The sequence below is a fragment of the Ochotona curzoniae genome, unplaced genomic scaffold, assembly GCF_017591425.1.
Source record: "Ochotona curzoniae isolate NIBS_2020 unplaced genomic scaffold, NIBS_Ocur_1.0 contig_43, whole genome shotgun sequence".
Taxonomy (NCBI): Eukaryota; Metazoa; Chordata; class Mammalia; order Lagomorpha; family Ochotonidae; genus Ochotona; species Ochotona curzoniae.
In genome coordinates this window covers 21,923,142-21,995,230 of record NW_024466218.1, presented here as the reverse complement: position 1 = coordinate 21,995,230, position 72,089 = coordinate 21,923,142, and the positions used below count along the sequence as shown (strand labels likewise).

The following is a 72,089-nucleotide window of genomic DNA, read 5'->3' as shown; positions in this document are numbered from 1 at the left end:
TAAGCCTAACACAATACCAAAAGCCTTAAATGATTTAGAAGTTCAACTTTCCATCATAAATCTAGTCATTTACATTTTGCTACATGATTTCAGAAGCAAGACAGACAGTAGGTTACCAAGTGGTTTTAATACCATACCTTTTTTTCATACACATCTTCAAATTACATAGTTTTTTAGTATTGATTTTCCTATGTATCCTCTCACTTAAAATACACAACATGTAACAAAACAATTCACTTTAAGTTACCTAATTAAGTCCTGGAGTCAAACGCATCTGACAGCTACTACCTTGCCCCCTAGTGCTGCCCTTGAGAATAGCAAGCTTGTACTTCAGCCACACAAAATGTTCCACTGGACCAATGCCTTAGCCCCAAAATTGCCTCTAAGGACTCTCCCCAGTGAACAGGTATTAACCAAGCAAGTAGGAGCCTGCTTGTCTTGGTAAGTTTGAAAGGAGAGAGGGCAGAGGGGATGAGGAAGACAGGAGGTAGAAGAGGGTGAGGAAATGAGGGGTAGAGCTGGTCAGTGGATGCTGGAGGGCAGATCCCACGGTATTGATACAATCTCTCACTTTCAGTTGGAACTAACACAACAGCCTTTCAGTGCATGTTGGCTTGGGCTACAACTTGATGTAGCTTATGGTAAGCTGAATTTACTGCTGATATTTTCTGAGATGTACTACACAGCTTTTTAAGCATTATCCATCACAACTGACACATTTCCAGAGTAACAGAGGCTTCTGGCCCTACCTCAAGGCCCACCTGTGCCAAACATCTGATGCCACAGAAGGCTGGGGATAGTGTAGGGGATGTGCTCTGTGCCTGGGCATCAAGCATTCCCTACATGAGTCTCCCCAAGCCACTATAGCAAGCCCAGGGCCTGGGCAGGGGCAGGCTGGCCAGAGGCTGACCCTGGACCTTGAGAACCCCAGGAGGCCCAAATCCTTTTACTCTACCATCTCACCCTACTCCCCGACTGCCAAGCCATGTCCAAGGGTGACCTGAGTATTCTGCAGACAGAATACCCCGGGCTGGCCTCAAAACTGCCAGCACCAGACGTTCTGGGACCTCACCCTGTTTCCCTGCAAACACAGATCCCACCAAATGCAAAAACAACCTGAGAACCCACAGCAAGTAAGGCGGGGTGAGTGGAAAGCCGCAGCCCACAGTCATCATCGTGGTTTCAGGGAAGACAAACACTGCATGTTTTCAGAGACTTCATGTTAGAGGCAGAAGGAACGGCAGCCACAATGATCAAAGGTACGAGGAAGCTATCAGATGAAGAGAAGAAAACGCATGAGCTCTCTCTGACTGGAGAGCAAGAAAGGTATGCAGGAATACGCCAGCCTGGAGAAGGCAGACACCATGAGCAACAGTGCAGGCCCATTTACTGACCCAAGGGAGGGTCTGCAATGTGCCACTGCATTGATTGGCCAGCTGAAAACCAATAGGTTAAGCCAAGTAAAGTGGAATTCTGTCTATGTGAACCACCCCCTTTACCACACCTGTATGTATAGAAAAGTTAAACTATGATTTGAAGACTTGTACTTTTCTTCTTTATACTTTCATGTGAACTCTCACAGTGATCATGTTATCATTTTAATGATTTTTTTTTAAATACCACAGCTTTGAAATTTGAGTGGTGAAAGAAAGAGACAGGGGGAAAAGGAGAGGAAGAGAGAATATATGTGAGCTTGTGTTTTTCTGGTTCACTCCCCAAATATCAACAAAAGCCAGGGCTGAGTGAGGCCAAACTGAAGAGCCATGAATGCCTTCCAGGTGTCCCAGAGCGGTGGCAGGGACCCAAGTGCTTAACCTAGCACCTGCTGTCTCCCGTGGCGTGTCAGCAGAAAGCTGGAATTAGAAGCCAAACGTGGGGAGTCAAACCAGGCATTCTTATGTGGGATGGTGCAGGTATCTTTGCCTAATGATTTTAATAATCATCTTACAATAATTTTTTGACAGTCCAGCACAGTAACCTAGCGGCTGAAGTCCTTGCCTTGCATACACTGGTATCCCATTTGGGCACCTGTTCTAATCCTGGCAGCCCCGCTCCCCCTCTGGCTCCCTGCTTGAGACCTGGGAAAGCAGAGAAGGATGGCCCAAAGTCTTGGGATCCTGCACCCACGTGTGGGAGACCTGGAAGAGCCCCTGGCTCCTGACTTCGGATCGGTGCAGCACTGGCCGTTGCGGTCACATGGGAGTGAATCATCAAACGAAAGATCTTCCTCTCTGTCTCTCCTCCTCTCTATATATCTGACTTTGCAATAAAAAATAAGTAAATCTTTAAAGAAAAAATAATAATTTTTTGATTAGGGAAGAAGAAAGCTCTAGCTTATTCTTTAAACTTATGAAAGAAATGGTGACAGCAAACCTGTCAATCAGATACTTGTGTATTTGGATCAAGGAAGTGTGAAATAAGTGTGTTCAGTTCAACACAAAGAACCTCTTGAGAAACTCCAAGCATACTTCCTCAGGAGGAGTCCACACTGAAAGGTCTAAAGGAATCAAACACTGACAGATCTGTTCCAGGTTACTAAGACAGCCACCCTATGCCGAGCGTGCTGCGTTCTGCTGCAGCTGGGGCTGGCTGAAGCTCTGGAGTCAGATAACGATGCCGGTATCCATCCCACACTCCTCCAGGAGGCCAGGAATCTTTTTAAAGCCAATAAAAATGTTAGTAAGCAAAAGGCTCCCTTGTGCTCTGTATATTGTGCATGCATCAGGCCAAGCTTTGCCAACTGCTTATTACAGCATGTCTGCAGTGGTGGGCATCGACACAGGGGTTAGGGTGGTGCTCGGGATGTCCACATCTCATACCACAGTGTCTGGGTGAGTCCTGCTCTACTTCTCACTGCTGTGCATCCTGGCAGCAACAGCGATGGCCCAAGTATCTGAGTCCCTGGTTAATGAGGACGGCTGGATGCAAGAGGGCCTTCTGAGTCTTGCCAGGAGTCTGGCAACTGTTGGTGTTGTTTTGGTACAAAACAGCTAAGGAAAGTTAAGAAACAAATGGAACAAAAAATTCTCATAGGGGAGCTAGTGTTATGGCCCTGTGGATTAAGCCACTGCCTGCCTTCCACATGGGCATGAGTCCTGGCTTCTCCACTTTGGAGTCAGTTCCTTGGGAAAGCAGGAGAACATGCCCCAAGGGCTTGGGCCCTTGCACCCATGTGGAAAACCAGAATGGCATTCCAAGCACTCAGCTTTGGCCTGGCCTGGCCCTGGTGAGTGTAGCCATTTGGGAAGGGAATCAGAAGGTAGAAGATATCTCTGTATGTCCCTCCCCAATAAACAAATCTTTTTAAAATTAAAGATAATTGTAATGAGCCAGATGAAAGCACACTAACCTGCTTTAAGTTGGCTTTTCATAAGCTGTGTCTGTGTTCCCTCCCCGCAGTCAAAGAGCCAGCACTCGCCCTCACACCGAAGGACCACGGCAGAGGCTCCCCTGGTCGGGGATGGGTAGGCTGCGCCTGTCCCCAGAAATGTCACATCCATGGACATCTTCCACCCTGCAACAGAAAGATCACCTGAGGATTACGTCCTGTCATGGCACCAAAAAACGTGTTCCTGAGATTTGCCACCATTTACTTTTTGGTTATTTACAACAGTTTGAATTCCTGTCCTCTAAAAATTTTTCACAATCCAAACTAAGATTTTTGTGTTTTTAGTTTTTTTCAAAGATTTATTTTATTGGAAAGTCAGATTTACAGAGAAAAGGGGACAGAAAGAACTTCCAATCACTGGTTTACTTCCCATGTGGCCACAATGGCAGGAGCTAAGCTGATTTGAAGCCAGGAGCCAGGAGCTTTCTCCAGGTCTCCCACACAGGTGCAGGGTCCCAAGGTTCTGGGCCATCCTCAACTATGTTCCCAGGGCACAAGCAGGGAGCTGCAAGGGAAGTGGAGCAGCTGGGACATGAACTGGCACCATATGGGATTCTGGTGCATGCAAGGAGCCTGGAACTCGGGTTTCCCCACAGGGATGGCAGGGGCCCAAGGCACTTTGGCCATATCTGCTACTTTCCCAGGTACATTGGCAGGAAATTCAATGAGAAGCAGAGATAGGGCTCAGTTCCAGGTGCTAAAATGTGGGATGTAGGGGGCCCCAGGCAGTGATTTTTATCGAGAAATACAATGCCCACCCTTGAAGTAAAAAAATCTTCCAATTAAAAAATGGTGGTTTATTTTCATACAAAGTTGGGCAACTTATTCACTCATCCAACCTAGAAACAAATATATATATAGGTATTATTTTCTATTATACAGTTTCAAAGTACAGGGCTTCTCCCCCATCTCCCCCCGCCCCCCTTCCTCTTCTCTCCACTCTCCCATTTCCTCCTGTATTTTACAATAACAGTGAGATTTTTAATAACTGCTAATTGACCAAAAACTGCAAGTTACCAAACTTATATGACTTCACTCCAACAAAAGCAGTTAAACCTAATCCATTGCAAACTATAGTTGAGTTCCAACAATATGACATTATCAAAAAGGGCAAAACCAGAGCTGATGTATAAAGATCAGTGTCGGCTGGTGCTACAGGGGAGGGGTGACTAGGGCGGGGCCAGGATCTTACACGCAGTGAAGCTGTTGTGTAACACACAGTAAGGACAGACACAGGCCGTATGCGTGGGTCACATGAACACAGACGGTGCACCACGAGGATGAACCTAAGGCATGGTCTCTTAGTAACAGCATATCTGTGCAATACTGGCTTGTCAAGTGAAACAAATTTAACTCAGTGATGCAAAATATGCATGCAGGAGAAAGCTGGGGCAGGTGAGGGGTGAGGGTATGGAGCAACTTGACATACGCCCCATTCTTCTGGGGGCAGGCATCTGACCCGGCCAGGACGCTCTCCTCCCTCTGGGGAGTGCCTTGTTCCAGGCCCTGCTCCTTTACTCTGACTCACCTTCCTGCTGGTGATGGCTCAAGGAACTGAGCCGTCAGTTCCCATGCCTTCGTGTGCAACACACTCATCACACAGCAGGGGAGATACGGACAGACTTCCAGACTGCCGCTTTGTCCAGTGGTGGTAGTGTGGGTATTTGGGAGATGAACTAGTAGATGGAAAGATCTGTCAATAAAACTAAGTGTACAACTACTTATAGCTAGCATGGTTTTTTGATTTTGTTTTTTTAAAGCAGAAGTTCTTAGAAAGAGATGGTATTACGGGCCCGGCGCGGTGGCGCAAGTGGTTAAAGGTCCTCGCCTTGCACGCCCGGGATCCCATATGGGCGCCGGTTCTCATCCCGGCAGCCCCGCTTCCCTTCCAGCTCCCTGCCTGTGGCCTGGGAAAGCAGTCGAGGACGGCCAAAAGCTTTGGGAACCTGCACCTGCCTGGGAGACCTGGAAGAGGCTCCTGGCTTCGGATTGGCATAGTATCGGCCCGTTGCGCTCACTTGGGGAGTGAATCATCGGACGGAAGATCTTCCTCTCTGTCTCTCCTCTCTGTATATCCGCCTTTCCAATAAAAAAAATAATAAAAATAAATCTTTAAAAAGAAAGAGATGGTATTTCATTATGCTTACCCAAACGTGTCTGGTGCCCATGGAGATCAAACCATTTTCTGAATAATTACAAAGATCCTGTAATACTCCTTACTAATGAAATACTGAGCAAATGTCTCCTGCCCCTAGATGGCAAGGGACAGGCCCTATGACCTATTAGGACATGGGACTCTATAAATCTTTGAGCTATTCGAGAGACAGATTAGAAGAGAAGCAAAGAGAGAGAGGAATTCCATGTTGATTTATTGGTTCATTCTCCCCAAATGCCAGCAACTGCTTCTGGCCAAGAGCTCAATCCAAGTTCCCCACGTGGGTAGCAGGGACCTCACTGCCTCATCACCACTGCCTCCCAGGGTATGCGTGAGTAGGAAGCGGGAGTCAGCAGTCAGATCAGGACACAAGCATCCTAGCTGCTGGGCCACACAGATTCCGTTATTCTGAGTGATCCACACCAACGTTTTCGAAGCACAGATCCCAGCCGGCTCCTGCTACTATTCCATTTACTACTTGTAGATGTATCTGCTTTCTCTGATATGCTTATACGGTGGAGCGCATGTTAAACAGAACACATGAGAACAAATTGGAACTTCATCTGAAACCAATTATAGGTTATCCACATTGATGGAAGGGAGGAAAACTTGTGGTTCTGAGGAAAAACTAATATAATAAGAAAATTTGACCAAAAACTAAGTAAAAAGTAAATGCTAAAAACATGGTTAGCTTTTCTTAGGTCTAGCAACATCCAGGCCAATCAGAAATGAGGGGGCAGGGGTTTGGTGTAGTGGTGAGAAGGCACCCGGGGATGCCTGCTAGTTCTGCTCTCAGCATCCTGGCAGCTGCAGGGATGGATGAACTACTCGGGCCCTGTCGCCCAGGAGGGAGACCTGGACCGAGTGTCAGGCTGAGGTTTCAGGCTGGTAAAGCTACACCCACCGGAGGCATTGGAATAGTGAAGCAGTGCATGGAAGATATCTGTCTTTCTGTACCTTTCAAAGCATTTTTTAAATGAAAAAAAAATTTTTTTTCACTTTTAAAAATGAGCCCAAACTCACCCACTACTAGAAGCAGACAGCAGGATAAGGAACAGTATCTAAAAGATTCAGAGATACATTTTTTTGTGTGTTCCTTGATAGAGATCTTACATCACGTTCCTGGTCACCTTCCCCAGTTACTGTCCATACATCTAGGGAAAACACGATCAGATTTCTAGTGAGGTTATCCTGGAACAAAAAGGAGGCAAAGATCACATGGAAGGAAAAAAAGTGCCTGGCCCAGACCTCTGGCTTGCTGGAAACTTGCGCCTGGGTGGCAGCAGGAGACAACTCAGGAGATAGAAGCCTTGACCTCATTCAATGCTCCTCCAGAGCCCGGCCCGGGCCCGGCTGTCAGGAACGGTCAATCAGTGCGTGGGAGTTTTCTTAGAAGACCGATTTTTAAAAGGTTAAAAAATAAATCTCAGAAAATCACGGAAAGGCGCAGTGAGTTGCCATCTAGATATTAGCAGGAACCAGGTATAGTGAAAACAAAATGTCACTGACACAAAAAGGAAGCGGCAGGAACTCCCACACTTCCGGGTAGAAATCAATATATAAAGAGTAGAAAAGCGAGGCTTTTATAATAAACAGCTTTCACATAATTGGTTATTCTTACAGAAATAAGCAAAGCATGACCCTCACTTTGTACTGCATACAGAAATACATTCTACATGGGTATACATTTAAAAGTAAAAAAAAGACAATAAAACGTTGAAAAAGAATAGGATACATGCACAAAACTCTGGGGAATAGAAAGGCCTCTATTGGCATAGCAGGAAACTTAGAAATTGAAACCAACATTTTCACCATGTAAAAACTTCTACATGTAAAAAGAAAAAAAAAAAAACTCATCATAATCCAAAGTTAAAAAAAAAAATTACTGGGGCCTGGCGGCGTGGCCTGGCGGCTAAAGTCTTCGCCTTGAAAGTGCCGGGATACCATATGGGTACCGGTTCTATCCTGGCAGCCCCACTTCCCATCCAGCTCCCTGCTTGTGGCCTGGGAAAGCAGTCGAGGACAGCCCAAAGCCTTGGGACCCTGCACCCGCGTGGGAGACCCGGAAGAGGATCCTGAATCCTGGCTTCAGATTGGCATAGCATCAGCCGTTGCGGTCACATGGGGAGCGAATCATCGGGGGGAGGATCTTCCTCTCTGTCTCTCCTCCTCTCTGTATATCTGGCTTTGTAATAAAAATAAATAAATAAATCTTATTAAAAAAATTACAGGAGATAATTATATCCTTACGACACGGCATTGGTGACTTCAAAAATACATATAAAGCGCCTGGTGCAGTAGCCTAGCAGCTAAAGTCCTTGCCTTGAAAGTGCCGGGATCCCATATGGGCACTGGTTCTAATCCCGGCAGCCCGCTTCCCATCCAGCTCCCTGCCTCTGGCCTGGGAAAGCAGTCAAGAACAGCCCAAAGCCTTGGGACTCTGTACCCGTGTCAGAGACCCGGAAGAGCTCCTGGCTCCTGGCTTTGGATTGGCTCAGCATCAGCCGTTGCAGCTGCTTGGGCAGTAAATCATCAGACAAAAGATCTTTCTCTATGTCTCTCTTTCTTTTTGTATATCTGACTTTGTGATAAAAATAAAATAAATCTTTTTAAAAAATACATATATGCAGATGCATTTGACACATCCACAGAAAAAAAGAGAAAATTGCAAGAATCTATACAAGAACCGTGTGCAAAATCCAGAGAGTATGCATGAAACCACTTAGTGCCTGAGTGGTTCCTGAAATCACAAACTCAACAAACAGGCACTGGTTTCCACACATCAGCGACCAAGGCCAGTGAAGCCGTGCTAGCCAGAGCAAGCCAGCAAGAGGGCGAATGAGGAAACACACATTCTCACGCGTTACTGGGGATGGGAACATGAGCTGCTCTGGCTTTGGGAGAAGACTCTAACGATGTCACTGGTTCCAACACACTTTAAGTCAGCCACCCCCTTTTCTGTTATCTGCTGCGAAGAAACAAAGGAGGTATGTACACTGATGCTTTCCGTGATATGGTTAAGGTGGCTGGAATATGGCAGCACTCGGCACATGTCAGGAGGGAAAGGGCTCAGTACTCCACGGCAGATTCCTACTGCTACATCCACTCTACTCCTACTGTTAACAGCGCAGGTAACAGTCAGGTCTATTGGAGCGATGACAGCATAAAAATTACAGATGGATATGGTGCAAATCTCACTTTTCTGCATACTGTTTAATATAAGAAAGTCAACACTGTTTATTTATTTTAGAAGTGATTAAAATGATGGAGGTATAAACCGGAAGTAGATTATTTTAAAAATTCAGTATTGTCTTTGGTACTAATACTTTATTTCATATTTTATAATGATTTTTTAAAATGAAACACGCTGCGTAAAGTCAGATCTGCTTTTCTAAGTGGATGTCACCTAGCCTTCCTTCCCATTTTGGGGACCAGCTCTCACCCCTTGCCCACATATCCCCTCACAATAAGGCTGTGGGGAACCTCCACGTACCCTCCCCACGGGTGACTCGACAGCTCCATCTCCAAGATGAAGCCTTCCTAATGGGTAAACGGCTCAGTTTGCACAGGTTTTCCGATGGAGGCCCAGGCAAGAACAAGCTAAAACATTTTAAAACTCAGATGCAGAAGTTAACCTCGTGCCATCACTTGCCAGCTCCTAACAAATAACGGACTCGGAGCAGAAGCAGGTCTCCCTGACAGCTTTTAAAACTCATGTGTGACTGGATTCCATCCTAGAAGAAGCCAGCCGAAGTTCTGTGGGGGAGACACCTGCTTCTGTGTGTAAGGGGTGCAAGGCAGCGGGGAACCTTCTCCCCCGGTGATGCAAACATGCCATTAGACCTGAGAGCCACTGAGTGAAAGGCCAGGGGAGGACCACTGCATGATGGGTGCATCAGGCTGGCGTGAACTCACTGGCACTTTTCAAAAACAACAGAGAATCATCATACCTACCCACAAGAGTAGAAAGTAGTACAGTGCATTTAGGGTCCCCATCCATCACCAGCCTTTAACAATGATCAGCTCCTGGGCCATCTGGCTTCGATCTAGACCCCCGCCCCCACTCCCAGAACTCCAAGATCAACAGTAAGTGGTAAGGAGACTTCCATCTGCAGACACAGAACCCATTCTTTCATTAGGGGATATCCTTCGGCAGTTAGCAGCTGGCATCCTTCCACAAGTCCCCAGTCAATCACCTTGCAACCCTGGCTTCCATTCGTACATCTAACTCCTGAGGCGATGTAGTACAAATACTCTGGAGATTTGATGAGGTCTTTCTTGCCAAAATATAGATCTGAACCTGAAAAATGATACTACCCCAGTTTATTGACAGATCCCACAAGGACGGGAGAAAAGCAAAATTGATGATGTAGGAAACTACAGGCCAAATTACTTAAACAAAAATCAAATATAAAAGAAAAAACTAGGGCCTGGGGCGACAGCATAGTGGTTAAGGTCCTTGCCTTGAACGCACCAGAATCCTATATGGGCGCCGGTTCCAATCCCTGCAGCTCCAAATCCATCCAGCTCCCTGCTTGTGGCCTGGAAAAGCAGTCGAGGACGGCCCAAAGCTTTGGGACCCTGCACCCGTGTGGGAGACCTGGAAAGAAGTTCCTGGCTCCTAGCTTCGGATTGTCACAGCGTCGGCAGTTGTGCTCACTTGGGGAGTGAATCAGCAGATGGAAGATCTTCCTCTCTGTCTCTCCTGTCCTCTCTGTATATCTGACTTTCCAATAGAATAAATCTTTTAAAAAAGTAAAAAAAAAAAAAAAAAAAACCTAAAGAAAGGATAAGATTTGAAATGCCAGTTACATACAACACCGGTGGGCAATCTATACTTGAGAGGACACCTGGCCCTCCTGGACAGATGATAACACAAAAGATGTTAGCTAGAGCAATGATTCTAAAAAGAAAGAATTATTTTTTAAAATAAACACCTACATAGTAAGACAGAATGGTCTACTTCACATTTGCTTTAAAATAGATCAAAACAAGACTTGCAAATTCAAAATATTCTATTTTCAGTTGTCTTTGAAAGATTCCATCATCATCATCATCATCATCATCATGCTTTAGGGTCTGGCATGGTAACCTAGTAGCTAAAGTCCTCGCCTTGCATGTTCCTGAACGTATCCCAGCTTCTCCACTTTCCATCCAGCTTCCTGCTTGTGGCCTGGGAAAGGAGGATGGTTGAAAGCCTTGGGACCCTGCACTTGCCTGGGAGTCCCAAGACAAACTCCTGGCTCCTCGCTTCAAATAGGCTCAGCTCTGCCTGCTGGGGCCACTTGGGGAGTGAACCAGCGGCTGGAACATCTTCCTCTCTGTTTCTTCGCTCTATAAATCTGGCTTTCTATTAAAAAATAAACAAATCTTGACAAAAAAAGTTTAAAAACAATCCAAGCAACCAAAGCCCTCCCACTAGGTTGGGACACAATTATTTAAGCGATGGTGCATGTAGCAAGCCCTCTTACGAGCAAGCTTCTTGGACAGACACCAGTGCATCAGGTCCACCTCCAACGTGGGCACAGAACTGTTATCTGCTCCTGGGCCCAAGGACCAGGTCCCGGGGTCCGCTGTCCATCAGCCGGGATGACCACGACTTCCCCAGTGATTCTGATGGTCTCCAGGCTGAGAACCACCGCCTCCTGATTTCCAGGCACGCAGTGTCCACCGCGCAATCACCCTGTGGTGTGGAGAGTGGGCGGACGTGTCCGTCCTCCATCTTAGAATTCAAAGAACTCCGGCCTGGACAGCTAGCGTGGCCAAGCTGACCAGGGCCAGCGGTCAGGGGTCCCTGGGCATCATCGAACGCGGGGTCTCCCGGCGGCGGCCCAGGTGCATCCTGGCTCCCAGCCGCCGGGGAGAGGCCGCGCCGACCGGTCCGGATGAAGCGCGCCCGGCCCCACTCACCCTCTCCCCGCGGCCCGGGCTTGGAGCCCAGGGAGGCGCACGCCGGCTCTGCAGCCCAGCAACCCTCGGGGCAGCGACACGCCCGGGCGGAAGTGCGCCGCAGCCCGGCTCCCGCGCGGCCGCTCTAGGACGAGCGGGAGGCTTGAGCTCGGTGGCGCCGACCCCTGTGCAGGCCCCAGGAGGGATGCCTAGTTCCCGAATGCTCCAGCATGCCCTCTTCCTTCCTACTTAGCTGCAAGATGGTGGCTATGGCCGTTTTGTTGTTGTTTGTTTGCACTCTGTACTCTGTATCCCGCGCCCTCAAAAAAGAGAGTATTCATCCCAATGTTTTGCTCTCGTTTTGTGTCATTTTTAATCTCCAGTGTTAACCTGAAAATTAAAGCTTCCGGTTCCTCAGCAGGAAAATGTAGGTGCCTTAGGAGTTAGAATCTGTTTGCCAGTGAACCTTCATGAACCTCCACCCTTAATTCTGTTTTCTCATGCCGAGCCTGCGCTCAAACATTGGTGCTCGTGCTGCACTGGCACCAAGCCTGGGAGGTTTTTTTCTCCATGCACTGAGGCAGGCCGCCAGGCACTGGATGCTCCGGAGAGCCGTTCTGGGAGAGGTCACCAGGTTTCCTTTCCTTGTTTGTTTTTACAAACCAAGAGGAGTAATATGCAGAACAAAAAGACCGTTCACCCCCTGGTTCATTCTCTAATTGGCCAAAATTGGGGGACAGGACCTGGATCACCACTCTGGATCACCACGCCTCTCAGGCTGTGCCCTGGCGGGGAGCTGGGCGCTCTCCTGTGCGATGAAGGCATCCCAGCCTGTGACCCAACTGCTCAGCCAAATGCAAACCTAACAATGTTGCAAGCAGCAGGGACTGGCCCACTCCTCCCTTTCTAAATTCTGGACTCTCCCCCTAGCAAAGCGCTTCTTGGGGAGGCAGTTTCTTGAGGGTGACATGTTCCGACTGTCTCCTTTAATAAAGCCGTCCTCCGGCAACTCCCAGGATGGCAACTTACCTTGGCCACTCTTAAGTGTACAAGCCTGCTGTGTGCCTTATGCGCAAGAGGAGATTACAAACCAAACTGGGAAGAAAGGAATGGGAGTGGGATCTTTAAAATAGTCTATAGGGTTTTTTGAAAACAGGACAAAAAGCTCAAAAACCACCAATTCCCTTCCCCACTTGCAAAGCATTAATTGGTGCTCTTTATAAGCTCTGCGAAGTAATTAGGCTTGGCCTGGTGGAGAGTATTATTTTTAGTCCTGAGAGAGTATATGCAATGTCATGACTCATGGTTTTAAGGAGGCTCTACACTCAGGCTAGGAAAATGCCTATCAGGAATCAATCAACTAACATTTAAAAAATTATCTATTCTAAAGATTTTTTGTTATTGGAAAGTCAGATTTATAGAAAGGAGAGACAGAAAGATCTTCTATCCACTGGTTCACTCCCCAAGTGGCCACAATGCCTGGAGCGGAGATGATCCACAGCCAGGAGCCAGGAGCTTCTTCTGCATCTTCCATGTAGGTGTGGGGTCCCAAGGCTTTGGGCCATCCTCTACTGCTTTCTCAGGCCACAAGCAGGGAGCTGGAAGGGAAGTGGAACAGCCAGGACGTGAACTGGGATCCATAAGGGATCCTGATGCGTGCAAGGTAAGAAGGACTTTGGCCACTAGGCTACCATGCCGGGCCCTAGATTTATTTCTTTTTATTAGAAAGAGTAGAGAAAAAGAGACAGGAAGAGATCTAACTGCTGGTTCACTCCCCAAAGTCACACCAGCCAGAAGTGGGACAGATCTCCCAGGTGGGTGCAGGAACCCAAGAATTTAAGTCAGATTCTGCTACTTTCCCAGTCCATAAGCAGGGAGCCAGATCAGAAGTGCAGCAACTGGAACTCGAACTGGTGCCCATGTTGGATGCTGGCACCACAGGCTCTTACATCAGAGCACTTAGCCCCTCAACAATGTGAAAGAGCAAAGGGAAACAGCAATGTGAAAATGTGAAAGAGCAAATGGCCAGGGAGATCACAAGCCAGATCAGTGAGGAACAAGTGGGATGTGAGCTAAGTAGGGTGGGAAGAGGCCAAGGAATTCAGGGAAATGACAGACTCATAGCAATGTGGGACACATTCAGCATACCAGCATTGCAGGCCTGGTGAAATCAGCAGGGAAGATAGGCTAAGTGACAGCTAACAACTTCCAAAATGTGCTGAAAAGCAGTAATTTTCACACCAGTTAACCTCCACAAATTCCAAACATGACAACACAAAGAGATTTACACACACTGTAGTGAAAAATGCTGAAAACCAAAGAAAGGAGAATTTTTAAAAAGATTTATTTATTTTATTGGAAAGGCAGATTTATACAGAGGAAGATATTTCATCCCCTGGTTCACTCCCTTAATGGCTTCAATGGCTGAAGCTGAGCTGATTCAAAGCCAGGAGCCAGGAGCTTCTTCTGGTTCTCTCACACACATGCAGAGTCCCAGAGCTTTGGGCCATCCTCTCCTGCTTTCCCAGGCTGTAAGCAGGGTGCTGGGTCTTGTCCTGCCTACTCCACTTCATACCCAGCTCCCTGCTTGTTGTCTGGGAAAGAAGCAAAGGATGGCCCAAAGCCTTGGGACCCTGTACCTATGTGGGGGACCTGGGAGAAGCTCCTGGTTCCTGGCTGCAGATTGACTCAGCTCTGGCCATTGTGGTCACTTGGGGAGTGAGCCAACAAATGAAAGATCTTTCTGTTTCTCCTCTTGAAAATCTGCCTTTCCAATGAAAATAAATCTTTTAAAAAATAATAATAAATTTAGGGCCTGCGCAGTTGCCTAGCGGCTAAAGTCCTCACCTTGAATGCACTGGGATTCCCATATGGGCACTGGTTCTAACCCTTGCAGCCCCACTGCCTATCCAGCTCCCTGCTTGTGGCCTGGGAAAGCAGTAAAGGACGGCCCAAAGCCTTGGGACCCTGTACCCGTGTGGGAAAACTGGAGAAACTTCCTGGCTCCTGGCTTTGGATTAGCGCAGCACCAGCTGTTGCAGCCATTTGGGGAGTGAATCATTGGCCAGATCTTCCTCTTTGTATATCTGACTTTGCAACAAAAATAAAACAAATCTTTAAAGAAATAATAAATTTAAAGAATATTTATTTGAAAAGCAGACATACTGAGAGCAGTGGGGAGAAGCCCATCTCCTACCCACTGGTTCACTATATAAACAACTGCAATGGCTTGGGGTTGCACCAGACCAAAGTTGGGTACCAAGAGCTTCTTCAAGATTTCCCAATTGGGTGCAGGGGCCCATGCACTTGGGCCAACCTCTGCAGCTTTCCCAGGTGTATTGGCAGGGAGCTAGATCAGAAGCAGAGCAGTCAGAACTGGTGACCATATGCGATAAGAGCACTTTGCTGGCTATGCCACAACACCAGACCCCTCCTTTCTTTCTATAGCTATTCATCTAGCAGTTACTGAGAAATTTTATGTAAGTTGTAGCCTATTCAGTCTCCTGGGTTTCTTCCAGTTGATTTTGCTATTACAGTGTGGTAATAAACCATCTTGTGTATAAAAGTTATCATTTTTGTAATTATGAGGTCTTCAAAAGCTTCATGGGAAATGCACCTTATCTTTTTTATTCCTTTTCTACAAGCTTTGTCAAGTTCTATTTCAGGATTGGAATTTTAGTTTGGTGATTTAGCAGAGGGACTGTGGAGTTAGACTCACTCGGGACTGCGTGTTGCGAAGCAGGGAAATGCTATGAGTAGTTATCTCAAGAACTCGCAGCACAGGACTAACACTACTACGGGGAAGAGCCGGTTCTCAGTACCAGTCAGGATGCAGGGGTGAGGTGTCGCATCATTTTTGTGGTTTGGACAATGCCCATGTTTTCTTACAGTGGTCCTCTTTTCCTGGCTCAGTCTCAGTGGCCCTGCTGATGTTGAAGGTCTGTGAAATGCTTTACTTTCAACAGAGTCCAAAAGCAGTTCCGATCCCAGGGGCTGCTGCTTTCACTTTCTCAAAGTACCCGGGAAGACAGGAGGAGGCAGAGCCCGAGTGCCACCTCTTGTGGCTCAGTTTCTCTGGGTCATGAAACAAGGTGACACTCATGAATGCATCCAAGTGGTTTAACCTGTGGTGCCACAATGCCAGCCCCAATCACATCAAGTCCAACAAATGTCCAACACAGAGCCAACTTTAAAAAAACAAGGTCATCCAGCACTTTTTTTTATGCATAGGAAAATTTTACTAAGAAAATATAAGAGCACACACATCTCATTATCACAAAAGACAGAAAAGACAATTCACTTAATTAAATCTTAGATCAACTCTTAGAACCATCTGTAACAAGTCAATCTATTACAGTATGTTCTACACAAGGCTTTCCCTTAACCAGCATTCCCATGAGCAGCTACAAAACTATCCATTCCATCATGTTATCTTAAACACAAAGATGAGAAAGGCTGGCTAAGCAATGGCTCACGGTATGTGGTTTCCATGAACAGTGAGTAACTGAGTCCTTAGCAAAGCAAACACAAAATGTATCAACTGGAAAACTATAGTTGTAATTTCAGTTCATTTTAAAGGTTTTTAGGCAAAGTGTAACAAAACACTGAGCAGAATTTGTTGAAATGTTTAGCTAGAATAGGTCTCTTCAGAAATTGCTTATTCTATCCATACATTTCATAGGACTACTTGTTATTGTTCTCACCTTTTAATAGGAGTCCTGTAAGCATACAAGAGATATCTAAAATATATCTTACAATACAGATGCACTATTGACACTGGCGGAGCCAGAAAGCATTAGAATATGTAAATGTTGCTAAACTGATTTGCAGAGAAGTGACAGCAGTTGATGGATCTGTGAATATTATTAAAGCAAAAGATGTCAGTGAACTAGCTACTGTGAATCTTTGGTGTAATTTATCAAATTCGAAACCAAGTCTTTAACTTATATAGCCAACACTTAAGATGCTGAAAACAACAACAAAGGAACTGGTAAATTTAAAAGAAAAGACCTCAGACTGATTTTCAAAGAAAGTAATGCATTTTCATTTGAAATAACAGTTGTTGAAGGTCTTTAAAATTCAGATAACATCAGCTATACAGAGGCCCTTTTGCCTTGGAGATGAGACTGAACCCAGGGTCTAACTTGGCCACTGGCTGTGAGATACTTGTTGCCTAATTTCTCTGTGCCCATCCTTATCTGTAAATGGAACAGAACAGGAACATGGAACAGGCAATGGAACAGAATGACAGTAAGTTGGAACAGTCAGAACACCTGGTACACAGTTAGGGGCTGCCCATCACATTTAATTTGTTGTTGACTTCACTCTATAAGAACACTTCAAACTTCATATGGAAAAGTGAAATTAGAAGGTATGATTCTGATGTAAACATTTTTTAAATCCCTGCATGATTTTTTTCATAACACATGTTTGCATGAATGTTTTGAAGAACCCTTACATGCATATTTTCACATTTTTTGAATCAAGATGCTTAAAATTCTACTCTCCACAAACATTCAAGTCACCTTGTATATACAATTCTGTTGGTGACAAGTCAATGGTCATAGAAGAATCAATGATTTGTTAGAATTTACACTTAAAATTATGAAAGAGGAAATATTTTTCTACAACCTAAAAGGAAATCATGACAACTGAGGAATATATATATTCCTACAAATTTCCTTTCATTTTTAAAATTAGAAAGGTATGCGGAACTCAGGAATAACTTCACAAATAACAGGCAAATATGTAGTCACTTAGAAAAAGAAAGATTAAATACGAAAATATTACAGTAACTCGTTACATGACAAACACATCTGGAGTCAAATGCTGTCTACTGAATGCTGTCATGAACACAATGACTGGATCCCATGGGTAGCCCATCTCCATAGACTTGTCTCTTTCAGAGGCCTAATTTTCCTTATCCAAGGAAGGAAAATAATTGTTGCAAAAATCCAAGCATTAGTTTAAGTACAACCTCATAGAAGAACTAAGGAAATTAAGGAATAAGAGCCATGTCCTCATTAGGCCCACCTGAGTATACTGAAATTTCAAACAAAGCACTGGGCTTCCTCTCTGGTTACATGAAAAAACAAAACAAAACAAAAAAACCCCAAAAAACAAAACCCTTATGCTGATTTCAGATAAGGCAGCTGCATTATCATGAGGGTTTTAAGGATGTTGTTAGGCCAGCTGTAGAGGTTCTCATTTTAACCCTCACATGGAGTATGTGTTATCGAGTCAGCGGAGAGTCAGAGCAGATCATGAATGGGGCTGATTTCCGCAGTCAACAGGTGCCACACCTGCACATGAGGGGGTTTCACTGGGATGGGGAGAAGATTGTAGTGCTATTTCACCCTTCCACTTCCTTCGACACAGAATCCCAATAAGGGAATTAGAAAGCATATTATTATTCTCGAGTAGGAGACTCTCAAAGAAGTGGATTCCATTTTGGTCAACAAGCAGAACCCAGGAGATGTGAAGAAAATCATGCTTCAAAGACAAGATTCTGTGCTTCACACTGCTCTTCTTCCATCCCTCTGGGGACACTGTTATCTGACAACGATGATTCATGACCCACACTCCTTAGTGTTTGCTCTTAATTCATTAGCAATTCTGCAAAAACTGTTAAAATGCTGGTTATTGAAAGGACCAAGGATAGAATTAACAGGAAACAAATGCCCACTTGACAACTCAAGTGGTTGCTAGGTTTCATCTGAGTAATAGGCTACAAATCTGTAATTTATATTGAAACTATTCTCAGTTTTCAGAAACATCTGCAAGTACTGTATCCATTTTTGTCCTGGTTAAATATCCTATAAAAATGAAACCACTACTTCTAGATGTTAACTACTGTGTGCCAAGAGCCTAGCCTCAGGTGATCTTCATTACATCAACTGAAGGACATGCTGTGTGAGCGCTAGGCTTGACCTGCACACCTGCACACAGGGCTCTGGAGCAGCACAGAAACCACTTGGGAGCCAGCCAGAAATGTAGCATCAGCCCCAGTGTACCCCCTCCTCACCCCTGCAGCGCTCCAGACAAGTCCCACAGGGCTTTAAGGCAGTGTTAGGACAGGAGGGTGGGTGGGATCTGCACTTCAAAGGGTCCCAGTGAGGCAGAGGCACCTTCTGGGTTAAGACTCCATCCCTTCCATTAACACCACTTTGACCCAGATCTAGAAAACTCCCCTTTTTATCAATGAACCTTACTTTCACTAGTCAGCCATTCTGTTTCATACTATGGGGTGGCAGCAGGTAAAATAAATGTCTTCTTTTTCCCACTCATCTGCAGGACTTCTTTATTAAAAACAATGAAAGAGACTTTCTCGTTGTTTTTCAAAATAATTCTTGATTGGTAAAAGCTCCCAAAGAAGGCACAGATGTTTTATTAGTTTCTTTTCCAGTTTAACGCCATTACTGGCCTCCCCCTCCTACCTTATATGCTAAAAGTTTCTTAGCTTAAACAGTAAATATTTAATTTGCTTCCAATAATTGATAACTGATAAATTACCAATTCATAAATAACAATGAAAATAATAGCTCTTTATACAAAGCTTAAGAATTAAGATTTTTATCTTAAACAGGCTATATACCATTTAGCTTTTTTCCTTTAAGCTATTTAATAATTTCCGTTAAAGACTGGACTAGTCATATTTAGTAAGCAAACATGAGTTATTACTTCAATTCAGCAGATGTTCCTGCCTTTAATAAGCACTAGCAAAAAACCATAAGGATTGTACTTGTAGTTCTAAACTAAAATAAAGATTGCTTCGTTAGGGGTATTCTGTCTTAACAAAGGTAACAGGAAAAGATAAATCTTTCACCTTTAAGTAAAAGAAGCCAAAAGAAAAAACTTGTGACTTTATGAAGCAGATTTCTGCCATTGATCATCTGTTGTACTGACTAACCAACTGCATTTCCCCACGCAGTGCCATTTCAAGCATCCTTCAAACACAAATCACCTTCAATATCACCACTCGTCAATCTCTACAGAAGGGAAGAACGACCCCCAAACTGGGTGGTAAGTACTTCTGAAAATCTTACTGTGGTTAGTTTCAAGAATGAGCATGTTTAAAATTTTTGTTCTCGTGAAGCAATTCCAGGGGACAAATATTACAGCATTTTTACTATTTTTCAAAATGCTTCCAGATTTTTTTTTAGAACCCTCCAATTTGCAAGCCAGAGGAAAACTGTTATTTTTTTTCTAATTATTACGCAACTTTCTGGGACCAAATACAACATTTTCTGGTCTACTTAAGTCATGTTCACTTTGTTTTAAAGTAATTTTGGTGATTTTTAAACAAATTCATCTTCATTGCAGAGTCACCACCATTAAAAGGAATATTAAAAGGAATGTATTCCAGAACATTCCAAAATTATTTCAAGTAATGGTATTGCTGTTAGAATAAAGATATAGTTACTCTACCTATATGCAAATTGCTGAGACCTGAAACATAATTTATTTTTAAGAAGCCATATGAAGTTAGCCATAATCTATGTGCCATAGGCATACTAAAATCAAAAGTAGTGAAAGAAGATGAAAACACGTGTTTTTTGTAATAAAGTGAACCTAAATTTGTAGCTGAGCAGTAAACTAACATAGCTGAAACAATTATTTTTATTAAGCAGATAACTTTTTTTAGACACTGTTGAGAATGATTTTTATATAAATGCTGTAGTTTCTGCTGTTTTCCTATAGAGTTGAGTCTTGATTTAGTTTCAAAAAACAAATAGGGTAGATTTTTCATGTTTCCCTAGATCTGATTATCATAAATTTCAGAGAATGAATGTAAAATGAAGCAGATACAAAAAAGTTTTATATGCTAACAAATCTTCCTTGGAATGTGGTTTGCTTTCAAAATTCTGATTCAGATGTATAGACGCAAATTTCTATTGTAGTAGCCCTACCAGAACTGGGTGAGAGTAGATTATTACCTATAACAGTAAATACATGGCAAACATGAAGAATGCAAGGGAAGACATTTACAGATCCCTCTGTAACATCTCTTGAGTGTGCCATGGGCTATAAATTAACACAACATACAATTGGCAATTGTAGGGCACTGATGGGCCTTAACAGTACAGTCAACACATCTACCAGACATGGGACTCGTGGGGAAAAACAGAAGTCACACAAACGGTGGGGATGGAGGAATAAAACACAGAAAACACCGTAGGTCTGGGAACACCGGGTCTTTGTTCAGCCAAGAGGCTCCCTGAAGCAGGTGGAATATTTGTGCATTGCTGGGAGGGCTCCTATTCTGTTATCTGGGGAGGCCTTGACGCAGACTCTGGCCACTCATACATGTCCGGCAGCAGGGAGTCGTATTCACTTCTCCATATCCTCTCTTTAATATACTGGGCCTTGTCCTCGGGTTCTGGGTATCGGAAGGCCATTTTATTAGCATACAGGTATTCTGTTATCTGCAAAGTAAGTAAGATTATTGTGTAGCCAAGTATAGACCGTACAACTTACAACACAGGGAGATGAGTTTAGAAAAAAGGCATTTTTGTTTTTTCATAATAAAAATATTATCTGACATATTTATAAACTTTGTAAAACTTAAATAAGATAAAAAATCAACTGTAATCTCATGAAAAGTTTAACATGTTGCAGCCAAGATGACTATTTAGTATTTCCCTAACAGTTCCATCTAATAAGCCAATTTAAGTTCTACTGTGTTCTATTGTGAATGCACAATCAGGGAGGCTTCTCTGACAGGTCAAATGACCAGGGTCTTCCTCCCCTGGGGTCTGCACGGAGTACAGCTTGGTTCTGCACTTCAATCTCGCTCAATCCTAGCTAGCCAGCAGCACATAAGAGTTCTCATTCCATGTCTTTCAAATAAATAAAACCTAATAAAAACTTTCAATATACTGAAAAATAAGTTTTAGTTACTAAATATGGATAATTTAAAAATATGCTTAAGTTACAGCAGAAATATGGAAAAAGATAATGCCCACATGTATCTGGTGCAATGAATATCAATGCATTTTTCTGAAACAATACTGTACAACACGTTTCAAAAACTTTCAGCACACTACTATTGTTGGTTTTGATGACTGAAACATAATGAAGAACCATCACAAATACACAGAATGATCATCTGTAAGGAAGTTCACTACACAGTGTTATTTCTAACAAGAAACTAAAAACAGATGTCCAAAAGTAGAAAAATGGTCAAATCATGTTGAACTTGAAAAGGGAATATGCACATAAAAGTAATTACTAACTCACAAGGAAAAGATTTATAATATCTTAAGTGGAAAAAGTGTAGTCAGAAATTAATTATAAGCAGAGGTAACAATGATTTCTTGCATGTGTGTATACGTGTATATGTTAACAAAGAAAAAAGACTTGGCAACGAAAGCCAATGATAAAGTGTGTTATATTCTGGTAGGAAGAAAATGAGCCACTGAAAACCTTCTTTGTATACTACTAGACGTGCCAAAGTTCCAACTGATTTGTATTGCTTGCACAAGAAAATATCATTATACTCAAAGTGAAGAGGTATGCATTACTACTTACTTTAATAGCGATATTAATAGACACTTCCTGGATATTGGCAAGCGGTGGGTAAAGTCTTCCTTGAGCTAGTTCCTTATCTGTCAATTGACTTGTTAGTGCCTAAAGAAAAAACTAGCACTTAACAACGGCTTGTGCAACAATAGAAAAAGAAATTAGTAAAATGGAAAAATCATTAGAGAAAACTATTCACCATTAAACAATAAATACCCAGATTTCGACTTACTAATACAGTCTCCTTCCTACATGCAAAGATTAACTTAGTCACCACAGCTACAGTGAAAATAGGCAACAGTTCTGGTATTAATGTGAATTCTGCAGAACTGCTATGGCAGTGTCGGCCTGCCAGCACCCCAAAGGCAGAAAGAGCACTGTCTGCCCAGAACAGGCAAGGAGTTGGATCTTATCTGTGCTGCTGCACTGGGATATCCCAATACTTATCACACCAGTACAGTCTCAGTTTAGGAAGGGCTTAGACTAAGTTTAAAATCAAATATCTGACATCATGATTTAAAAGCTTAATTCCCTTTAAAAGTAGAAAGGGAAGTTAAAAAGCAATAAATGGCTGGCTTTCTTTTCATTAATAAGGTAGATTTAACTAATTTTCTCTCTGCTTTTAATTTTTAGACACATGCATGTTTAGACTAATTTGGCCTTTATAAAATAAACAATGATATTTAAAACATTTACCTTTGCAGCTTCTAGGAAAATACTGTCACTGATATGCCGGGTGTGGCAGAGAATAACAGCTAAGGCCACACCTGGAATAGATTGTAAACAATTTATTTAGTAAGGCCACTTTTCAAATGAAAGGAGTCAAATCCCTGTAACCCATCCCCATCCCAAACAGCTCCCCCAGGGAAAACAGACATCAGAATTAAAGTTGAATCATATGATCCACGCGGACATAGAAAACAGCTTTCCGCAATTTAGTGTTCATACTTTCTAAGATACTGAGTGCTTCTTAGAGAAAGCTATCAATTCCAGCCCACTTCTAGCCTGTCTCCTACTCAAGAAAAGCAACTGCTTCTCATTCTATTAGCTGACCATTTCTTCTGGTTTTAAGTTTTAGATATCATGAATACTTTCCTATGCAAAATAATCATTTAGTCCTCTTTCATGCTTCTAGCCTTTTCAATATATACTTTTGATGCAATTACCAGTCCACGTCTGTTACTGGGACTCCACTGATGCTACTCAGAGCCGAGCCAGACACTAACACATCACGGTTGGTTTTCTCCTTCTGTGATAACTATGGTTCTGGAAGTTAATAATTGTCCTGCATTTATCTTTGATTTTTTCAGAACTCTCAGTCAGTTTCCTGAGACTTTTACTTTGGCTACGTCATGTATTCTCTATTCCGACCGTCTAGATAAAACAAATCCTTGGCCGCCACTCCTTCTGGTTGTCTAGCAAAGCTGTCGTACTGCACCTCGTGGACTAACCCTCATGGCTTATCCCCTGTTTTTCGCTTTATTCTTAGGCGATTTTTGTACTTATTTTTCTTCTAGTCCTGCTACCAATCTTGCCATATTTTAAGAGCTCACATTTCTAAAAGAAAATTCTGGGGGTAGAGACTGAGCTTGATGTGTAAGACGCTGGTTAGGATGCCTGCACCCCCCTCCACAGTAGTTCACTGATTGCTGGTTCTGGCTCCTCCCTCCAGCATTCTGCTAGTACTGACCCTCGCAGACAGGAACAGCAAGTGCAGGCAAGCTTTCTACCCGTGACCTACTGAAGTCTCACCACGGCATCCCTAGATGTGGATTTCTTGGTTGATCCTGCCCGTGTTTTTGTGCTTCTCAGTGCGGACTCGTTAATCAGTTCTAAGAAATTCTGACTCATGAGGCCTGTAAATGCTGCTTCGGCTCATTCTCATTTTCTTCTAGCATTTCAATTAAAAAATTTATTGATTAAAAAAGTGTATCTTGCATAAATTTGCATTTTACTTTTTATCTCTGTGCTTTGTTCTATAAATCTCATTCATTCAGTTTAGATTATTGTGATTTTTACTTCTAGAATTTACTGGCAGTTGCCTGATGTCTTCAAGCTTAGCTTTTATCTCTATTAACTCAATAATGATATTGTTTCATTGTATTTATCTTCTAGCTAGACTTTCTGTCTTTTCTGTTATTTCTGCTGTTCTGACTTGTATTATAAAATGGGTTGTATTTGAAAATTTAATTTTAACATAATCTGAAGGTTGGAAACTGGTATCTTCTTTCGGAGAAAAGTTTGGCTCATTCTGCTGGGTATTTGTGGGAACTGGCGATTTAAAACCAAAGCCTGAGATTTTCTATATTGCCCACTTTTGCTGTGAACAATCCCATCCCCAGAGTTTTGAGGGCGGAGTAGGAGGTCATTTTCTAGAATCTTCTTTGACAAGGTGCCAACCTTATCCCTCTGCTACGAGAAGCCTGGCTTTACCTTCTAGTCACATTTTTTCTGAGTACTCCTACTGCGGAGCTGGCTGGAAATGCCAGCTTGCCTCGTGGCGCCCACGCTGGCCCTATCTTGACTGGAATCCTCCAATATTTCATTCAAGTCGGTATCTTAACCTCTTGACCCTTTAGAAGTTTTATTTTATTTATTTTTTTAAAGATTTATTTATTTTTATTACAAAGTCAGATATACAGAAAGGAGGAGGAAGATCTTCCGTCCGATGATTCACTCCCCAAGTGACTGCAATCGCCAATACTGCGCTGATCTGAAGCCGGGAACCAGGAACCTCTTCTGGGTCTCCCACACGGGTACAGGGTCCCAAGGCTTTGGGCCATCCTCAACTGCTTTCCCAGGCCACAAGCAGGGAGCTGGATGGGAAGTGCAGCTGCCAGGATTAGAACCTGCGCCCATATGGGATCCCGGCGCATTCAAGGAGAGGACTTTAGCCACTAGGCCATGCCGCTAGGCCCTAGAAGTTTTATTATTTTTAATCATTTCATTCAGTTGCTATAATTGCTGGACTATGTATGGCATTATCAAAGCCTTGGCTGTTTTTTTTTTAATTGTTAATAACTAAAGTTTTAGCTAATTCTCCATTTTCCACATCTATTTTTTACTTTTATCGCTAGTTCATCGGTTATTTTTTACATTTATTCTAGTTTTTAAGTTTTAGATGTTTTTATGAAACATACATGAGAGTACTTAAAAATGTTTGCATAAAATGGCCTAGTGCTGTAGTGCAGTGAGTTAAGCTGCTGCTGGTGACACCAGCATCCCACATCAGACCCAGGGCTCCAGTCCCAGCTGCTCCACGTCTGATCCAGGTCCCTGCCAATGCACCTGAGAAGGCTGCAGATACTGGTCTCCAAAAAAGTAGGCTCTGACATCCACACGGAGGGAGATTGGGAAGGAGTACCCTGGCTCCTGGCTTTGCTTGGCCCAGCCCAGGTCATTGTGGTCATTTGCAGGAATGAACCAGCAGATGGAAGATTTCTCTCTCTCTCTGTAACTGCCTTTTAAATAAATAAACAAGCAGCAAATAAATGTGTTTAAAAGTTTGGGTTTTGGTCTCAGCGTGGTAGCCTAGCGGTTAAAGTCCTCACCTTACATGCTCTGCAATTCCATATTGGTGCCAGTTTGTATCATGGCAGCTCCACTTTCCCATCCAGCTCCCTGCTTGTGGCCTGGGAAAGCAGTATAAAGGATGGTCCAAAATCTTGGGACCCTGCATCCACATGGGAGAACTTGAAGAAGTTCCTGGCTCCTGGCTTCGGATGGGCTCAGCTCTAGCCACTGCAGCCAGAAGGGGAGTGAGCCAGCAGATGGAAGATCCCTGTCTCTCTCCGTAAATCTTACTTTCCAATAAAAATAAATATTGTTAAAGTTTGGGTTTTTGAAATTAAAAGAAAAGTTTCTTTCAGAAAAAATATTTTAAAGAATCTTTTTAGAAAAAATATTTTAGACTTATTTATTATTTGAAAGTCACAGTAACAGAGAGACAGAGAGAGGTCCTGCATCTGCTGGCTCACTCCTCGGATGGCTGTAATGGCCAGGGCTGGGCCAGACTGCAGCCAGGAGCTCCACCTGGTCTCCCATGTGGACAGCAGGAACACAAACACTCAGGCTGCTGTCCATCCTGGGCAACCAACGCAAGCTGGATTGGAAGTGAAACAGCCAGGAAATGAGCTGGAGTTCACAGGGCATGCCATTGTCAGAGGTAGCAGCTTCTCCCAGTATGTCACAATGGTAGCCCTCTCCCAAATTTTAAAGTCCTTATGTAGTTTTTTTCTATAACACACATTTTCCATAAACTTAACTGAGGATTTCCTTAAACTATGTTATTTGTATAATAAAAAAAAACAAATTTGTGTAACAATATGAAAAAAGTTTTCAGAGTACATACAGTAAGTTAGATATCCATAGCTCCTTATTAATATATTAATTCTCATACATTCATACCAAACTTCTAAAAATACTGTTGCTTCTATTCATCTCAAATGCTAAATAATTACATAGGATATTTTAGTGGAATTAACAATTTTTTCTATAACACAAGTAATAGTAACATTTACCTGGAAATATATACACATTATTTCCTTGACCAGGAGTAAAGACTCGCCCGTCTTCAAGTTTCACTGGCCCAAATGGACTGCCACTGGCAAACAAACACCGGCCCTGTCAACCCAAAGAAACAACGTCAATTTTATCTCTTTAATGTGGAGAGCAAACTGAGCAGAATTCAGACAAAATTAAAGCATATGGTAAAGTAGACTGACATATTACTACTTGGAATCATGGCCTAATTTACTGTATAGCATAATACTATCATTAAAATTATTAGATGTTCATTTTGTGCACAGTATATGTATGTTCAATATAGCTTAAAAATGTTAAGAAAATTTAAAAACTAAAAATTTCATTTTCTTAAAATACTTTAAGTGTAGACAGCTACTAAGTACCATAAGACAGAATGAAGACTGTTGTAAGCAGTGCAAGAGGCTTGCAAGACAGGGTGACAAAGTCTGATCGTGCAACTGGAGCCCCGAGGAAGAAGGAGACCGAGATCGTGAACCAAGCAGAGACACTACTTGGTTACTGTCCAAAAACAGAAAAACAACGAGACAGCCACCGAGCAGCTTAGGAGCTCAATCTACCCCAGGGAGAATGAGCTCCAAGGAAACCATACTGAGGCCCACTAGAGGCAAGAGCTTAAAACCCAGCACTGTCTCAAGGAGAACACTAAAACGACGCCTGCAAAGTGGTGATATTAAGGATCCCCCAGTTGCTATTTCTATGCTGACTGAAAAATATTGTTCAAAATGAACGAGAAATACATTATCAAGAGAATTATTCAGATCCATACAAAAGGCAGGCGTTCTGCTGACAGAGGCCCAGACATTCAGGGAGGGAAAAATAGCAATGAGAAAAATTAAAATGTGGGCAAACCTCAACAAATAACTTATAAAATCAATAATCATGATTTGGGGGGCTTAAAATAGAAAGAACACAAATGTGCAACAGTAAGGCAGACAGTGTGAAAGCATGAAGTCATATAGTTAATTACTGCCCAGGGTCAAGATAAGCAACAGAGGCAATAACTTACATCAGACCTTGACAACTCAAACGACGTGCTGCAGACCCTGGGGAGCCACTAAAAGAACTGGGCAGGAATGCACAACTAACAAGCTAATAGGAAACAACAGGGATACTCAATTACATGAGTATCAATACCTCTGTGAGAGTATATGCTTCCTCAGGGGTGCACTCAGCCTTTGCCGTAGGATTACTTAACGCAAATATGATAGGTCTTTCATTGATTCGGGCCATGGCTTTGATTACATCAGGAGTAAAAAGTCGGCCAGCACCAGCAACCCCTGTTGATGGAGGGCAGGGAAGAAAAGGCAGCTGCATTACAGGTACAATAAAGCAATTCTCAACAATTTCTGCAAAAGGCTTTGACCTGACAAAGCAAAAGTATTCATTCCCTCAGAAAGATTTTTGCATTGCTAAGAATGCTATAGGAAAGCAATTTCAAATCTGAAAATTCTAAAATACTAGTAAGTTCCCATGTGTCTACTGTCTACTATACACACGGTACATTACAGGAAATAGAAAATAATTTAGAATTATTTCCATCGCTGACTAAAATTGCAAGTATGAAATTTACTACAACATAGATAATTCTCCCATCCAAGTACTATCCAGGCCCGACCCTGCTTAGCTTCCGAGATCAGACGAGATCGGGTGCGTTCAGGGTGGTATGGCCGTAGACAACATAGATAATTCTCAAGGATGCTAGTTACACGAGATACATACTGTCTGATTCCACTTACATGAGACACCTAGAGCCTCACACAGAAGCAAACAGCAGAGCTGTGGCTGCCCAGGGCTAGGGAAATGAAGAGCCGTTGTTTAATGGGTACAGAATCTGAGTTTCTGTAGGATGGAAACAGTCCTAGAGACTATTTGAACAGTGACTTAAATGCATTGTTGCATCCAAATAAAAATGTTTAAGCCAGAACCCTTCATGCTATGCATACTCTTTCACAAAACATTTTTTAATGGCAGTCAGCATTGTGGCACAACGGGTTAACCCATAATCTGCAGTGCTAGCATCCTGTATGGGTGCCATTTGAGTCACAGCAGTTCCATGTTGGATTCAGCTTGCTGCTAATGCACCTGGAAAAATAGCCAAAAATGGACCAAGTGCTTAGGCCCCTGCCTCAATTTGGGCAACATGGTACAAGCTGCAGGTTTATAGCTTCAGTTTGGCAAGCCCTGGCAGCTGCAATCATTTGGGGAGTGAACCAGCACATAAAAGATTCTCTTTTTCTCTTATTTCACGCTCTTCTTAACTCTGCCTTTCAAATGGATAAAAAATAAATTTTAAAAAGAAATGCACTTTCTTGATACAGTTGCTTCACTTTTTATTAAGTTTATCATGTCCCAGACACTATACCAGACCATGAGACTATAAAAATGAGTATACTGCAGGCAGCTTACAGTAAGATAATCATAACATGGTGACAGGAGCTAGAACAGAGTGCCCTGTGGGGAGATGGAGAGAGAGCCAGTGGTGCCCCAGTTGAGTACTTGTCTAATCCACCCAGTAAGAACATTTTTCATCCTTTTTCCTTTCCCCTTTCACGGTGGGGAGACTCAGTGTACCAATGCTTAGGTACTGATACTAAGTTTTCACAGAAACAGACTGAGAGATACAAGATTTCTTTTTGCTCCAAAATGAACTGTGAGTTCTAAGCAACAAGGAAGTGGATACAGATATTTTTCTGACCATAGGAACTTACTCTTTATGACCATATTATACTACTTAACAGGTTAATAGAATTCTTACACGAAGCCAATAAAACACAAGGATTGTAGATTTCAATCCACAGGTAGAAGCTTAACAACTCCACTTGAAAGAATTTGACATTTCCTGCTGAGAACATGCCTTGTTGGTATAGTCTGATGTCAGGTGTGTGATGCCTGCCTCAAACACATGGTAAGCTTTCATCTTTGTTGCCAAAGAATATCTCTTGACTATGCCCAAGATTTCCCTGGTGTAGACTGTAAAATAACCTTAGTCTTGGTAAGGGTTGAGCTAAACAGTCTTATCAACTCTAAAAGCAAAACATGATTTGCTGCACAGTTTCTAATACAAGTAACAAACTGTGGACTCTTATACATGCAAGCAAAAAGCTATCACAGGAACATATGCTGGAAGCTAGGTAAATCTACCAGTTTATTTCTAGTAATTACACATAACAGCACACAGTTAAGAAATAGAATGATTTGCCAACAACTTTACTTACCAATTATGGCTGATGGCTTAAGTATATTCACTGCATCTTCAAAAGTATCAGGTATACTCTCTGGAGCTGAGTGAGCAAATGGCTCCTGATGACTGTCTATGTCATCTTTCCGCCCCTGAAGTTTTAAATAAAATACAAACTTCTAGTAAATGCACATAGAAAATTAAGGGCGAAGACTTCATCTCAAACTACACACTGCTTCTATGTGAATGTCTTTAGGGGAGAGTGCTTGGTGCAGAGGTTAAGATGCTGCTAGTGGGGAGGAGTGGAGTTGTGGCTCAGAGGACAAGCTGTCACCTGCAATGAAATCACCGCATTAGAGGCTCCAGATGGAGTCCCAGCTGCTCCATTTCTAATGCAACTTTCTGTTAATATGCTTGGGAAAGCAGCAGAGGATGGCTTGTAAGCTTAGGCACCAGCACTCATGCAGAAGATGTAACTAAGTTCTTTGCTCCTTGCTCCAGCCTGGCCCAACCCTTTGAGGACCGAACCAGCAGATGCAAGACCTCCCTGTCTCCCTCTCTTCCTGTAACTCTACTTTCAAATCAATTAGTCAATAATAACTTTTTAAGATGCTGCTTTGGGGGCCTGGCACAGAGGCCTAGTGGCTAAAGTCCTTGCCTTGTATGAGCCAGGATCCAGTATGGGCACCGGTTCTAGTCCTGGTGGTCCCACTTCCCATCCAGCTCCCTGCTTGTGGCCTCGGAAAACAGTCAAAGACGGCCTAAAGCGTTGCAACCCTGCACCTGTGTGGGAAACACAGAGGAGGCTCCTGGCTTAGGAGCAGCTCAGCTCTCGCTGTTGTGGCCACTTGGAGTGTGAATCAGAGGACGGGACATCTTCCTCTTTGTTTCTCCTCCTCTCCATATATCTGACTTTCTAATAAAAATACATAAATCTTAAAAAAAAAAAAAGATGGTGCTTCGGATGTCCACATTTTATATCTGATGCCTGGCTTCAAATCTGGGTTCTCTTCCTGATTCCAGCTTATTAATGGACATTCTAGAAGGCAGCAGATGATTCAGGGGAACTAGACTGAGTCCCTGGCTTCTAGTTCAGCCTGGCCCAGCCCAGGCTACCACAGGCATTGGGGTAATGAACCAGTAAATGGGATACACGTCTGTCACTTTAACTTCCTAATTAATTCATTAATTAAACAAATTCCATTATACCCAGGTACTTTCTATTTCTAAAAATATCACTTACTCTGAAGTCATACTAAATCTCAAATGCCATAAAAGTCTACGATCCTTTCATTGGGCTAGAGGAGTGAGAAATACACTGAAGCTGCAGGTGCACAGGGATTCTCACAGTGTGGAGGGTAACATAGCACAGACATCGATATACATTCATTCCAGACCTGACCTAGCAGTGTGACAGTAACAAAACACTTGATGACAATCTGCTGCACAGGGGCTGGCACTGTGGTGTGTCAGGTAAAGGTGTGATACAATACAGGCATCACTTCCGATCCAGCTCCCTGCTAAAGTTATGGGAAAAACAGCAAAGATGGCCCAAGTGCTTGGGTCCTGCCACTTCATGGCAGACCTGGAAGAAGGTCCTGGCTCATGGCTTTGGCCTGGCCCAACCCTGGCCATTGTGGCCATCTAGGGAGTGATCTAGCAAATGGAAGATATTCTCTTTATATAAATATCTCGATCCCTCTACATAAATCTTTCAAATAAACAATCTTTAATAAAATTAGCAATGCACAAAGAACCACTAGTGATACACCAGCAGAAATACATACATATTCCCTCAAAGCATGCGCTCTCTTAAATTCTTGTATTTTCTGCACTAGTAAATATGGTAGCTCAGTTTTCCAGGGCAGACAGCACATTTCTGTGGTTTGGGTTTCACAGTCAGGCCATGAGGTTGAATCCCACCTCCATCACTTACAAGGTGAGGATCTTGGAAAAGTCTCCTGACCTTTTTTAACCTCAGTCTCCTCATGTGTAAAACTTCATAGGATTTCTGAGAGGATTAAAGGAGGTAATAAAATGTGAAGTCTTATCACAATGGCTAATACATTTGAAACTACTGGTATTTTACATGTAATTTATGCACTTGAGGAGTTTCTACTACATATACTACTTTTTCTTTTAGTTTTCTGTACTATTAAAATATTGGTACTATTTATGAACAAGATGGCAGAACTGAAGCAAAGTCCACTGACAGTTTGCTCCACAGAGGAAAATGGCATTTAACTATTGCACGGCTCCCAGACACACACAACAACAAAGGAGCATTATGTGTCAGACTGTTTCAACTCTGAAACAGTTTGGTGTCATTCCCAGTGTTATACAGTGTAACACCTATGACACTCCTGAGCAAATGAGAAGTATGAACAAAGAAGGTTGGCAAGCCCAAAGGGCACTAAACCAGCTGGGGAGAGTTCTTTAATACCCAAGGAATGGCATCAGGAATGCAGGTGTTTTTTCCGGCAAAGAGGTCCACAGATTTTTACAACTGCTATAAGGATTATGACTTACAAAAGGTTAAAGAATTTCTGGGCCTGGCGCGGTGGCGCAAGTGGTTAAGGTCCTCTCCTTGCACGCCCAGGATCCCATATGGGCGCCGGTTCTAATCCCGGCAGCCCCGCTTCCCTTCCAGTTCCCTGCCTGTGGCCCGGGAAAGCAGTCGAGGATGGCCCAAAGCTTTGGGACCCTGCACCCCGGAAGAGGCTCCTTGGCTTCGGATCCACATAGCATCGGCCGTTGCCCGCACTTGGGGAGTGAATCATCAGACGGAAGATCTTCCTCTCTGTATATCCGCCTTTCCAATAAAAAATTAAAAAAAAAAAAAGAATTTCTGCTCAAATCTCAGATGCACTGCTAATCTAACAAGAATGCTCCAAGCTCCTATTAATAACTTAGGTTTAGAAGAATCAAATCCTTGGACATTCATGGACAATGCCTATTTGATTTCTTTTTTTTTAAAAAAGATTTATTTATTTTATTGGAAAGGCAGATGTACAGAGAGGAGAGACAGAGAGGAAGATCCTCCGACCGATGATTCACTCCCCAAGTGGCCGCAATGGCTGGAGCTGAGCCAGTCTGAAGCCAGGAGCCAGGAACTTCTTCTGGGTCTCCCACATAGGTGCAGGGTCCCAAGGCTTTGAGCCATCCCCAACTGCCTTCCCAGGCCACAAGCAGGGAGCTGGATGGGAAGTGGAGCTGCCGGGATAAAAACCTGCACCCATATGGGATCCCGGCGCGTTCAAGGTGAGGACCTTAATCATTACACTATCACACTGGGCCCAGACAATGGCTATTTGATTTCTTAAAGAGTCAGAGAACAAAGAATAAAATTTGCTGCCAACATAGAGGCTGTTGATTGAAATATGAAGCAAGTCTTTAAAAAAAAGTGAGTGGGGAATCTCTGTAGAGATTACAACAGAAGGTACCTAATTGATACAAACAGTCTAGCGAGTCAAGATTTGTAAAAAATGGAATGTTTTAAAAATTGAACTAAAAACATACTAGTTAAAACCACACAAATTAAAAACAGCATGACTTCTGCCTGTACCACCAGAATCCTGCCTGTGACAACAGGCCCACCCCTGACCAACGTAACTATTTGGGGAAAGAATCATTGGATAAAAACTCTCTCCCTTTTTCTCTCCCTCTCCAAATTCTCAAGTAAATAAACAAATCTTGAGCACCTTCTGCTTCTCCAGGTTTTAAACACCTTACCTTAATTAATAAACCATACTTGTCGAACATCCAAATTTTCTTTCGTGCTTCTTCCTCTGAGAGGCCATTTTCCACCATGGACATAACTATAAGATTTGCAATTCCAAGAGCAGCCTGCCCAACAAAACAGAAAGACCAGAGAATGGTGTAATGTTCAAATTTCTTTATATATGAAGATTATGTTATGAGGCGTACTTAGATATTCTCCCCTTAAAAATCACAAACAAGCTAATGTGTTATGACAGTTTCTCTAAAATTTAATTTCTTATTTTATATGCTTTTAAAAACATGAACACTAGCCAATTTTCCAATTCTAAATAGAAATAGTGTTGTTTTTAAACTCTAAAAAGCTTGTAAAAGCTTACCTCTCCTGCTCCAAGGAACAAGATTTTGTGTTCTGAGATGGATTTACTGATAACTTTTTGTGCTGCAAGAAGACCTGCTAGAGCTACTGCAGCTGTCCCTGTAAGGAAAATAAAAAATTAAGCAAAAAATTACATCCTCAAAACATTTTAAAAGTAGAAATAAAAAACTTTTTTAAAAAATCTGCTTTTTGCTTTACCTTGAATATCATCATTGAAAGTACAGTATTTTTCTCGATATTTTCTCAAAAACCTGAATGCATTATGATTCCCAAAGTCTTCAAATTGAATAAGTGTGTTCCGGCCATATCTAAAAATAGCAAAATTCATAATGCTTGCGTTGAAAATACCACAACTACACAGTTTTCTTAATATTCTTTATGCTAGCATTTAAAAATGTTATTATGCTACTTCAGTTAGGGCTATCTGAACATTTTCAGAACCAGGGAAGAGTAGAACCAAAACACAGAATCTATCACTCATCAAAACGGAATAGGACAGAACGAAAGGAAACGCAAGGGGAACGGGAAGGGAAGAAGGAGCAGTGGGTACTTAAATACCACGTTGCACCACGATGGGCAAAGGGAATACTGACTTTTATATATATTTCTAAGAGCTTGGAGGGGTAGCCAGCATGTGTAAGTGCTAAATAACTTCCTGAACAGGAAAGAGACTCTTTGGATCTTAGTCTCAAAAAGTATGTATTTGTTATATAGTCTCATTGCATTAATAATTAAACTACATCACAGGCACATATATATGAAATAGTTTTAAGACAGTATCTGCTGTATTCTAATCATCTGGGTGAGCCTGAACAGGAGGCGGGATTCAAGTTGGGCTCTGAAAGAGGAGCAAAATGTAAACATGTAGAAAGAAAAGTATGGTGTACTTTGGTGACCCTGAATTTTCAACATTCTTGACTTCACACTCAGAGTTTACCAAGAGTCTCTAAAGCGTTCATGAAAAATACTATTACAGATTTTAAAAAGGCTGTAGAGGAGGGAAGAATTCACATAAAGACCTTAAAAAAAAACAAAACCAGCCACTGGTGAGGGAGAGTACAAGCGGGAGTGGAGAGAGGAGAAAGCAGCGTCCAGGAAGTCACTGTGTGGTCAGGGTAAGGGATCTGAGAGAAGCTACAGGAAGCAAAAAGGACACCTATGTGGGCCTGGCACCATGGCCTAGCAGCTAAAGTCCTCGCCTTGAACGAGCCGGGATCCCATATGGGTGCAGGGTTTTATCCCTGCAGCTCCACTTCCCATCCAGCTCCCTGCTTGTGGCCTGGGAAGGCAGTTGGGGATGGCCCAAAGCCTTGGGACTCTGCACCCGGGTGGGAGACCCAGAAGAAGTTCCTGGCTCCTGGTTTCGGATCGGCATAGCATCGGCTGTTGCCCGCACTTGGGGAATGAATCATCGGACGGAAGATATTCTTCTCTGTCTCTCCTCCTCTCTGTATATCTGACCTTCCAATAAATAAATAAATCTTAAAAAAAAAAAAAAAGGACACATATGAGACACCAGAAGAAACAGACGGACATCGGTCGTGAAGACCAGCTGGGGGAGAGGCGGCTACCCTGGCCAGCAGCCATGTGGATACTAGCTGATTGCCAAGGATAACAGCGGGGAGAGAAAAGACGATAACAATTTCTGGGAAGATGAAAGGTCAGTGTTGGGTACATCAAGTTTACTCTGAAAATGAATGAACTTTAGAGTAGCTTCTATATGCCAGTAATTTAAAGTGCAGTCCTCAGTTAGATGATACAGGTAAAAAGCTCAGAATTTATATCCAATGGCAAGAAAAAAACCATTGACAAAATGTTTAATTGTTCGTGTAAACAAAACAAAACAGTGTAAACAGTTGTAAATAATCAATTTAGTTTAAGAAAACTGAAGATTAAATAGCAAGGCTGTGACAGCAGAAAAGAGACGTATGTTTGAGGCACTGCAGTTGAGTCCACCAACCAGGGTGGAGCAATAGTCAGCTGCACCAGGATGGATGGTGCAGGCAAAGGGTGGGAGATGACAGCATAGTGGGTGCTACTGCATTAATGGAGGCTCAGAGGACCAAAGAGACTGCTAGGGGAGGGGAGCTATTTAGTTTGGGACACCAATGTGAGACAGCAGCAGAATGTTTTAATGGAAGATTCTAGAGGTTACAAAATGCAGATCTCAGAAACACAAAAGGACTACAGAGATGGGTTTTCCATAGGCGTAAGAACCACACACATATGTCATGGCTTATAATACTCAAGAAAAGGACTGTGCAGTAATCTACATAGTAAGGCAGAGAGAAAAGCAGTAGATGACAGAGATGGCTGGGAGAAACTGTCAAGAGAATAGCTCTCTGAGCAGAGAGCAGTGGGAGGACCTAGTCCATTCTGCAAGGAGGTGGAGACAGAGCACCAGAGACCCAGACAATCAAACACTGGAAGCTGCAGGTGAGCCTCGTGGCACAGCAGGGTGGGCCTGGGTGCCAAGGGCCGAGAGGAGGCATGAGTAGTGAGTGCAGGCTTCCCTCGAGATGCTGGATAGCTCATGAAGAAAAGCATATCCCAGCAACAGGAGAGAGCGCAAATCTTCCCAACTGAAGCTCCTGCTCATCTTTGCAAGAGATACAGGAAAACAAAATGCAGCTAACATTCCTTTCCTATCTGAATTACAGCTGCTTTCATACACACCACCTTCATCAGAAAATACCTGTCAGTAATAGCTTTCATAAACTCATCAATCAGTTCATCATAAAGTTGTGAACGGTCTCGCTTCTGATACAAGCCCATGTAAAATGGATCTTTCAGGAGTGACTGTAAAAGAAAACAAATGGAAAAACAAAATCATTGATTATATAATCAACTGAGACATAAATTTAAAACATAGAAACATCACTAATATAATCTTTTAAGCTTTACTGCCATAATTCAAGAAACTTCAGTCTCCTTTGTTGTGCCTTCAAAAGAAGAATGTGACAAAATTTCAAGTAAGATCAAATGGGAAAATGGTTTTACTTACCACATTATCAGTTCCCACGTCAATACACACAGGCAGGCATCTATCTGGCCGTATTCCTGCACAGGCTGTGTACAAACAAAGCTTTCCTACTGGAATTCCCATACCATAGACACCCAGATCTCCAAGACCCAGAATTCTTTCTCCATCGGTCACAACAACAGCCTTAATTATAAAAAAGAAAAAAAAAAGTTAGAAGTAGTCAAAAATGGGTCCTTAAAGAGAAGCATTTTGAAAAGATGGATTTTCTTCATGTATTTTTCACGTGCTTTTAAAAAGTAAAACTGTTTCCTGGCTAACTTCCAATGTAAATCGAGTAAGCATACCTAACATTCTAAGATTTCTGCCTACTGAGAGACATCAAAAATAGAATGAACTAGATACGACTTTTTTCTCGATCTGCTTTAGGAAATGAATGCTTCTAGCTGCAGGGCCAACTTATTTCCAGAAAGATTTGATATACGAGACAGGTGAAGAGCATTTTAATGAACAGCTTGCCACAGAAAAAATACAAGTCTGCGAAGAAACAGCAGCTACTTCAGCATAATCACCTGGGCCCAGCAAGTAAAGCCTTTGCATGGTAGAAGAGAAGATCATCTAGGAAAAACACACACACCATCCCACTAGGGCTTAAGGTGAGATTGTGGGCTTGTCTAAACACATTTTTCTAGATTATCTAAACTGATAATTCATCATGTTTACTTTGGTAAGGAAGATATATGTGATAACGGTGAGTAAGGTTATTACTCATAGTAAATCAAAAATTCCATTCAACACCTCCAAATAAGTTATGACATTTTAATTTATGAAAGACAACCAGATTGACCAAGGCTTCTACTTGCTAAATTTGGTAAGGACCTAAACTGATCTTAGGTTGAAAAGAAAAAAAGCATAACCAGTCCTCTCCAACACCATCTACAGTAGGATTGAGTGACTCTTGTGTATTCCTCCACCCAGGAATAACAACAGTGAAACACAAAAGGAATGTGGAGTAAGCAGAAGGGGTGTGCATCGTGAGCAAACCCACCTTGTACTCCAGCTCCAATCACCCTCAGAGACATGCTCTACACTGTCAACTAACTACTAGTATTATCAGTGTCTCAAGTAGAAAGCACTCAACTGCACATACATTAGTGCAAATAAATCAGAGGAACAATACAAAACCACTCTGGGGGATTGATGAGTAACTTACACGGAAGGAGAAAGCATTAGGAAGAGGAGGATTATGCTAGGAGTACCTTAACATGATTTTCTGGCCAGTTATCCACAATTGATCTAACATGACCTCTGTCTGAGATTGAAATAAACAATCCCCTGCAACAGAACAAAAACACTTTTGCATTTCACAAGTTTTTGGTTTGTTTCTAAGTTTCTGTTTATAACTGGAATAATTAGATATTCTAATAAAATCAAGACACAGTATATTTTCCAAGCAGATTTTTGCTAAGTCACACTGATTTGTTTTCTATCACTTAATTTGAATTCAAACTGTAATTAATTGTTCATCCAGCAGCTACTATGAAGACAACTGTTAAATGACAGGAACATCTGAATCCAGAAGAAAATTATTTACATCTTACTGTTCAAATAAAATCAAGACACTGCTGGAAAAATCGAAGAAAAGATAAACCACCAATACAAGAGCACATAATAAGGCAAGCATATTATTGTCAAACGCCTTTGTAACTGAAAACAGAAAATCTGAAGGATAAAGGAGGGAAGAACACTGCAGTGAATTCACACAGAAAATGACACTTGAAGTATCGGAACAAAGGGAACTTATTTTTATTTCATTTTCATCAAAAAAATTAAAACAGGGTGTATTTGTCAAAATATGCTGATATGACATACAGCCTAAATTAACAAAAACTAATTTTAAACATAATATACTGGCATCTAATTCATCTAGTCAATCTAGGTTTCAAAAAAAAAAAAAAACAATAATAGGAGAGGAGACAATGACAGAGAAAAAGGAAATACAACTTTTAGAAAACAGGTCTGGGAAAGGTCTTACTGCCCTTGAACTCGGGTCCTCTACCAGGGATCAGGATTTATTTGGCTTAGAATTCTGAGATTTACTGATCATATTTTGTGTAAAAAACCACAGGAAAATCCCCAGAGTACTGCATCAGTGATATTCAGGCACTACCCAAGCTCCACGTCCTTCAGGCCTCCTGTCAGCTCCCATGAACACCAGAATCACATCAGCGGCAGTCACGATGTCATCACACTTTCGCTCATGGCCAGAGCCTGAGCCAGGGTGGGGCGGGGTGACGTAGTTTTAGCTGCCCTGCCTTATCCGGATGGAGAGCCACTGCCCCAGGAAGACAGTACAGACAAGCTCAACAGCTGGGTCTCACAGAAATGTTTTAGACTTGCCCATAGGTTACAACGACAGTGTCTTCTAGGGAATGTCTGCAGCACAATCATTACAGAGGCTGTCCACAATAATTTGTACCACTTCAAGACTTTTGCTTTTTCATCAGAACCTTGGAGATGGAAAAGGCATGAGAGCTGGCAGACATCAACATTTTAGGTATGCCTCACAGCATTTCTCATGCACAGTGAGGTTTGACAGCCACCCGACTGCTTGAGAGGATACTGAAGATCCATGTTACTAGACCTCTTTTGAATTAATACATTAAATCAGCATGTTAACTGGGCTGGGGTAAAACACATAGGCTAGAGGAGTAAGTTAAGAAAATTCACATTGAGAAAAGACAGCATTTATATAAGATAATAAGTAAGTTTAAAAAGAAGTATCATGGGGGCAGGTGTCTCCCCTAGCAGCTAACATGCTACATCCCAAATCAGAGTGCCTGGGTTCAACATCCCTGCTTCCTGCCGAGGTTGACTTCAGGAAACAACAGTGATGGCTCAGGTGACTGAGTTCCTCTCATCCACAGGAGATCCCTAGATTGAGCTCTCAGTTCCAGCGCTGGCCCTGGCCAGCAGTCACTGCAAGCATTTGTGGAGTGAATCAAGGCAATGGCAACTCTCTCTCTGTACAGCACAGTTCTGTGACAGGCTCTGCTATTTGGAGGGATCCCTGTAGCACATGGAGGGTCATGTGGCTTATCCTAGAACCCCACTCAATGGTTGGGGTCAGTACTCTTTCCACATTTTTATCTGCAGGTGTACAACAATTTAAAGTAAAAATTCAACATTTACTAACAACAGAAATGAATGTTGGTAGAGGGTGAGAATGAACCAATCCCTTTCCCTGCCAGAACGTCAAATATTTTAATGAAGATTCCAGAGAATCTGTCACCACAATTAAGACTTTTAATTTTTGGTACACAGAGCATATACTTCCTCTAATAATCCAATGACTTAAAGGAAGTTAGGAATGAATGCTTCTACTTCCACATGAACGTGTCACATTTTTATTGACCCTTTCTAACTCCAATTAAGCTTTTAAGAATTGGGAAATGTGATCTGGGTTAAGACTACGACCCATAAATTTAAGAAGCAGAATAGGTGTTAAGATTTTCTCTTACACAGTAATCACCTACATTTATGTTTCTAAAAAAGAAGGCTTACTTGGGTCTTCTAAAGATGTGTCCATACTGACAGCAGGCAAGACCAACTGTTGGGGTGTATACAATTGGCATGAGACTTTCAATGTCATCTTGCAATATCCTGTAAAACAATTTCTCATTTCTTTCTTGTATTCCCATTATATAGATGTATCTGAAATGAAGCAGAGGAAATAATATTCAAGCCAGCCCATGTCATGTTAAAATAATTGCACCTTACTTCTATACCAGAAAGAAACAAAATTCTAAATTATTACTGCTTAACACAGAGGACTAAAACCAACAGAACTATAAATGCACTGAACAGTAGTGGATGATAAAAATGAAGACAAACACTAGTTGAAGTTTGCTGTGCCCTTACTGTAAGCTGGGTTTAATAAAAGGCACTGGAGAGCACACAGGGGTCAGTGTGAAAGATAACCAACCATGGCACCTTTTGACTTAAAGGTCACTGGGTCCCATCCTCCCACTGCTGCTCGAATAATATACATAACACGTAGTGCCACAGTCGCTGGGGGGGATTGAATACGCTCAAGCATAGATTTTGTGGCCTTGTTACCCAAAAGGCTCCTGGCTTCTCTCCTTGACTGAAGATTTCCTAAAGAGGTCATAATTCTAGAATACAGTTCATCTGGCACATTTCTGAAATTCCAAGTACAACTTGTGACCCGATGCCTTTCATCAAGTACTTCTAAGAGATTGTGTCAAGATTTGAGAGTAACAAGGTAGAACTTTATTAGAAATACTCTGAGAAATAGTCTAAGACTTTCTGCCAGTTTACCTTCCTGACTAATGAAAATCACCTACAACAAGCAATAACTCATCAAACTCATCAACTACTACTACTAAACATCGAGGGGGACGTAATACCGCCAACTGAGATAACTGTGCAGATCCATCTGGAAAGCATCTTTAGTGTCTGAGTTCACTCAAAACTGTCCTCTTGACGCAGACTCCATCTTGAGTACTAATATTCAAAGTTTATGATCCGTGTCACTGGAAGGCAATGGATTCTATCTTGTACGGACTGCTTTTTAAGAACTGAGACTGGGCTTAGCATTCAAGGAAGAAAAAAGAACTGGCCTTGAAGAAATTTCTCTGAGGCATGTGGAATAGGCCTCCATTTGTATAGCTAAACTAAATCTGTTGACTAATAGAATTCTACTCAATTGCTTCTCTTCACATCTATTTAATGATAGTAGGTTTATTTACCATTTAATTTACGGAGCTCTCACAAACTTATTTAATTAGAGCATTGTTATTTGTTTATAAGGCATTCTTCCCTTACTATTACATATTTTATTAGACACAGAGGCTCCAAGTGTGAGATAGGGAATCATTGTCAAATTTGCTTTTTCAAATTTAAAGTCTGAAGTAAGCTAGCTTTGTTACAAGAACTAACTGTGCTTTTAATGACATTTTGTGCTATTCTTTCTTGTTGACTGATTGTGCCACCTTGCAGCAAAGATGTTTTTAGATAAGTGGTGTTGCCCTGATTGTAAAGAGCCATCTCTCCCCACTCTAGCTTTACCACATTGGTTACAACAGACTAGGCTTGTTCAAAATGATTATTCCAAAGGTGACCTAGATCGAATGTTTAGAGCTAGCTTTTGCCCTCAATGTCACCATGCAATTGTAGGCCTTACTCAGCCTCCTTTTCCAACTGAGTGGGCGCCCTCAAACTTTACCAGATGGACCCAAGAGAAGGCCTTCCATCCCATTCACCAGGGCCCTCCACTAGTTAGAAAAACTATTTATCAGTCCAAACTGGTTATAATTAATGCACCATTACATTTCATTTTGTCCAGGACCGGTAAGGTCCTAGACCAGAGGCTTGGAGGTTACATTGAAATGGCAGCTGAAAGACAAATAACTTTGACCACTTCTTCAACTCGCTTACTGGATGATTCTACACCTGAGGGTTCTACAATGGATGCAGACCTAGTATCCTTACCTGATGACTTTATTCCTGAGGAGCTTTTTATGGAGAACTCAGACACTTTTAACTAACCACACTCTGCTAAACATCTAGTTCTAGCTCAGTCCGTTGCCCCTTTCTACATTCCTAAGTCTGTTACACTTGCAGTCACTGCGATGAAAAATGTAATCCAGGTATAGTTTCTAAATCTAGATTTCAAAAGTATTATTTAGGACTAACAAGTAATTCTAACACCATAAAGTACAGGAAACAATACTCTGGTCAACCACTATAGTTTGTTCTTGGGCCTTTCCAAACTGTTTTAAGTACAAATAGGTTTTTCTGTGTTGTTTCAGAGTTTAATGTGTGACTTGTGTACACTGCCTTAACAAAATTTTGCTTAGTGTAAAATATAATTGGGCATAGTTCATCATAATTCCTATTTACATCTTGCATTCCTGAAGATTATTACCTTGTTGCTAATTGTAACACTGTATAACTGGGGAATTTAAATCTAGTAAAAACCTCAGTAAAATGCAATGACCTAAGATTAGTACATGACATATAATACAGTTTCCTGCTTATCTGAAATATTACCTCAACATTTCCTATTTTCAAACAAAAAGCCAGCAAGAAGTGGATACTGTGGCACTATGAGTTAAGTTACTACTTGTGATGTCTGCATTCAGTATCAAAATGCTGGTTCAAATTTCTGCTGTCCCACTTTATCTCTCTATTAAAGTGCCTGACAAATGGAAAAGGATGGCTCAATTAATTGTGTCCCTGCCACCAACATGGGACACATGGATAGAGTTCCCAGCCCTCAGGCTTCAGCCTGGCCTAGCCCTGGCTGTTGGAGCAGTTTGGAGAATGAACCAATGACTGGAAGATCCATCCTTCCCTCTGCCCCTCGTTCCCTTCCCCTCTATGTCATTCTGACTTCAAAAGAAATATTGTGTAAAAGTTACCAAAACATAGCGTAGAACAACATTTGTGATGGAAGTTACGAAAAAAAGGAGAAAGTGATTTGAACATGAATGAATACATAAATGAAAACAGTGTGACGTATTTCTGAATTTTACAAAGGTTTGTGCTTATTTAGATTACTTCAATATAAAAGGATAAAATACTTCAGCATTTTTGTCTTTAATATTGAAAAGACAGATCTACAGAGAGAAAGATCTTCCATCACCTAGTTCACTGCCCAGATGACTGCAATGGTCAGAGCTGAGCCATTTGGATGCCAGGAACAGGAGCCTCTTCCGGGTCTCCCACGCGGGTACAGGTATAGGGTATAGGGTCCCATGGCTTTGGGCCATTCTCCACTGCTTTCCCAGGCCACAAGCAAGGCTGGATGGAAAGTGGAGCAGCCAGGACAGGAACCAGCACCTATATGCGATCCTGGCGTTTGGAGGTGGAAGATTAGCCAATTGAGACATTGTGCCGGGCCTTCCCCCATTTCTATCTTAGTGTACTTCCTTTGCATGATTAAATTGTTTAGATATAGGTATATTTTTCAGAAAGTTCTCTAGAATTTTGGTTTAAGCCTATAAGAGACATTTCTTATAATCAATCTTTTTTTTCATTTTTTTTCCATTTTTAAAAAGTGTACCATTATATAGTTTTGTAGGTGTAGGGATTCCTCTCTTCCTTCCCTTTCTTCCCTCCCAGTTTTTTCCTCCTGCCATAATATATCTTGTTAAAATAACTGATTTGATTTATGTGAAGTGAACAAATTTCACGTATCTCAGAATCCAGATTTGGGAACACAGTGGCACCTCTCATCTTGCCCTCCCTCCTGCCCGTGTTCCTCATCCCCTTCTCCCCTTCCTGATTTCTTTTTTTGTAACAGATACTAATGCTTTCTCTTAGAGCGCTATTATATGTAATAACACTTGTAATTGCTTATATTTTTTACTGTATCTTATATTTTAAAGCTTTCTTCATCTTTGTTAATGTTATTCTTGGCTGATAAAATAAATATGATTATCAAAAATAAAAATAAAAATAAAAAATAAAAGGCACTGGAAATGCGAAGGCAACCATGAGGCCCTCACCCTAAGGAATAAATCTTCAGATTCTAACAGGTGGGTAAACAAACAGAATGAAGCAGCATTTATCCAAATGCTCACTGAATATTCACCACGTGCTACTCTGAATTCCAAGAACGTAAGAAGAGACCCCTCAGGCCTGGTGCAATGGCTCAACAGGCTAATCTTAACCTTACTAGTGCCAGGATCTCATATAGGCACTGGTTCATACCCCTACTGCTCCACTTCTTTAAATCTTTAAAAAAGAAAAGTGACCTCTGTCCTCAAGTTTACATTCCAGGAGGAATAAAAGTATTATCATTTTAAAGTATGCTCAGAGTACAGAGGTAGCACAAATCATTTTTTTTTTGAAAGATCTATTTCTTTTCCATTGGAAAGCAGATTTAGAGAGAGGAGAGACAAAGAAAAATATCTTCCATCCACTGGTTCACCTGCCAAATAGCTACAACTGAAGCTGAGCCAATCTGAAGCCAGGAACCAGGAGCTCCAGGTCTCCCACGCAGCTACACAATCCCAATGCCTTGGGCCATCTTCTGCTTTCCCAGGTCACAAGCAGGTGGAGCAGCTGGTACACCAACTGGCATCCATAAGGGATGCTGGTGCTTAGAGGTGAAGGATTAGCCAGTTGAGTTAACACACCAGCCCCACAATAACATTTTTAAAATAATGTTTAGGGGCAGGCCTTTGGTCTAGAGGTGGAGACACCAGATGGGATGCCTACTTCCCATATCTGACATGTCTGGGCTGGGTTCTTAGCTCCTGCTTCCAGCTTCCAGCCATAGCAGCCCCTGGGATACACCAGTGATAGTTCAAGGATTCCTGCACCCATGTGGGAGACCTGGGTTGAGCCCTTTGTCCAGCCCCAGCTGTTGTGGGTATATGGGGAATGAACCAGCAGATGGAGGCTCTGTCTCTCAAATACTTACAAAACAAAAACAAACAAAAAAACAAATGAAGTTTAAAGAATAAACACTGACTTGAAACCGACAAATCATCTGGAAATAACTCTATCTCATTCAATTTCCTCAAACTAGTTTCTTCTCATATCATCTGAACAAATGGAAAACCCTGAGTCTATTCTACCTTCCCTCTCCCCAATCTAGCAAATCACCAAGCAACACAGAGCTTGCATGCTATCTCTTAAATAGATCCATTCTCTCCTTGTCCTCACTCAGCCCAAGCCCACCATTTCTTAGCCAGATTACCTCAAGAACTTGTTCTTTACACATACAACTTTGCTTCCTCACACTAATGCTTTCTTCTCTTAAAAATGTGTGACCAGTGCTAATCTCCTGAAATTCTACTGGCTTCCAAATACCAACAGTCATGCTCAAACCTCTGAAACAGTTAATAAGACTTCTGCCTTCTCTCTTTCACCTTGATGTATGGACCTACTTCAGTTCTCCCAGGCACCACAACTCTCACCTTGGAGCTGTAACACTGGATAACACCCTCTGCCTGGACAGGCACAGTCCAGAAGGCAAGCTCTCCCTGAGAAGTTCAGCAGGGGAATGCTCTGGGCATGCTCTCTGCAGCCCCTCTCCTGCACGCTGCGATGCTCCGCACAGATGCACGTCAGGCTTCCTACTCCTTCCTGCCTGACACTCATTCCACTTCTCTTGACTTTCTGGCGAAACCACGAGTCTAGAACCATCACCTCATACACTTCTCAGGAGCTAGTCAAGCATGTGGCATGTAATCAGTACGCAACTGTGTTGTAGAAATTAGATGTGATCCTCTTATTTCCTACTTAGTTTGGGGGCAGAAACGGGATCAGCAGGTAGATGTGAAGGTGAAGTAGATTCCTCAGAACTGGACTGACAAAACGGAAGAGGCAGCTGCAAGTGTTGGGCACTCGCCCGAGGCACGCTGTGGATGGAGTCGGCCTCCTCACTCACCTTGGCATCCTCACCTAGGACTGTCACAGCTCAAAAATGCAGCCTTCACCTCGACTCCCCTTTCCCACTACAGCTGAGAACATCTGGGTCTCTTTCTCATTCTGCCTGTTATCCTACCATTGTTCCAGATGGCCTGTCATTGTCACAGCACAGAACACAGCAGAACTCATCACTGAAGTGAAGGAAACACAACTGTCACAAAATAGTTAACTGACAAAAATACAAACTTCATTAGGAGACTACATAGTTCTCAAGCCAATTAAATCAGGATGTTTCCAATTTTTCTAATCAGAAAATCAGCAAAGACTGAATAGCCAATTGCCTTACTTCTCCAAAGGGCTGGTCATTTTCTTCAGGTTTCTATGGAATCGTAAGGCTTGGATATCCTGCGTCTCGATCTTGGGAGGTAGAAGTCCTTGCAGCCCGAGCATCTGCCGTTCCTGTAAGGTAAAGGCCATGCCCTGGAGGGGGAGACAAAAGCATCAAAGACGACCACTTACTGAGGCAGTTCCAGCACTGTTCTTCAAAGGGAAATTTAAATAAAACTTTAAAAATCAGTAAGACATCATTCTTGCCCAGATTTTCAAAATGTTATGACTGCTACTGTGCAGTGTTGGCAAATGTTTAAAGAGTTACTCTGACACACCACTGCCAAGAATGTGCACTAATTTAGGTGTGTAGAAGACAATTAAAAGTATTTTGGGCCCGGTGCAGTAGCCTAGCGGCTAAAGTCCTCGCCTTGCACATGATGGTATCCCATATGGGTGCTGGTTCTAATCCCAGCAGCTCCACTTTCCATCCAGCGCCCTTCTTGTGCCCTGGAAAAAGCAGTCGAGGACGGCCTGAGGCCTTGGGAACCTGCACCTGCAGAGGAGACCTGGAAGAGGCTCTGGGCTAGCTTCTGCCTGGCTCAGTTTTGGCCGTTGTGGCCACTGGGGAGTGAATCAGCAGATGGAAGATCTTCCTTTCTGTCCTTCCTTCTCTCTGTATATCTGACTTTCAATAAAAATAAAATAAATCTTTGAAAAACAAATAAATAAATATTTTTAAAAACATTTTAAATTACTTTCAGTGAAATTTATAAGATCTAATTACTTCTTTGAAAGTCAGCATTACAGGAACAGAGGGATGGAGTGGAAGAGGTAAAGACGTTCTACCTGCTGGTTCATGACGGCTGCTAACAGCCAGGCGCTTCATCCAGGCCCACCACGTGGGTTGCAGGAGCCCAAACAGTTGGCCCATATTCTGCTGCTTTTTCTAGGCAAACAGTTGGAAGCTGGTTCAGCAGCAGAGCAGCTGGGACATGAATTGGTACTCACATGGGATGCCAGAGTTGCAAGCAGCAACTTAACCTGCTATACCTCAATGGCAGCCCCTGTGCATATGTTCTTGAGTCAGGCAATCTGACTTGCAGACAGTCATCAGCAAGCAATATTCACACATGGAATAAGGATGGACACAGATTCCTTACAGCACGGCTTCTAGAACTCCTGGCTGTTACAAACTACAAGTCTATCAATTTACAAAGGTACACCTTAAATGCCACAGGAACACATATACTCCTTTGAATATATATAATAGTAGAAAGATTTCCAAGACACACAGTCAAAAGGAAAAAAAAAAGCAAGTTGCAAATCAAAGTTTACTGTTAGCCTACCAGTTATCAGATTTAAATGTCTACACACATGATAAAAGAAATCACCAGAATAAATTCAAAGAAATATAACACTAGAGAGTGAACTGGAAGATGAGAGCTCTACTGTAATTCATTATAATTAATAGTTCATAAAATCTCCACTTTCTGATATTCAACTGAGTTAAATTCTTTGTATCAAAGCAAGTGGAGATGCTGGAAATTGTTGAGCTTCCAAATTTCATTTTTCCATGAAGGCAAGAACACTGACCAAACATTAGATTCTCAAAAACAAACAAACCAACCCCGCTCCCCCCCAAAAAACTGGAAACTAACCAGAGGCTCTTATTAACAGCAAGCAGGGAGCACTTATTTACTAGAAATGTCTAGGATCTGGTCAGTGGCAGTCTCACTCATGCTGTTTGTTCCCATTTTCCCTGCACTAGCTCCTTGGGAGCCTTGAAAGACAGCAGTTTTGAAATCAATGAGAAAGCCAGTAGTGTGAGAGGGACTGGGAGGGACCCGAGTCTTTCCCAGGAAACGGTCAGGATTCCACCACCTAGTTCTCAGGAAGTTCCCACTTGTTTTACTGTTGGTTTTTTTATTGAAAGTACAGATTTACAGAGAGCAGAAAAGAAAAAAAAAAAAAGATTTTCTATCTTCTGGTTCACTCTCCAAATGGCTGCAGGAGCTGGAGCTCAACCAATCTGAAGCTGAAAGACAATCTTCTGGGTTTTCCATGCAGGTGCAGGGTCCCAAGGCTCTGGGCCATCCTTGACTGCTTTCCCAGGCCACAAGCAGGGAGCTGGATTAGAGCAGCTGGGACACACATCAGAGCCCATATGGGATGCTGTGTTTGCAGGTAGCGGATTAGCTTGTTGATCCACCATACCAGCCCTGGAATATCCCACTTAGGTTATTTTGTTTGATCTGGCTTGGAGCTCACCCACTGCCAATGGCCTTTCACCCAGAAAAGCCTGTAAACAACTCAGAGTCAATTATGCAGCATGGCAGCTGTCTAAAGCAGCGATTAACAATGGAGGCAAACACTAGGCTAAGCAAAACAATGAAAAGGAAAAGCTAAAGAATGAGATGTCTGGGGACGGGGCCTACTAGGAGACCAGAGGGAAGGAACATTCTGGAAAGGAGTGAGAAGGCACTATACTCCCATGCTGGCTGACCTTGAGGCTCTGGCAACCAAGGTTGATGCAGGGTTGTAAAGGACCAGAGTGTTGGAGGTGTGCCCAGCATGCTCACAGAGCCTCCTGGCAGAGAGAGGAAGGCTTACTGGTTCCAGGCACTTACATTTTTGTCTTTCCACTGGCAGTAAACTCAATAGGAAGAGGCTTCAGTGATCATATCCAACAAGAATACAGATTTATTAATCTGAAAAGAAGAGCGACAGAGAGGAGAGTGGTTTTCTCCCCCAGGTGTCAGGAACTACAGCACATGGGCCATCACCTGCGTCTTTCAGGTACATGGTGGAGCTGGATTAGAAGCGCAGACCAGCCAGATCCACAGGGCACTGTGACAGGACTGTGGGTGTCCCAACAGGCAGCTCAATCTTATGTGCCACAACATCCCCTCAGGCTGCACTTCTGGCTATTAACTCAGAGGTCTTGCTAAGTGACACCAGCAGCAGCAGCAATTTAGCCCAAAGGGTTAAATCTGATTGAGAGCCTCTACATTGCGTATTTATTTTTCAAAAAGCTATTTAGGGTCCGGCGGCTAAAGTCCTCCCCTTGAACGCACCAGGATCCCATATGGGCGCCGGTTCTAATCCCAGCAGCTCTGCTTCCCATCCAGCTCCCTGTTTGTGGCCTGGGAAAGCAGTGGAAGATGACCAAAGCACACAGGCCCTGCCATCCACTCAGGAGACTCAACAGTTCCAGGCCCAAACCTGGCCATTGCAGTCATTTGGGGAGTGCACCAGCAGAGATTATCTCTCTCTCTCTCTCTCTCTCTCTCTCTCTCTCTATATATATATATATATATATAACCCTGCTTTCCAAGTAAATACATAAACATTTAAAAGACAAAACAAGAACCACTGCTTGGACACAGGTGTCCGAGTGCATGGGCTGGAGCTCCACACTGGCTCTTGACTCCAGCTGCCTGCTAATGCACACTCTAAAGGAACAAGTGACAGCTTCAGTGGCTGGGTTCCTGCCACTTAATATCACAAATCCAGAGTTCCCAGTTCCTGGTTTCAGTCTGGCCCAGTCTGGTGCCAACACAGACATACAGAAGACAGGAACTCATGAAACTAAATATCATTGGTAATTTCAATCATACCATAGCTTTAGATATGAGAAAAGTACATGACAGCACAGATTGATTCCTTGTCGTAGATATAGGAATATGAAAGTGCCAAGGGTAGCAGAGCAGGAAGAGGTTCACCCAGGGCTGTGCTGCTATGAGACACCCCTGTAGGAAAACCGAGCTTCACTGAGCTGCATCTAGAAGAGCAAGCAAGTTTGGAAGGAGAGGCAAAAACAAAACACGAGTTAGATGAGTCCTCATGCACCTTCACTTAAACCACAAACTCTTCTAAATTTTCATCTGTGCCAGCTACCAGAAAGGCAAAGATGAGGTGCTCGGTCAAACTCCCCTCTGTGGACCTAAAAAATCCACAAACTTACACTGAGCATTTCATTACCTTATTTTCTTCTGACAATGGGAAACAAACAGGGCTGCTACATTTTTGAGGGAGGTCCTTTTCAAATATGATATACCTTTCTAAATTTAAATTTCTCTTTCCCAAAAAGCTGAACTTCATGTACTACAGCAACACTCATGGTACCCCTTTGTAATCTTCCTGCAAGAACTCTCCTTCCAAATTTATGCTTGCTGACTATTTAATATATAGAATACAAAATGTTCATGGAAAAAATACAATTAAAATAAACTTCTGGTGAAAAAATTTCCAGGTACAGTGTTTTTCATAATACATATAATATGTATAATATGTATTTTCATGAACTTTCTGAAAACCCCTCATGGCAATGTGTGTATAACAATCATGTACATTCCTACATCTCTCTCTTTTTTTTTTTGAAAGGCAGAATTACAAGGAGAGAATGAGAGAGAGAATCTTTGGCCTGCTGGTTCACTCCCCAAACGGCTGCAATGGCCAGGACTGAAGCTTCTTCCAGTCTCCTACATGCATGCAGGAGCGCAAGTGTTTGGGCCATTTTCTGCTGCTTTCCCAGGCTCTTAGCAGGGAACTGCACTGACAACGGAGCGGCCAGAACTGGAAGCAGCTCCCATCTGGGAAGCCAGTGTCCAAGGTTTCCCTTGTCATGCCACAACTCTGGCTCAAGCACAGCCTTCTTATGTGCCATATTTTTATTGAATATTGCCATTTAAAAAGAAAAAAAAAAGGAAAGAAAAGAAAAGAAAAAGGACTTGCCCACAGAACTCAGCTTCAAGGATTGAGTCAGGACCAGGTCTTCACAGCACCCATCAGCGTCCTTGGAAGCAGCTGTCTCATTTAACTGGCAAGACTGTGTGTATTCACTGGGAGATGGGGTGGGCTTTAAATGACGGTTCGCTTTAATTTGAGCCCACTCTCCAATGGGCGTACCTACTGTCTAGGTCGAATACCTCATGAGAGTTGGGTACATTCAACTATCCCACATTTGGCCTGAAGTTCTTGCCAAACTGCTATTCTGAGATATTTCCTGCCTCCCTCCTTTTAAGGCTAGAAGTAGGAAGCGAAAGTCAATGAATGCTTTCCTGGCTGCAAAAATTCCTTAAAAAAAAAAAAAAGAAAAGAAAAGAAAGCAAGCAAGCTGAGGTCTATGGAATATAAAGCAGCCATGATCTTGCCTTTGGAGACAAGAGAGGAACATAAGTAAAGAAAGCAAATTCTTCTGAACATATAGAGTGATGAACATATAGAATGACAAAACGCAAAAGTTTCACCTTTTGTATCAATCCAAATACACCAAACCTTACAGGAAGGGAGAAAATACACAGTGGAATGAGTACTACTGACCTTGTTTGTTCTTGGGTTCAGCATCAGGGGTTTGCCCTTCTCTTTTATGTGCAAACGACGACATGCCCAAGAACAAGGCGTAGCCGCAACTCGGAACCGGGACAACATCTTTCCTTTTACCTTGAGAAAAACAGAGCAGAGAAGCCAGTGATGAGAAATGTATTCTAGAACTGCATGTATATCTGTTTTCAAAAGCACATTTAAGGACTTATCAGCTGTTTAATAGCTGGTTTTTAGGAATTTATCCACTGAAGATCTTTCATATAATGTAACTACAAAAACAATTCTTACAATTGCTGGTACCATGAAGGAGACACAAACTATTAAACAGCTGATCTGTTAATGTCATGAAAGACAAAGACTAAGATTAAAAAGATTCAATAACTAAATGCAAAGCCTACTCTTGGACTGGATTCTCATCGGAAAAAAATAGTACACAAACATTATTGAGACAACCAGCAAAACTAGAAGACATATGGTCAATAACATAAAGATATCATAGAACTTAAGATCTTCTGAATTTGATAACTGTGATAGGATATTTTATTCTGGGCCTACTGTGGTAACCTAGTGGTTGACCTCCTTGCCTTGCACACACTGGGATCCTGTATGGGTGCCAGTTCTAACCCCGGAGGCCCCACTTCCCATTCAGCTCCCTGCCTGTGGCCTGGGAAAGCAGCCGAAGATGGCCCAAAGCCTTGGGACCCTGCACCCACATGGGAGACCCGGCAGAAGCTCCTGGCTCCTGGCTTTGGATCGACTCAGCTCTGACTGTGCGGCCACTTGGAGCGTGAATCAGTGGATAAAGATCTTCATTTGTGTCTTTCCTTCTCTCTGTGCATCTGACTTCCAAAAGAAAGAAATATTTTTTTAAATATCTATTCTCAATATATACAGTAAAGTAAAATGGACAAAGAGGTATAAAAAATACAAACTGTATTCTAAAATTATTTCAAAAATAATTTTTGAAAGATTTACTTATTTTGAAAGAGTTCAGAGAGAGAAAGGGATGTTTCATCCACTGATTCACTCCCTCGAAGGCCACAATGGCCAGGCCTGGACCAAAGCCAGCGGCCAGGGATTTTATCTGGGTCTCCCACATGGGTGGCAGGGATCAAATACTTGGGGTCACCTTCCCCTGCTTTCCCAGACTATTAACAGGGAGTTAGTTGGATGAGAACATCAACTGGGTTTATATGGGATGCGTGAAGCAGGCCAGGCTAACATCCCCTGAAGAGAGCGCTGTGACAGCTGCTGTTAAGCCCTGACCTTTGCAGCTCTCATCCGTGTCACATTTGATTCCCTTTAGCTGCTTTCACCATGTGGCTGGCTGAGGGCCCCTCAAGCTCTGCCCTCCAGTTGATCCACCTTGAAGAGCCCTCACCCATTGTCTCTGAAGGTTCAGGTAACTGAGCCTGGGCCAGTGGCCAGGAACCGTCCAGGTTAACAGCTTCCGAGTGCTTTCACAAAATATGCCGCAGATTCAAGTACAACTGAATACGGGATATCTAAATTCCTACCAGGGCGGTCAGAGAACTTCTCAAACTGTAGCCAGTGGGAAAATAAGGGCCTGGCCTCCTGAGACCAGCTAGAAAGTTGAGCAGAAACAACTGACAGGCATCAGGTTAAGATGCTTCAAAGGCTTTGCCTCAGGGATTCTGATGAAACAACAACTAACCTATTTTGTAATTGTGTCTTTAAAGTCAAATGAAGAACCTGTCACAGGCGACCAAACTTAATTTGGTGAGGTTATCACTACCAAAACAAAACCTGACCTACTCCTTGATCTAGGTATTATGGTGTAACGCTAAACATAATTTTTGTTAAACATGCTATAAAATAAATTCTGTCATAAGATTCACATATGTAAAAAAAAAAAAAAATTCCCTTCCTTCCCAATAGCTAACATATAACCACTGCACTTGGCCCTTGGAGATAATGAGCTAAAGACATACAAATACCCCTAGGCTGCGTGGCTTGGTCTCTTTTTCACCAGCATAAGCACACAAACACATCCCTCCAGTTCACTGGGAGCTTCTGTTTCTTCTCTCACCATTGTGTCTGGTCTTGCAGATTGCTATGGATAGTGTGATATCCACTCGGACTCGTCTCACCAATTTTCCCACAACAGCAAGGTGGTGGCAATACCCACTATGCCACAACACCAGCCCCTCAAAAATAATTTTTAAAAGGAAATCTGGATAGTAATCTTAAGTGTGCTAATAAATGGAAGAGAATCAACTGCACAAACCCTCACCTAAGACTGAAATACTTTTATATTAGGGCTAAAAGATACAACTTAAAAAAAAAAAAAAAAAACCACCCTCATTTTTATTTGAATAGCAGAGTGACAGAAAGAGACAGAGTAAAGAGAGATCTTGCATCTGTTGGTCTATTCCCCAAATTCCCACAAGAGTCAGGTCTGGGCCAAGCAAAGCCAAGCGCCAGGAACTCCACCAGGGTCTTCCCTGTGGATGGTGGGAATTCAGGGACTTGGGCCATCTTCCACTGCCTCCCAGGCACACTAACAGGGAGCTATATCAGAAATGGAACAGCCAGGACTTGAATCAGCACCACCTGGGTTGCTGCACCAGAGGTGGAGGCTGAACACCCCTCAAAAAAGTGTTTTAAATAAACAAAAATGCTTTCATCAATGTCTCAGATATGTAGGCTGCATTAATTCATAAAAAGTACATAAAACTTTACCCAGAAGAGGGGTGGGCCTTGTGGCGCTGTCGGTTAAGTCACTACTTACAATACTCACATCTCATCCCGCAGTGTCAGTTTTAGTCCTGGATACGGTTTCTGATCTCCCTCCCTGTGAACATACGAGAGTTGCAGCAAGGGATGACTTGAGTATCTCAGTCATGGCCACCTTCGTGGAAGACCGGGATGGAGTTCCTGGATCCTGCTTGAGCCACTGCAACTATTTGGGGGGTGACCCAGAAGACAGAAGATCTTTTTCATGGCCTTTCTCTCTTTATCCCTTTCCCTCTGTCATTCTGCCTTTCAAATAAATCAATGAATCTCACAAAGGAAGAAATTCTCAGAAGAGTTATTATGCCTATAACAATAGGTTTTCATTGTCCAACAGACTGACAAAAAGTCGTCAGAACTGTAGAGATCTCATGTACTCCTTTCGCAATTCCGGTCTCACCTAATGTCTGGAATAGGCTTTTAGATGCTGAAACAGCAAAGTTTTTCTGTGGAAAATAGGAAATAACTGCAACATTTTAAATTGCATTGGAAAAGCTACAGGCTTCAAAGGACCCTAAGACCCCACGATTTTACAGGCAAAATAGTATTTTTTGATGACAGTCTAGTTTGGCACTTAAAACTAGACTTGCATTTCCAAAAAGCACCAGGATGTAGCTTGTTTCTCTAAGACCCCTGAAATAAATCCAGGTTTACAGTTTTATAAGCTTGTAGGAAATAATCCACACGTGAAAGACACATGTGGCCCACAAACCTAAAACTTGACTACCTGGGTCTTCCCCAGACCAGATCTGCCAGCTCTGCCATGCAGCTACAGAGCCCATAAACTCTACAGCTTCAATCCAGAGGTCAGCGCGGGCTTCAAATATGGACATTTTAAAAGCACTGCTGATCACTCATCTCTGGACACAGCTACATTCCAATGCCAGCTGTTTCCTGCAGTCCTCATCCACCCACCTTGGAAATGAACCTTCCTGACAAGGCCATCTGTGTGAGGAGCAGCCTCCCCCGGCTTGGGATGCCGATCCTGCTAGCACAGGGAATGCAGGGATGAAGCCCTTCGACATGACCAAGAATGTTTCACTCATATTAAGTCATCATGGATGCAATCTAGCTTTAAGTAGTCAAAGTAAGGGAGATAAAAATGAAAACACAGTTTGGATGCTTTGAATGTTTCCTGACCTTTGACGAGAAAGTAAAAAAGCATCCTACAAATAGCCTCAAGAAATTAATTTTATTTAAAGATTTATTTATTTTATTGGAAGGGCAGATGTACAGAGAGGATGAGACAGAGAGAAAGATCTTCCATCCCATGATTCACTCCCTAAGTGGCTGCAACCGCTGGTGCTGCGCTGATCCGAAGGCAGGAGCCAGGAAATTCTTTCGGGTCTCCCACGCAGATGCAGTGTCCCAAGACCTTGGGCCATCCTTGACCGCTCTCCCAGGCCACAAGCAGGGAGCTGGATGGGAAGTAGAGCTGCCGGGATTAGAACCGGTGACCATATGGGATCCTGGCGAGTTCAAGGCAAGGACCTTTTCCATTACGCTGTTGCGCTGAGCTCAAGAAATTAATTTAAGAATGAGCTGTGTATCTTGAAAAAACATTAACAAAGAATGCACAGGAAATGAGAAACGAAGATGATCAAGAGGAAAAATGAGCAATTAGAATATATAATGGAAGTACAGTGGGAACTGATATGTTCAGATATGGAGACAGAGTGCTGTATGTGTCTATGCATACAGATCAAAGATAGACTCCCAGCGAAAGAATTGAAAATGACATAACAGTATGACAATGGACCTGACACTGTCCATGCCTACACTGTCGAGAAACACTTCAGTAACAGCATCATGGACTTACTGGCTGTTCTTGAAGGACACCCATTGTAAAACTAGAGGGGGAATCAAGGGGGTTAGTGGGCTGGGGGAGGGACACGGGTAAGCCCAGAACCTATGGAACTATTCTATAAAACAAAATAAAATATTTTCAAATGTGAAAAAAAAAAAGTTTGATGTTCTGAGCAGGTTCTGTCAACAGAATGAAACCTTAGAATCACATGTAGGAGACCTGCCAGGTGGCTAAGAAACAACTTCAACTGCTCCTGAGACAACAAGAAAAAAAGTAACCAATTATCTTCCTGCAAAGCTTCTCGTTTTCTCTTGGGAAGCACCAAGTTTTAACAACTTCTTGACAGTGTTTTCAGGGGACCGGAAGCATAAATTGCTGGAGTCAAGTACTTTACACATCTTAACTGTCTTCCCACATTATACAGGTGCTGTTTACCATTTGCCCTCATCTTTGTTTTCCTTTTTTTGTCCAAGAGACAGAGATGGGGGTGGGGGGACGGAGGAAAGAAAGGGAATGTTTCCATCTGCATCATTAACACCTCATCATACCATTTACATGAATCAATTTTTTACACATGTGATCTCTAATGGTTTTATCTATTCATCTACTTATTTGAAATGCAGAGACAGTTCTTCCATCTGCTGGTCTGCTTCCCAAATGCCTGTAACAGCTGGGGCTGGGCCAGGACAAAGTCAGTGATCTGAATCAAAATTTTAAAATTTATTCATTTTTACTGGAAAATCAGATATAAAGAGAGGAGGAGAAACAGTGAGGAAGATCTTCCATCCACTGATTCACTCCCCAAGTGGCTGCAACAGCTGGAGCTGAGTCGATCCAAAGCCAGGAGCTTCTTCTGACTGGGTCTCTAATGCGACGTGGGTGCAAGGTGTTAAGGCTTTGGACCATTCTCTACTGCTTTCCTAGGCCACAAGCAGGGAGCTGGGTGAAAAGTGGGGCTGCCAGGACACAAACCGGTACCCATATGGGATCCCGGCACATGCAAGGTGAGGACTTTAGCCACTAGACTAACCCCACTTGGCCTGATCTGAGTTAATTCTAACTAGAGATCAAAATTTTATAAGGATGGGTGTTATTCAGCAAGTTAAAATGGCTTGGGACACCTATATCTGATATCAAACAGAATGCCCAAGAACAAGTCCTGCTCTGTCCCAGTGTAATTCAAGAGTCAACAGATAATGGCCCAAATACATGGGTCCCTGCCACCCACTTGGGAGACCCCAATGGCTCCTGGCTTCAGCCTGACCCAATCCCAGCAACTTCTGGCATAGAGTAGATCAATGAATATATGGATGATCGCTCTCTCTCTCTCTCTGCCTCACTCCTCCTGCCGCTGAACTTTTTTAGGTGTTTAGAAAACTTGGAAATTTTTAGAGATAATGAATCTGCTGCCATGAACATTAAGGAACAAAATCAGCTATTTATAAAGAAAATAAACATTTTTCTCACCACTCACACACTTCTGACATCAACTCTGAATATAAGTTTCTCTCTTACTGCACTCTCACCACAGTTTACTTCTCTGACCATCAGAAGCACATGGTTTTTCTCCACACATTAACCGGTTCCCCACTGAATACCTACTGGAGTTCTCCTAATTCAGTTCAATTCTGACACCACAGGGATAGGGTCAGATCCCACAGGTAAACTATCAACCCTGCAAGACTGCTCCACTTCAGAGACCAATTCACAGTAGGTTGCCCCTACATTTTGCTGTTGTTGTTAAGATTCATTTATTTGAAAGAGTTACATAGAGAATCTTCCTCCTGCTGGTTCACTCCGCAGATGACCTCTACAGCTGGAGCTGGCCCAGTCTGAAGCCAAGAGTCTGGAGTTCCTTCCAGGTTTCCCACATGGGTTTAGGGGTCCAAATAACTGGGACATTTTCCACTGCTTTCTCAAGGTTATTAGGGAGCTGCACTGGAAGCGGAGCAGCTGCAGTTTTAAATCTGCACTCATACGGCAGGCACACTGGCACCAGAGTCAACGCCACCCACTACTTCTGACAAAGTTGGGTTGCCAATCTGTTGGAGTGCCTCACGGTACTTTGGCAAACATTTTACTTACACTGGCCAGTTTATGACAAAGCATACACACAAATGCCAGGTGAAGAGCTGAAGCCACCAGGCAAGGCCTAGGCATGCGGAGTCACAAGCTTCCTCGCCTCCTGGGCCAGGCCATCCTCCCAGCACTTCCAAGAGTGTGCCCAGATGTTGTCCAATGCTAGAGGATCAGCTTTTAGCCTTGGATGTTCAGCCCTGAGGTAGGGGTGGGGCTGAAGTTTCCAAACCACTTGGTTTTTCTGGTGCCCTGCCTGATTCTGAATCATTGTATTAGCATATAGCCAGGTATCTTTACACATAACAGAACACATTTAAAAGAATGCATCAGATCATCAAATAATAAACTTTAAGTTGTGCTTTGTTACAATGAGTAAATTTTCAAGTAAACACAGATTTTTCTTGAGTCACAAAAATTTATATACTCTCTTAGAGACTGAAAAAAAACTAAAGCTCAGAGATAAAAACTGACACATCCATTACCACCTAGCTGCTTGGTGGCCCAGGGTTCTGGTTGGTTTTTCTTCCCTGTTTCAACTTTTTCAGCCCAAGCCTTTTGTTGTTGTTTCTTCAATGTATTTCTTCTAAATCCCATCCTTCACAGACAAAACTTGAGTTTCTAATTAGGCAATTTATCACCTAAATGCTCATAGTTATTTATTTCTCACATGCTACAGCTCTATTTGGACTTTTTTTTTACATTCACATATTCATATCTCATGCTGCAAAATTCTTTTATTAAATATTTAAAGACCTTTTTAAAGATTTTTCCAAATTAGTATCGTCAGTGACAGGGTATAAATGTTGTCTTTTTATGGCCATTTTTATGCACACTGTTTTAAAAAACAGGAGCTAGCTTTGATGCTGCTCCCATGAGCACTCTGTGCTGCGGATACCAACCCCTGCAGGCAATTTAAAATTTGTTGTACAAGACCTAAAGATTTGTAACCAGTTAATGCTCAGGCAGCTCAAAACCTTTATCTTAAAGACATTTCTCCTTCAATCTCCTAAGGTTTCTGAAACTTCTGGCATCTTCCAAAGTTGTTTTCCAGTTACATTTTGGGAGCTGCAATCCCAACCACCAATTGGTCAAAACCTTACCACAAGAGCAAGATCTCCCCAGCTGTAGCAACTGCCTAGGTTGTGTTACACTGCTGGGAGAAAAGCAGCCAGTAGCACTGACTTTGACCTGGCCCAGCCCATCTGGTTAACGCCAGATCTGTGTTAACTATACCAGTATGCCAGCAAAGATGCTTATTTTTAAGAGCTGTGGGGAAATGGGCAATACCAGGCCTGGTCATGCCACCCCAGCCCCCAGGTGAGAGAGAACTGCTCAAGGCGCAGATTCTGCAGGGGACTTGAGTGTTCACCTCTATGTGACTGCTGCACCTACTGATTTGTGTGGAGAGCTGGGGATGGTGACACACCAAGCCAGGCTGGACCACGGAACTCACAGAACTCAAGTGTCAGGAAACAATCTGACACTTGCAGCAGCTGGGGCTGGGAGAAGGTCAGGTAGGGGGCTGGAGGAAGGCCTGGGGGGAGTTTTGGGGGGTTACCCTGACTGGGCTGCAGCACCCGCTGATACATCCTAAGGAGGGGTCTGTGGCAGGCTGGCTGGGCCCGGCAGCAGCAGGCAGGCTGGGCAGGGCAGCAGCACACATTAGTTTGTGTAATGTGGGGCTGGGGCAGAACTGACCAGGTGGCTGCATCCAGTAGCATACGAGCTATTGGCACAGGTGACAAACTGAACCTAGCCCTGCACTGTCCAGTGCACACAAGAGTCAAGATTAGGGCTCAGTGCAATGGATCAATGACTAAATCCTTATCTTGCAAGCTCTGGGATCCAATTTTAGTACTGGTTCATGTCCTAGCTATTCTATTTCCCATCCAGCTCCCTGCTGGTGGCCTGGGAAAGCAGTAGAGGATGACTCAAAGCCTTGGGACCCTGCACCTGCATAAGAGATCCAAAAGAAGGACTGACTCCTGACCCCTTCCTTTTGGCTTGGGATTGGCTCAGTTTTGGCTGTTGCAGCCATTTGGGGAGTGAACCAGCAGATGGACAATCTTTCTGTCTCTCCTCTCTATAAATCTGGTCTGTTTTTCCAATAAAAATAAGTCTTAAAAAAAACCAAAAAACAAAACAAAACAAAAAAACAACAAGAGTCAAGTATGAGGTCATCCCAAGTGAGGTTTCTTGGGGAACTCCCCAACTAAATCACTGTACTCGGGCCCTGGCAACAGCAAATCTTGGGGTGCATGTGTCAGAGCTGGGCCTCCTCTGTTGTTGCCTATGCAGTGGACAGCATGCCCAGATGCACACAGGGGGCATGACAGTCAGCTCATCAAGGTCAGCAGGGGATACTGACTGCCTTCTCAGAAGACGGAAAGCAGAACAGACTGGACAATTCTCCTGACCATTTTCTTGGACCCACAGATGCACTAGGGCAGGTACGTTTTGCCAACCAGTGGACCTCAGAAAGATTTTATCAACCCTGGAGCAATGAAACCAACAACTTTTCAGTACTATCAAAACCACTCAAGTAACACCTTTGGACCACTCTTCCCCACATTAGGGATCTCTAAGGCATCAGCAAATGACTATCCCCTGTCCCCAGGGAGCAAGCAACCCCCATCCCACTTCTTTCCTGTAAACATAGGAGAAAAAAAACTGAAGCATTTGTCCCACCCACTTTCCTCCACTGCTGATCCCCCCCAATCTAACTGCAAGACCACACAGCATGCATCCTTCTCAACGATGTAAACAATATTCAAAACAAAAAAATTTTAAATGTTATATTTTCAAAAAGTCAGATGTGAGATGAGCCACCAAGTGTCCAAAAGCCATCTTTTGCATAATTTTATTGCTAAGATCTCTGCCTCGGGAAGAACTTAGGCCACATCACAGCAACATGCCATGTGTATCCAGCATGTTTTCAGACTGCACCTGTGTAAGCTTAGCCCTGTCTCCACATGGAATAATAAAACTGCCTCTCTGAGGGCCCATTCCCCACCCTGAGTAAGAGTTACCACTTCCCTTCCAAGGAGCCACCCTCCACAGAATGACTCCCTATGATCTCATCTGCTGCAAATCAAAGCACTGTGTAGTCAAGCTTCTGGTTTCCATTCCAAGTGATCTTGGGAGGTAAGGATGCTGTCATTACAAACAGTAGCTTAACATACAGGACCCCAACACTGCCCCAGAGACTAAGTTTTTAAAGAACCAATCACATGTCTGTGTGGCTCTTCCAGGAGAATACTGCTAAATGCAACTACCACTTTCATACAAAAACATCGGTACTATAATATACTGGGGAGGGAGGTAGGAAGATCTAAAATAGTGTAGAATATATTTTACTTTAAATCAAAGTTAATTTGAAGAAAAAAACATATTGCAATCAAGAGTTAAGATTCACATTTAAGGCAGTTTCAAAAAGGCAAATATGGGGCCCGGCACGATAGCGTAGAGGTTAAAGTCCTCACCTTGCACACGCCAGGATCCCATATGGGCGCCAGTTCTAATCCCAGCAGCCCTGCTTCCCATCCAGCTCCCTACTTGTGGCCTGGGAAAGCAGTCAAGGACGGCCCAAAACCTTGAGACCCTGCACCCACGTGGGAGACCCAGAAAAGTTCCTGGCTCCTGGCTTTGGATTGGCTCAGTTCCAGCCATTGCGGCCACTTGGGGAGTGAATGATCAGACAGAAGATCTTTCTTTCTGTCTCTCCTCCTCTATGTATACCCACTTTTCCAATAAAAATTAATAAATAAATCTTTTTTTAAAAAGGCAAATGTTTTTTCTGATATGCAGCAAATACAGGACACCAAAAAATGTACAGAAATGAAATGATCACTGTGAGAAATGACTTTTTAAAAAGTCTTATTGGAAAGTCAGATTTACACAGAGAAGGAGAGACAGAGAGAAAGATCTGTCAATTCGTTCACTCCGCAGGTGCCCGCAATGGCTGGGACTGAACCATGAGCCAGGAGCTTTCTCCTGGTCTCCCACACGGGACAGGATCCTAAGGCTTTGAGTCATCCTCCACTGCTTTCCCAGGCCACAAGCAGGGAGCTGGAAGGGAAGCAGAGCAACTGGGATATGAACCAGTGCCCATATGGGATCCCAGTGCATGCAAGGTGAGGACTTAAACCACTACGCTACTGTCCTGCGCCCAAAAATCTTCTATTTAACTTGATTTAGCCTGTGTAATAAACACAACACCAGGTGGGGTCCACATTGTGGCAGAGAGCTAGATTCAGTCCCAGCTATTCCATTTCCAATTCAGCTTCTGCCCTGTGCCTGGGAGAGGCAGCAAGAGATGGCCCAAGAAATTCTGCCCTACCATCCCGTGTGGCAGACCAGATGGGGCTCCTGGCTCCTGGCTGTAGAGACCCAGCTATCGTCAGCCATTTGAGGGGTGATCCAGAAAATGGAAGACAGATTGCCTGTCCAATGAATCTGTTTTTAAGATTCATTATTAAAAACAGATTATACCAACTGTTAAATCTACCTCACAGATAACTGATGATGATAAGAACACATTCAAGAACATTACAGTTGAAGATTTAAACAATCATTTTAGGGATCAGAATGTGGTGGTGTATCAGACTAATATTCCACCTGCTAGTGCCAACAGCCCATTTGGGTGCCAATTTATGTTCCACTGCTCCACTTTTCATCCAGCTCCCAGCTGATGACCTGGGAAAGCAGTGCAGGAAGGCCTAAAGCCTTGGGATCCTGCACCTACATGGGAGTACCAGAGGAAGCTCCTGGCTCTGGATTATTTCAACTCTGGCATTGTGGCTGTTTGGAGAGTGAACTAGTGGATGGAAAATCTTTCCTTCTGTAAATCTGACTTTCCAAAAAAAAAAAAAAAAAAAAAAAAAAAACCACACACACCTCTAAAAATAATGAATTCCTTTAAAAACACTCTATATCTCCTTCTCTCTTTGTAAAATTGATCTTTCAAATAGAAATAAATAAATCTTACCAAAAAAGCCTGGCCTAAGTAAAAAACCTATCTTTACCAAAATTATAAGTCAAGACATTTAAAAGAGACAAGACTGGCAAGCTTACTGCCAGCAGCTGGAGGCAAGAAGACCAAAAAATGGAGTAAAACAAACTGTGTAAATCCAAATAGGAAACAAAAAGAGATAGATTCTGATTAAATATGATGCAAAAGCAAGTTGCAAGTGGCGAGTTTCTGAGATACTATAACATGGCTGTGCCTTCTCCTCCTGGTGTGACCCAGGCCGCAGGCACTGCCTCGCCCCTTTGGTGAGCAAGTGTTGATAAGAGGCAGATTCTTGATCTTGGAAGCAATGACACGACTCTGGGTGGTGTTTACTCGCTGGCTTGGGGCTGAAGCTTCAGGCCATTGACGGGGGACTGTTCTCCCAGGACATCTACACAGCATCAAAAGGAGAGGCAACACTTGGGAGAAAACGGGACAGGTGTGTAGCCCGGGACTCAGATGCTGCTGAGCACACCTGTCAGTCCATTCCAACATGGGCGAAAGCAGCTCCTGGCTTTGACCTAGCCTAGCATTTAGGCAATGAATCAGCAGGTGGAGAATCTCAATCTCGACCTCTTTCCAATTAAAAAGAAAAAAGGGGGACCAGCTTAGTAGCACAGCCAGCTAATCCTCCATCCTATGGCACAGGCATACCTTATCAGCACCAGTTTGTGTCCTGACTGCTCTACTTCCAATCCAGCTCTCTGCTTATGGCCTGGGAAAGTAACAGATGATAGCTCAGGCACTTGGAACCCTGCACCCACTTGGAAGACCAGGAGGAAACATCTAGCACCCAGTTTTGGATCAGCTCAGTTCTGGCTGTTGTAGTCATCTGGGGAGTGAACCAGTTGATGGAAGATCTGTTCTGTCTCTCCTTCCCTCTCAGTAAAAGATTTTATTTTTATTGGAAAGGCATATTTACAGAGAGAAGAAACAGAGAAAAAGATCTTCATCTGCTGGTTCACTCTTCAAATGGCCACAATGGCCGGAGCTGAAATGACCTGAAGCCAAGAGCTGGAAGCTTCTTCCAGATCTCTCACGTGGGTGCAGGATCCCAAGGCTTTGGGCCAGCCTGCACCGCTTTCCCAGATCATATGCTGGGAGCTGGATTGGAAGTAGAGCCGTCGGATCACATACCAGTGCCCATAAGAGATGCTGGTCCTTGCAGGCGGAAGATTAGCTAGCTGACCCATCCTACCTGTCCTGAAAAACAAATCTTTTAAAAAGTTTTTAAAGATACTTGGGTGAAGCCATCTGCCACAGAGAAGTCATCATGCTCCAAGCACAAACTTTGCAGTCAGAATGACTTGAGTTTGCACCTGGACTCAGATGCTCACCAATTTTGAATTCGTTTCATCGGCCAGCATTCCCAAATGGGCTTGGAACTGCTGTTAGTCTGGGCATGCTTTTCACTTATCTATGATGAGAAGAAAAACTAGGACAATGTAATAGAGCTCTCCATTGCACTGAATTTATTCTCTTTGTTATTATGTTGTAATTATAACCTTCCCCTATTTTTGATGCCAAAATGTCCTTTCAATTAGGAAAGACTGGAAATGGTAGATCTCAGTAATTTTTAAGGAAGTCCTTACTCTTGAAATAATTAAAAGTTGAAGGTCTTAAGTCCAGGCTCAACTATCACCCCCACATACCCTGCTAATTATTATTTTTTAACTTATACCTAAGTCCAAATATCTAAACAGAAGCCTAATTTTTCTCTTTAGTGGGACAGGGGCAAACAAACGCTCTTTTGCAAAATTCTGTACAATAATCATGGTGTATTAAAAGTACCAAGTCCTTAAGGCTTTACCATCATCAATATCAAGAGCCTGCCTAGGTGATGTGAAGATTTATTCAAATTCCCCCAAATGAGCAAGCAAATTCACACTCAGGCTGAGCAGCAGACTGGTCAGAGGGCAAGCTCTGGATTGCTGAGTCAGCCACAACCTCCCGCGTGGCAAGCATCTCATCACTCCAATGGGGATGAAGATGTACTGCAGAGGGCTGTTGGAAGATCTGAATTGGATCACCTACAGAAGACGCCACCAAGGTGCCCTCAGAATGCTCTGGCAATGCCGGCTGCCATGGCATTACTCCCTGCTCACAGACTGTCCCCACTGCTCTAAACACCTGAGAGTTAACATATCAACATCTTCTACTGGGGAATCCCACAAGGAGAGGCCAGGAGGATAATCAAGATCACATTTATTCACACTGTTTCAACTTCAACCTTTCGGCAGAGAATCTGGATGGCACACAATTCCAGGCCACATCAGCAGTGCTGGCAGAATCTCCAGGTCTCATCATGTTGGAAATGGGTGTGTGTCCTTCAAAGCAGGCACCATATAATCAGAACGGTGACTCTAGCACCAAATGGTTACCTTTCAAGAGAAAAAGCTACCTTTCTAGAAAATCAAATGTAATCTTTATTTACTGTGAATTCTGTCCATTAACATGAATCCTCAGCTTAAAAAAATCCAAGTTTTAGTGCTAACTTGCCTTAAAACATGGCTAGCAATTCAACATTTGCAATTCCACAACATAAATAATCAATTTAACGTAAAATCAACTGTAGTTTAAAATAGCTTTTTATACAAACTTAAGGGCAATTTGTATGTGGAGTGCATGAACAGCATTTCAGCAGAAATTCTCAAATGGTAAATAAAATTTTCGTGTATCAGTATTCAATGTGATCTTTCTAAGTACAGATTCCCCCTAAGGGGTTAACCCCCAGCAGTTTCCTCAGGAGCAGCTGGTAAGCAGGAGCAGGCTGTTCCCAACAGAAGGGAAAGCTTTCACCAAAGCACAGCCCCACATTAACAGGAACTGTGATTCCACTACTTCTAGCTTCCCTCACTGCCTAACACGCAGTGTCAGCACCATGGGAGAACCAGGTACAGATTGCAAAGAAATGCAAGTTCTAATATTAAGAGATACGGTTAAACTGTCCCTTCTCCCCCATATTTCTGCAAATGACATTAAATGCAATATACACTCAACTGGTTACAGCAACTACTCACAAGACTGATGAAAACAAAGTGACTGTTCCCTATCTTCCAGAATATTTGGAAAGTAAAGATCAAAATGTAGGAGTGCAACACTCTAATTCCCTTAAAAGAAACAATTCTTGGGGGGAGAGGGGCACTGACATTTAGAGGGGTCGGGGTGGAGCAAAGAAAAGTGGAGTGTTCAAGTCTGAATTCAGGCTTGGCCAAGTTAAAAACCAGATTCAGGCCAAGTTAATCTGCCTAAACTACTTTTGTCTATATAGACCGGAGATGATAAAAGCATCCGCCTTAAAAGGGTTGTTTCGCGAAAATCCACGCAGAGATCACGACCCAACCCACCACTTAACTGCCCCTGCTTTGATCATCATCACCATCATCATCAGCTGCCACGCTCAGTAAACAGCAGTGGCGTCAAGTGCCCTGCTCAGCAGTGACTGACAGGAGCATTAGGAAGATAGAGCCACAAATACAAGGAAACGTTTTTGGTAAGGAAGCACTTCTGCTGAGGCTGATTCTTTTCTCACGCTTCTCACCACAAAAAAAACATCCCCCCACCCCCCAAAAAAAGACTTTCTAGAATGATCTTCGGAACCCAAAACGAAAGTCAAAGCCAGGACCACAAACGGAATATCGCATTGCATCGCTGGTTATCGCGAGCACCCAAGAAACACCTGCCAATGCCGGGGGCACAAACGCTCTTCCTCCTGAGCGGGACAGCCATTCCAATCCTAGAACTCTCTAGCCTGCAGCCACGAGGCCCCTTGAAATGAAAACAAACAAACAACAATAAAAAAAGCACACAAACACGGCCTCATCAGGGTCAACTCGGAGGAAGATGTCTGCTTGCCAAAGGGCCTCCGAGCCACCAGACCCGTCTTTCCAGGGGTGCGGGGCGAAGACAGCAAGGGATGCTCGGGGTCTGGAGGCCCCACAGAGCTCGACTCCCGGGAGGGGGGACAGGGGCGGCTCCTCCGCAAGCAGCCGGGAAAGCGCGCCCCGAAAGCGTGCGCCCGGGGGTCGCGCCCGCCCCGCCCCTCCGCCCGGGCGCGCCTCAGCAGGCAGGCCGCTTCCTTCCTCCTCCCTCCCCAACCCGTCCAAGGCCGGCAGAGGCTGGCCGCACGCGCCAAGGCCGGCTGCACGGCCGCGCTCGGCTCGGCCGCCCCGGAGAAGGCCTGCACCCTCTCCGCTGAGGGAGCCCCCGCCGCCCCGGCAACGCCGCGCCGAGGCCTCTCGCCACCGCATGCCGCTCCGAACCTTACCAGCCGCTCGCCCCGCGACAGGTGGCGCTGCCAGAGGAGAGGCCGCGGGCCTACCACCCACCCCGGTGATGCTCCGCTCCTGCGCCCCTTCTCCCAGCACCCCGAAGCCGGAGCCGGGTCAGGTTCACTCTGCCGTGGGCGGCCCCCCAGCCCGCCGAAAAGTAGCCAGGAACCCGGCGCGGGCCGGCACGGCCCCATGGGCGGAGACGGACAGACGTACAGGCCAATGAGATCCGGAAGGCTGGCGCAGGGGCGGGACTCGCCTCGGGGTTCAGCGGGCCGGTCCCGCGGTCCTGGCCGCCGCACCTTCTTCCGTGCTGTTCTTCGAGGTACTGTTAGAAGACAGGCGCGCGCCCGGGTAAGGGGGACGCCATCGGAGGATGAGAGTGGGGCCCTTGCGGAGGAGGAAGAGGAGGAACCCGGAGACGTGCTGCCCCAGAAGGAAGCCGGGGCTGGCTGAGCGTCAGCGCCGCGCCCCCCACACTCCCAGGTCTGCGGGGAGGATGGAGGGGTTCAGGGCTGTGCGCAGGCGCGGGCGGCGCCGAGTCGCCCCTCAGGAGCCTGCGAGGGAGTGAGGACGCGGGAAATACGAGGCTTCCGCACGTGAGGGCCAGGGATGCGTGTGTGTGTGTGTGTGTGTGTGTGTGTGTGTGTGTGTGTGTATGTGTAGAATTCTGACTCAGGATTCTTTACCATCCTCCACGGCGGCTGCAGTTTCTGACCCACACATTCAGCAGAAGTAGTCAGGGTCCTCTCAGAAAAGCCCTGAGCGTGAGGTTGTCTTTGAAAGCAGTGAAGACCATGCCTTCCTGACAGTACCCGCCCCCCGCGATGATGATTGTGAAAATGTTTCAGTAGATGTTATTGCCAGAAAGTCTTTGATCGAATACATGTACTCGCAAAATAAGGAATGGAGATGATCATTGTAAGAATGGTGTAGGATTAAAGAGAGGAGAGGCAAGGAAGATGGAATAAAAAGTGATGAGGATCCAGAAAATGGAGAAGTAAATTGTTCCCATCCGAACTCTGACAATGATATAAGCCCTAGGGTGGCTGTGCCACGCAGAAGGGTGGGGCACATGAAGGAACACTGCAATTAGATGATAAATGATACGTGTGGCTGCTATAGCAATCACCGTGGTAAAGTGTGGCCATAAATAGGCATGACCTGAAATAACCCAGAAACCTGTAACATGCAGAGGCTGGAGAAGGAAAACTTTAGAAGGTATACGTGTCTAGAAATGCCCCCTTAGAGTCCAGCATGGTAGCCTAGTGGCTAAAGTCCTTGCCTTGAACACACGGGGATCTCACATGGGCACCAGTTCGTGTCCCAGCAAACCCACTTCCCATCCAGCTTCCTGGTTGTGGCCGGGGAAAGCAGTCGAGAACGGCCCAAAAACTTGAGAGCCTACACCCATGTGAAAGACCCAGAAGAGGCTCCTGGCTCCTAACTTCATATTGACGCTGCTCTGGCCATTGCAGCCACTTGAGGAATGAATCATTGAATGGAAGATCTTCCTCCCTGTCTCTCCTTCTCTCTGTATATCCGACTTTCCAATAAATAAAGCTTAAAAAAAAAAAAGAAAGAAAAGAAATGCCCCCTTAGGGATCTGGTGGCCTCGAGTCGCCTGGTTCGGGTCCTTGGGCCTGCCTGCAAGAATATGTTCCCCTCAGTGAAAAAGGCAAAGCAGTGGACACAGACACTGATGCACATGGAGAATATGGCAGCCCAATTGGTACTGGTGCAGAAGAAAGAGAACAGAACAAGTCGAACAACTACCCCAGACAAATGATGACCTCAGAAATCTGGATGAATGGAGACTTGAGGTCAACTATGTCAGCCAATGGACATTGGAGAGGGCTGCATCATCCTTGGATCAGCAAAATCGACAGTATTTCAGAGCTATCCAAACCACTTGGGCAGAAATCCACAGGAGATGCACCGCGTCGGGACCCTGAGTTGATATTGGGTGGTGTTTCCCCATCCCTGGGTACTGGGACATTTGGGAGGCTGGGTGTGGCTTCCCCCTTTATCTCTCTCCTTCCCCGAAAAACAGCAAGAAGAAATAGCAAATTTGGAAATAATGAATGCACCTATTTGTCCTTAACCCTTGATCCTTACCACCTTGATCAACCATGTAATCATCATGAAAAATAAAATAAAAGAAATGTGCCTTGGAGGAGGTGAAATTCTTCAGTCTTTGGAAGACACCTACGATGAAGTCATCCCGGGTTAAAGAATTTTAGAGACTTGTCAGGAGTGGGGCTTATTTTGGTTAAACTGAGATCCAGCTATTTTTTTCCAGGAAGCAGACACAGCTGTCTGGCTTGTTGATCCCAATTCAAAACTCATTTGTAGCCACTTCAGGGATTGGTCAAAGCTTTCCAATGAAAAATCCCAACAGTTACCTGTAAAAACAAGCTAGCAGTCACCAGAGAATGTAAGAATTCACCTCTAGTTGTGAAATGCCTGTGTGGGTTTCTCTCCACCAGCCTATTCGCTGGAGGATGTTAGCTTGGGTGTCTGACACTCCACGTGGAGAATGCACAAACTTCATGGAAATACAGAGTTTGGGCACAGTACTGAAATCCAGGCACTTACTCATGTGTATCACCACGAATTTCCTGAAGATCTCTCCTAGTACAAGATGCTCACAGATTAAGAGCTCACATGCACAAAACTGTCCTCACAATATACATCAATCAAGTGCGCAGGTTGCCAATAGCTTCCCTGTGGTCCCTTTATTTGCTAGGATGGCTCCCAGAACTTGACTTTAACTTGTTTGTAAAGGATCTAAGTGAATTGCCAGAAGGAAAAGATGCAAGGAAACAGGAATTGGAGACTGCCTTGAAGTCAGACACTCCAGTGTGAGCTGCGGGCATCCCAAGAGACTCCTGCATCAAAAACATGAACCAGGTATGAAATTTTGGAAAAATTTAAGTCTGATATCTAATCCTGTAGGTTGGGGCATGCAGAACCTACATATTACTACTACTGTTCCTATTACTATTACAGCGACTACTTCATGTCTGATAGCCTCAATAGTTAAAACTAAAGAAGCATTGTTACAGTGTGGCAGGTGCCGTGATGCAGGGCAGCTTATTAAGCTGCTTCTTGGGATATCTGAGTCGCGTATCAGTGCCATTTCAAGTCCCAGCTGCTACATCCAGTGAGTTCATCTTCCTGCTAACGCGTCCTGGGAGATAGCAGGTGATGGCTCAAGTGCTTGGCCGCTGCTTAGCCTGGCCCAACCATTACTGTTGAAAGCCTTCAGGGAATGAACCAGCAAATACAAGAGGCTCAGATTCTCTCTGCCTTCCTCCATCTCTGTCTCTCTCTCACACACACAGCCTTGCAAGAAGATGGAAATAAACATTAAGCAATTGTTACAGCAGTAACAGGATGTTGTGCATTTTAATAGTAATTACTTTTTAAATTTTCTTTTTTTTTTTATTTTTTTTTTAAAGATTTATTTTTATTATTTTTTATTGGAAAGGTGGATATACAGAGAGGAGAGACAGAGAGGAAGATCTTCCATCCGATGATTCACTCCCCAAGTGAGCCGCAACGGGCCGATACTATGCCGATCCGAAGCCAGGAGCCTCTTCCGGGTCTCCCACACGGGTGCAGGGTCCCAAAGCTTTGGGCCGTCCTCATCTGCTTTCCCAGGCCACAGGCAGGGAGCTGGAAGGGAAGCGGGGCTACCGGGATTAGAACCAGCGCCCATATGGGATCCCAGGCGTGCAAGGCGAGGACTTAACCACTTGCGCCACCGCGCCGGGCCCTAAATTTTCTTTTTAATATTGTTTACATAGTTGAGAGAGATGCGTGCCCATGTGGGCTTCCAATTAGAATGAGGAGGGTCAGGTATGGAGAAAAGTAGGTAGAACAAATGTTTCCTTATTTTTGTTTTCTCCTGCAGTGGCACAGAGGTGAGCCCGCGAGTCCCCTTCAAACATGCCCTTATTGTGCCTGCTGCGCTACACCCCCAGACTCCCTTAGGCAATCTGTAGTCCCTCACCTAGGGACCGCGTGCGTGTCACTTCCCGGCATTCCCCATCTTGCCCACTTAAAAACCATAGGATAGGTAGCAGTGCTGGCATGCTGGTATCGTTAACACAAATTTGGCATTAAGCAGGCCCAGAATGCCTGCCAGCTACCTGCTGTTTTACCCCAGTAGTGTAACACTTGCCTAGATACAAAGCAACATAGATAGTACAGTTGCCTTCAGATGGATAATAGTAACTATTTATTTAAGATTTATTTATTTTTAGTGGAAAGTCAGATATACAGAAAGAAGGAGGAGAGACAGAGAGGAAAATCTTCATCCACTGGTTCACTTCTCAGATGGCCAC

General features: G+C 43.5%; 2 protein-coding genes across 2 annotated transcripts in view; both read right to left on the bottom strand.

Annotated features, from left to right (window-relative positions):
* The window catches only part of ELAC1 (elaC ribonuclease Z 1), a 14,798-nt gene extending 3,283 nt beyond the window's left edge, over positions 1-11,515 (bottom strand). Inside the window, exons 1-2 of the mRNA XM_040985013.1 lie at positions 11,454-11,515; positions 3,350-3,514 (exon numbers count right to left, since the gene is read on the bottom strand). Coding sequence (XP_040840947.1) covers positions 3,350-3,506 — 157 coding nt within the window. The 5' untranslated portion in view covers positions 3,507-3,514; positions 11,454-11,515. The remainder of the gene's footprint in view (positions 1-3,349; positions 3,515-11,453) is intronic.
* A 4,131-nt stretch (positions 11,516-15,646) lies between these two features.
* ME2 (malic enzyme 2) lies at positions 15,647-68,069 on the bottom strand. Its single transcript, XM_040985005.1, has 16 exons — positions 67,734-68,069; positions 51,813-51,931; positions 46,507-46,640; positions 40,317-40,466; positions 38,012-38,087; positions 36,777-36,938; positions 36,468-36,571; positions 33,971-34,080; positions 33,774-33,871; positions 33,409-33,522; positions 29,714-29,828; positions 27,633-27,775; positions 26,474-26,576; positions 22,650-22,720; positions 21,963-22,061; positions 15,647-20,857 (listed from the first exon to the last, which is right to left on the bottom strand). Exons 2-16 carry the CDS (start codon positions 51,918-51,920, stop codon positions 20,690-20,692), a joined length of 1,755 nt encoding a protein of 584 aa, XP_040840939.1. The 5' UTR covers positions 51,921-51,931; positions 67,734-68,069; the 3' UTR covers positions 15,647-20,689.
* Between the last annotated feature and the right edge of the window lie 4,020 nt (positions 68,070-72,089).

What these genes read in the sequence shown, in the direction of transcription:
- ME2 (XM_040985005.1), bottom strand. Translation starts at nt 51,920, where the DNA reads ATGTTGTCCCGGTTCCGAGTTGCGGCTACGCCTTGTTCTTGGGCATGT. An exon ending in TGTTCCTTGGAGCAGGAGAG is followed by an intron (nt 33,523 to 33,773) that starts GTAAGCTTTTAC and finishes TTTGTTGGGCAG; the next exon opens with GCTGCTCTTGGAATTGCAAA. An exon ending in TAAGCCATCAGCCATAATTG is followed by an intron (nt 27,776 to 29,713) that starts GTAAGTAAAGTT and finishes CTCCATCAACAG; the next exon opens with GGGTTGCTGGTGCTGGCCGA.